At 37.9% G+C, this 72,089-nt stretch overlaps 3 protein-coding genes across 5 annotated transcripts; 1 reads left to right on the top strand and 2 right to left on the bottom strand.

Moving 5' to 3' along the window:
* The first annotated feature begins 38,196 nt into the window (after positions 1-38,196).
* On the top strand, positions 38,197-51,981 carry LOC107769800 (histone-lysine N-methyltransferase EZA1-like). Of its 3 annotated transcripts, none has more exons than XM_016589058.2 (18): positions 38,197-38,366; positions 38,967-39,068; positions 39,925-40,196; positions 40,827-41,007; positions 42,046-42,130; positions 42,318-42,473; positions 42,553-42,600; positions 42,676-42,747; positions 43,243-43,360; positions 43,485-43,884; positions 45,315-45,459; positions 46,871-47,091; positions 47,548-47,679; positions 48,458-48,545; positions 48,642-48,689; positions 48,794-48,922; positions 51,247-51,324; positions 51,394-51,981. In XM_016589058.2, the coding sequence occupies exons 4-18, from the start codon at positions 40,856-40,858 to the stop codon at positions 51,583-51,585; spliced, it is 2,064 nt and encodes a 687-aa protein (XP_016444544.1). In that variant the 5' UTR covers positions 38,197-38,366; positions 38,967-39,068; positions 39,925-40,196; positions 40,827-40,855; the 3' UTR covers positions 51,586-51,981. The 3 variants fall into 3 exon arrangements, with proteins under 3 accessions (XP_016444544.1, XP_016444540.1, XP_016444542.1); XM_016589054.2 differs by having other exon boundaries at positions 38,198-38,366; positions 40,846-41,007; XM_016589056.2 differs by having other exon boundaries at positions 38,210-38,366; positions 38,967-39,062; positions 40,846-41,007.
* Positions 51,982-52,124: 143 nt separating this feature from the next.
* LOC107769802 (protein trichome birefringence-like 6) lies at positions 52,125-55,417 on the bottom strand. Its single transcript, XM_016589060.2, has 5 exons — positions 54,326-55,417; positions 53,978-54,170; positions 53,676-53,866; positions 52,816-52,974; positions 52,125-52,737 (listed from the first exon to the last, which is right to left on the bottom strand). Exons 1-5 carry the CDS (start codon positions 55,075-55,077, stop codon positions 52,416-52,418), a joined length of 1,617 nt encoding a protein of 538 aa, XP_016444546.1. The 5' UTR covers positions 55,078-55,417; the 3' UTR covers positions 52,125-52,415.
* Positions 55,418-56,941: 1,524 nt separating this feature from the next.
* LOC107769803 (uncharacterized) lies at positions 56,942-60,576 on the bottom strand. Its single transcript, XM_016589061.2, has 2 exons — positions 59,948-60,576; positions 56,942-57,671 (listed from the first exon to the last, which is right to left on the bottom strand). Exons 1-2 carry the CDS (start codon positions 60,381-60,383, stop codon positions 57,127-57,129), a joined length of 981 nt encoding a protein of 326 aa, XP_016444547.2. The 5' UTR covers positions 60,384-60,576; the 3' UTR covers positions 56,942-57,126.
* Between the last annotated feature and the right edge of the window lie 11,513 nt (positions 60,577-72,089).

Below are 72,089 nucleotides of genomic sequence, written 5' to 3'. Positions count from 1 at the left end.
TATCATGATTTATAACTTGTACATAAAGTTTGGCGTCATTCCGGGATGTTAAGTATAACTTGGACGCGTTCAGCGAAGTTTAAAGTTTGAAAGTTCAAAAAAAGGTTTCGATCGTCGATTCATAATTTTGATGTTGTTTGACGTGATTTGAGGCTTCAACTTAGTTCGTATCATATTTTAGGATGCATTGGTATGGTTGGATAGGGTCCCGGAGGCCTCGGGTGCGAATCAGATTGGAATTGAGTTGAGTTTTGGACTTAAGGAATTGCTAAAGCTTAAGGTTTCTGGTGTGATCGCACCTGCGAGGTTTATGGACGCGGGTGCGAGACTGCAAAAGCGAACAAGGAGTCGCAGAAGCGGTTCTGGGTGAGCTGGGTAGTGATCGCAGGTGCGAGGAGGATTTCTACATCTGCGAGTCCGCAGATGCAACGAGGCTCCATAGCTGCGGAGTTGGAGAGGTGTGGTTGGCTTTGCAGAAACGGATGGGATCACGCAGGCGCGGAAGCGCAGAAGCGAGGGGAGGGCCGCAGAAGTGCCCTCGCATGTGCGGGCTTTGGGCCACAGGTGCGGCTGGTCGGGGCCTAAGTGACTTCCGCAGGAGCGGACATTTTTCTGCAGAAGCAAAGTCGCAGATGCGGCTGGGGTGCCCGCAGGTGCGAAGACGCCTGGGCAGAATATATGTTGCTCAATCGGGATTTTTGCTCATTTCACTCATTCCCCTCTTGCTTGGGCGATTTTTGGGGCAATTTGGAGGAGCCAACATCATCATCTACCTTGAGGTAAGGAACTTCTACATATTGTGAGCTAAGTACATGAGTTATATATGGATTTAAATATGGATATGGGTAGAAATTGTGAGATTTTTGGTAGAAAACCTAGAATTTGGTATTTTTGGATTTTTTACCACAAAATTAGACATAAAATTAGGAGTAAACTATATATTCGAGTTCGTGGTGTTATGGGTAATGATTATATTCAAGAATTTTCGGAATTCGGGCATGTGGGCATGAGGGTTGACTTTTCGAGTGGAGTTGAGAATTATTAAAAATTGTTAAATTATATGCATTGGAGTATATTTTGATTGATTTGCACCTTGTCTGACTAGTTTCGGATCGACGGGCATTGGTTTGAGGTGTTAGAGAGGCATTGGAGCTGGTTATGGAACTTCAAAGCGAGGTAAGTCTCTTGTCTAACATTGTGAGAGGGAACTACCCCCTAGGCGATGTAATTGTTATGTGTTACTAGTTGTGGGTGGTACGTACGCACGAGATGACGAGAGTCCGTACGTAGCTAAAGCATATTTATGTCTGGGTAGACTTAGGACTTTATCATGTAATATTAAATTGTTTCGACTCATTTTTCTAGCTTAATTAATTAAAATTGAAATTACAATTGAAATTGATTTAGAAACATATATATATTAGGCCGAGCTTTATCACATTGAGTTGTTGCCAAGATATTTGATAAACGTAAAGGGGTATATTCACTATTATGCACCTGTATATGTGTTGTAAGCATGTGCCTCGTGATTCGATAAGTTTCTTCCTTTCTTGCGGAGCGGGCCGAACGCCTCGGTAGTATAATAGATGCATCTATGGTTCATGTCGCTCGACTCTTGGTAGTGTAATATTATTCTGGATCGGGTCGTACAACCTCCACATAACCGTGCGTTATATCGCTAGCAGTCTGAATATTCACGAGATTATTCTTCCACTGATACCTGGCATTTCATATGGTATTCCTTATTTATTTGATATTGGCACTAGATATTTTTCGAGCGGTTGAGATAGAATACGATATTGAGAAATTTATATCGTCAAAAGAAATTTTGAAAGTGTCACGACCCGAAATTCCCACCTTCGGACCATGATGGCGTCTAACATTTCACTTGCTAGGCAAGTCAACGTTAGAACAATATTATCCATTTTAAAAATAATTTAAAATTTTATTAATAACAAAGAAACAAATACGGAAGCAAAGTTTAAAATATAATGAATAATCCATAAAAACAACGGTGTCTAAATACCATCCCAGAATTGGTGTCACAAGTGCACGAGCTTCTAGAATAATACAAATAAAGGTCTGAATAAAATAAAGTTGTCTAGAAATAAACACACAACTAAAGTAAAATAGACGTGGACTTCAGAACTGCGGACGCCGTGCTGTTATACCTCAAGTCTCCTCCGAGTAGCTGAAATCCGAACAAGTCTATGGCACGTCACTGGGACCAACTCCGAAATCTGCACAAGAAGTGCAGAGTGTAGTATCAGTACAACCGAGTGTAGTATCAGTACAACCGATCCCATGTACTGGTAAGTGCTGAGTCTAACACATTAACCTGTGTGCAATATTAATAACAACAACAAATAATAGAAATAAATCAGGTAACTCATTTATAATAATTGAAGCTAACTCATCAGTCATAATCCATTATTATTTCACCCAAATCTGTTGCAGTGTGCAACCCGCTCTCACAATATATTCACATTCAATTATGTTGCAGCGTGCAACCCGCTCTCCCAATATATTCCTTTTAATCAAGTATGTCATATATTTATTTCAATCAAGCATATATATAGACTTTTAAATAAGTCTGTTGTGGCGTGCAATCCGATCCCCCAATATTGACTTTTAAATAAGTCTACTGCGGCGTGCAATCCGATCCCCCAATATTGACTTTTTATAAGTCTGTTGCGGCGTGTAACCCGATCCTCCAATATGAACTTTTTAATAAGTCGGTTGCGGCGTGCAACCCGATCCTCCAATATGGACTTTTTAATAAGTTTGTTGCGGCATGCAACCCGATCCTCCAATATATCCATTTCAATCAATTCTTATCGAAGAAATTTTCCCAATAAATGCAACAATTAATATAAAATTATAAGACAACAATCATACAATAATTATGATATAATTATAAAACAAACAATGACAAATAGCAATTTATTAGGAGAATCAAGGAGAAAATAGGCAGTTTAATATTTAATATGCTAAATATCAAATAACAATTAAAGTACATAATTCAAATAGCATGTAAACTAATGCAGGAATTCAAGAATTAATATTTGACAAAGAATATGAGAGAAACAATTATTATAATAATTAATTTATGATTTAAAATAATTTATGATTTTTCAAGTAAGCAGGCAAACAATTAATTTCACGACGTATAGACACTCGTCACCTCGCCTATCCGTCGTTCACATGCTTTTCACATAACAAATAATTTAAGGGTTCTATTCCCTCAAGTCAAGGTTAACCACGACACTTACCTCGCTTTACAAATTTCAATCAATTATTCAACCACAGCTTTTCCTTTTAAATTTATCTCTGAAAGCTTCAAATCTATTCACAAACAATTCGATATATTAAATACTAATCATAGGAATTAATTCCATATAAATTTACAAATTTTCCGGATAAAAATTTGAAATTTATTTAAATATTCGACAATGGGACCCACGTCTCAAATCCCAAAAAAAACTCGCAAAAATCCGAATACCCGTTCCGATACGAGTTCAACCATAAAAAAATTGTCCAATTCCGATATCAAATGGACTTTCAAATCTAAATTTCTCGTTTTTGGAAGATTTTTGAAAAATCTAATTTCTCTTCCATATATTCACGGATTCATGATATAAACGAGTATGGAATCATGAAATATAATCAATATAGGATAAAGAACACTTACCCCAATGTTTCCCGTGAAAATCGTCCAAACTTTCGCCTTAACCGAGCTCAAAATGACCAAAATGAGTAAAAATGTCGGACTCTTCGATATATTCACTGCCCAGGCATTTTCGCACCTGCGGTGCCTGGGCTCGCATGTGCGAGCTTGCATCTACGAGAAAAATCTCGCATCTGCGAAATGGGGCTGCCAGGCGAGGCCTCGCACCTGCGGAGGAAAAATGCGCACTTGCGTTGCCTTCCCTTCTGCGATCATTTGGTCCGCTTCTACGGACGCGAGGGTGCGTGCAGGTTTCCGCACCTGTGGACTTTTGCCCAGCCACGCCCGGGTCATCTGCGATCGAAGGCTCGCTTCTGCGGGCTCGCACCTGCGAGAAAAATCCGCAGGTGCGATTACAGTAGAAGGAAAAATACAGATTTTGCGTAAGTCCAATTCTTGATCCGATTTCAATCCGTTTCACTCTCGGGGTACTCGGGACCCCGTACGAATATACCAACAAGTCCAATAACATAATACAGACTTACTCGGGGTCTCGTATCATGTCAAACAATGCTGAAATTACAATTCACACCCCGATTCAAACTTTGAATTTTAAACCTTTAAATTTGCAAATTGCGTGCCAAAAAATATTAAATAAATCCGGAATGACTTCAAATTTGGCACACAAGTCATAAATGACATAACAGAGCAGTTCAAATTTCTAGAATCGGATTCCGGGTCCGATATCAAAAAGTTAACCCCGTGGTCAAACTTGAAATCTTTAGCCTTTAAATTGCTAGTTCCGTTAAAAGGTCATAACTTGAGTTAGGGACCTCCAAATTAAATTCCGGGCATACGCCCAAGTCCCAAATCACGATACAGAGCTACCGGAACTGTCAAAACATTGATCCGGGTTTATTTGCTAAAAATGTTGACCAAAGTCAACTCACTTGAGTTTTAAAGCTCTATTTCATATTTTAATTCATTTTTCACATGAAAACTTTTTGGAAAATTTTAGGGACTGCGCATGCAAATAGAGGAATGATAAATGGTGCTTTTCGAGGTCTTAGAACAAAAAATTACTTAATAAATTTAAAGATGATATTTTGGGTTATCACATTCTCCACCTCTAAAGCAAACGTTCGTCCTCGAACAGAGTTAGAAAAAGTACGTGAGCTGGAGAAAAGGTGTGGATATTTACTCCACATGTCCGACTCGGACTCCCAGGTAGATGCCTCTATCGGTTGACCTCTCCATTGCACCCGAACGGAAGGATAACTCTTAGACCTCAACTGTCGGACCTGCCGGGCTAGAATAGCCACCAGCTCTTCCTCGTAAGTCAAATCTTTGTCCAATTGGACTGAGCTGAAATCTAACACATGGGACGGATCACCATGATATTTTCGGAGCATAGACACATGAAACACCGGATGAACCGCTGATAAACTAGGTGGTAATGCAAGCTTGTAGGCTACTTCACCCACCCTTTCAGGAATTTCAAAGGGTCCGATATACCTAGGGCTCAACTTGCCCTTCTTTCCGAACCTCATTACACCTTTCATAGGTGAAACCCGGAGCAATATTCTTTTGCCTAGACTGAGTTGTGCGAAGTCGATCCTGAATAATCTTGACCTTATCCAAGGCATCCTGTACCAAATCGGTACCCAATAACCGAGCCTCTTCCGGTTCAAACCAACCAACTGGCGATCGGCATCGCCTCCCGTATAATGCCTCATATGGAGCCACCTAAATGCTCGATCGGTAGCTATTATTATAAACAAACTCCACAAGTGGCAAGAAATGATCCCAAGGACCTCCAAAGTCTATAACACAAGCGTGAAGCATATCTTCCAATATCTGAATAGTGCACTCTGACTGTCCGTCTGTCTGTGGATGAAATGTTGTACTCAACTCCACCCGCGTGCCTAACTCACACTGTACAGCCCTCCAGAAATGTGAGATAAACTGCATGCCTCGATCTGAAATTATAGACATAGGCACACCGTGAAGGCGGACAATCTCACGAATGTAAATTTCAGCTAACCTTTCTGAAGAATAGGTAACTGCCACTGGAATGAAATGCGCTGACTTGGTCAACCTGTCCACAATGACCCAAAATGCGTCAAATTTTCTCTGAGTCCGTGGGAGCCCAACAACAAAATTCATAGTGATACGCTCCCACTTCCACTCAGGAATTTCTAACTTCTGAAGTAAACCACCAGGTCTCTGATGCTCGTACTTAACTTGCTGACAATTCAGACATTGAGCTACATATGCAACTATATCCTTTTTCATTCTTCTCCATCAATAATGTTGCCGCAAATCTTGATACATTTTGGCAGTACCTGGATGAATAGAATACCTGGAACTGTGTGCTTCTTCAAGAATTAATTCACGAAGTCCATCCACATTAGGCACGCAAATACGACCCTGCATTCACAGAACCCCATCTTCCCCCACATCAACCTGTTTGGCATCACCGCGCCGTACAGTGTCCTTAAGGACAAGTAAATGAGGATCATCATACTGCCTCTCTCTGATGCATTCATATAAAGAAGACCGAGCGACTGTGCAAGCTAGAACCCGACTGGGTTCTGAAACATCTAACCTCACGAACTGATTAGCCAAAGTCTGAACATCTGAAGCTAATGGCCTCTCACCAACCGGAATATACGCAAGACTGCCCATACTCACAGCCTTTCTACTCAAAGCATCGGCCACCACATTGGCCTTTCCGGGGTGATACAAAATGGTGATATCATAGTCTTTCAACAACTCCAACCATCTTCTCTGCCTCAAATTAAGATCTTTTTGTTTGAACAGATACTGAAGTCTACGATGATCAGTAAATACCTCACACGAGACACCGTAGAGGTAATGCCTCCAAATCTTCAGCGCATGAACAATGGCTGCCAATTCTAAGTCATGAACAGGATAATTCTTCTCGTGAACTTTCAACTGCCGTGACGCATATGCAATTACCTTGCCATCTTGCATTAATACTGCACCAAGCCCAATGTGAGATGCGTCACAATATACCGTATACGATCCTGAACCAGTGGGTAATACCAATACTAACGCCGTAGTCAAGGCGGTCTTGAGCTTCTGAAAGCTCATTTCACACTCGTCTGACCATCTGAATGGGACACCTTTCTGGGTCAATTTGGTCAATGGGCTTGCTATAGATCAAAATCCTTCCATGAACCGACAACAATAACCTGCTAAACCCAGGAAACTCCGGATCTTTGTAACTGAAGTAGGTCTAGGCCAATTCTGAACAGCCTCAATCTTCTTAGGATCCACCTTTATGCCTTCTGCGGATACAACATGCCCCAAAAAGGCAACTGAGTCTAACCAAAACTCATATTTTGAAAACTTGGCATATAACTGTTTATTCGTCAAGGTGTGAAGCACATTTCAAAGATGCTACTCATGTTCCTCTCGACTGCTGGAGTAAATAAATATATCATCAATGAATACAACCACAAAATAATCCAAATAAGGCTTGAACACCCGATTCATCAAATCCATAAATGCTACTGGGGCATTTGTCAACCCAAATGACAACACTAGGAATTCGAAATGCCCATATCGAGTTCGAAAAGCAATTTTAGGGATATCAGATGCCCTAATCTTCAACTGATGGTAACCAGACCTCAAATCGATCTTCGAAAATACTTTGGCACCCTGAAGCTGATCAAATAAGTCATTAATTCTTGGCAACGGATATTTGTTTTTGATAGTGGCCTTGTTCAACTGCCGATAATCTATACACATCCGCATATATCCATCTTTCTTCTTTACAAATAATACTGGTGCACCCCAGGGCGAGACACTGGGTCTAATGAATCCCTGATCAAGTAAGTCTTGTAAATGCTCTTTTAATTCTTTCAACTCTGGCGGGGCCATACGGTATGGTGGAATAGAAATGGGCTGAGTGCCCGGAGCCAAATCAATATAGAAGTCAATATCTCTGTCGAGTGGTATCCCCGGCAAATCTACAGGAAATACTTCTGAAAATTCACGAACAACTGGTACTGAGTCCATAGAAGGAACATCCGCACTGGGATCGCAAATATAAGCCAAATAGGCTAGACGCCCTTTCTCTACCATACGCCGAGCTTTCATATAAGAAATAACCATACCGGCAGAATGACCAAGAGTTCCTTTCCACTCTAATCGAGGTAACCCCGGCATAGTTAGGGTCACTGTCTTGGCATGACAATCCAATATAGCATGATAAGGAGACAGCCAATCCATACCCAAGATGACATCAAAATCTACCATATCAAGAAGTAGAAGATCCACACTAGTCTCAAGATTACCAATAGTAACCACACACGAATGATAGACATGATCTACTACAACAGAGTCTCTCCGGTGTAGATAAACACACAGAAGCACTCAGAGAATCACAAGGCACAACCAAATATGAAACAAAATAGGAGGACACATAGGAATAAGTAGATCCTGGATCAAATAGAACTGAAGCATCTCTATGGCAAACTGGAATAATACCTGTGATCACAACATCAGATGACTCGGCCTTAGGCCTAGCTGAAAAAGCATAAAATCGGAGCTGGGCCCCACCACTCTGAACTGCGTCTCTGGGACGACCTCTAACTGGCTGGCCTCCACCTCTATAAGTCTGACCTCCACCTCTAATAGCCTAACCTCCACCTCTAATAGCCTGACCTCCACCTTTAGCTGCCTGACCCCTACCTCTAGCTGGCTGAGCAGGCGGTGAAGCAACCGGTGCCGATATGATGGCACGAAAATCTTGCCGAGATCTATTACTCGCCAATCTAGGGCAATACCTCCTGATGTGACCAATGTTTCCACACTCATAACACACATCCTGATGTCGTGGCTGCTGAAGATGAAGCTGACCCAAATGGGCTGGATAACCGCTGTAATAACTCTGGAGTGGTGGTGCACTGATAGGAGCCGAATGTGCACTGAATGCTAGCTGCCTAGAGTAAGGCATAATAGGACTGTGACTCCCTGAAGCACCGGGAGATACATGAAGTGCTGAATGAAATGGTCTAGGAGGATGACCCCTACCAAAATTACCTCTGCCTACAGACGAGGCACCACTAAAACCACCGAATTGACGAGGCCTCTTATCAGAACTTTGTCCTCTCTCTTGTGCAAGAATCATCTCGATTCTCCTCGCGACATTAGCAGCCGCCTGAAAAGAAATTTCACTTCCGGTCTCCTTGGCCATCTGAAGCCTGATAGGGTGAGTGAGTCCCTAAATAAACCTCCTCACTCTCTCTCTCTCTCAGCAGGTAGTAAAATGAGAGCATGACGGGCCAAATCCACAAAACGGGACTCATACTGAGTAATAGTCATACTGCCCTGCTGTAGATGCTCAAATTGCTTGCAGAATTCCTCTCTCAGTGTGATAGGGAGGAACTTCTCCAGAAATAGCTGAGAGAACTGCTCCCAGGTAAGTGAAGGCGATCTAACTGGTCGGGTCAATATATAATCTCTCAACCACATCTTGGCGGAACCCGTCATCTGAAATACATCAAAATCAACCCCATGGGTCTCAACTATACCCATATTCCGCAGTACCTCATGGCAGCGTTCAAGATAATCCTGTGGGTCCTCAGAAGATGTACCACTGGAGTAAACTGGAAAGAGCTTGGTAGACTTATCCAGTCTCAATAAGGCCTCAAAATACATGGCGGGCCTATCACTGATCTGTGCCGTAACAACTGGCTAAACTACCCCAACTGGCGGGGCTGTTGGAGCCTGATTCTGGGGAGCCATCTGCTCCGGAGCGGGAGTAGTGGGAGTTTGTGCTCCTTCCCTAGCCTGTGAGATGGCTGGTGCCACCGGAAATGTACCATTCTGGGCCACGCCCTCCATAAGACTTACCAAACGGACTAGAGCATACTGAAGTACTGGAGTGGCTATGAATCCTTCTGGGACCTGAACTGGTCCAACTGGTACATTCTGAACTGGAACCTCCTCCTGAAGGTCCACGTGAGGTTCTATAACAGGTGCAGCTACTCGAGCTCCGGACTGAGCTCTACCTCGGCCTCTGCCTCGGCCTCTAGCACGACCTCGACCTCGACCTCGACCTCTACCCCTGGCCATAGTTGCCATCGGGGGTTCTGGTCCCTGTCCATCGGTAGAGGTATTACGTGTTCTCACCATCTGCGAGAGAATAAGAGTAGAATGGTTCAATCATCGATGATAGAATAAAATCGCACGATATAATAAGAAAGAAGTGATATTGTTCCTAAACTTCATAGCCTCTGAGAGATAAGTACAGACGTCTCCGTATAGATCCTTCAGACTCTACTAAGCTTGCTCGTGACTCGTGAGACCTATGTAACCTAGTGTTCTGATACCAACTGTCACGACCCAAAATTCCCATCTTCGGACCGTGATGGCGCCTAACATTTTACTTGCTAGGCAAGCCAACGTTAGAACAATATTATCCATTTTTAAAACAATTTAAAATTTATTAATAGCAAAGAAACAAATGCGGAAGCACAGTTTGAAATATAGTGAATAATCCATAAAAATAGCGGTGTCTAAATACCATCCCAGAATTGGTGTCACAAGTGCACGGGCTTCTAGAATAATACAAATAAAGGTCTGAATAAAATAAAGTTGTCTGGAAATAAACACACAGCTAAAGTAAAATAGACGGGGACTTCAGAACAACAGACGCCATGCAGTTATACCTCAAGTCTCCTCCGAGTAGCTGAAATCCGAGCAAGTCTATGACACACCGCTGGGACCAACTCCGAAATCTGAACAAGAAGTGCAGAGTGTAGTATCAATACAACCGACCCCATGTATTGGTAAGTGCTAAGCCTAACCTCGACGAAGTAGTGACGAGGCTAAGGCGGTTCACTTACATTAACCTGTACGAAATATTAATAACTGGTAAGTGCTGAGCCTAACCTCGACGAAGTAGTGACGAGGCTAAGGCGGCTCACTTACATTAATCCATTATTATTTCACCCAAATCTGTTGCAGCGTGCAACCCGCTCTCCCAATATATTCCTTTTAATCAAGTCTGTCATATATTTATTTCAATCAAGTATATATATAAACTTTTAAATAAGTCTATTGCGGCGTGCAATCCGATCCCCCCAATATTGACTTTTAAATAAGTCTATTGCGGCGTGCAATTCGATCCCCCAATATTGACTTTAATATGGACTTTTTAATAAGTCTGTTGCGGCGTGCAACTCGATCCTCCAATATGGACTTTTTAATAAGTCTGTTGCGGCGTGCAACCCGATCCTCCAATATATCCATTTCAATCAATTCTTTTCGAAGAAATTTCCCCAATAAATGCAATAATTAATATAAAATTATAAGACAACAAGCATACAATAATTATGATTTAATTATGAAATAAATAATGACAAATAGCAATTTATTATGGGAATCAAGGAGAAAATAGGCAATTTAATGTTTAATATGCTAAATGTCAAATAACAATTAAAGCACATAATTCAAATCGCATGTAACAACTAATGCAGGAATTCAAGAATTAATATTTGACAAAGAATATGAGAGAAACAATTATTATAATAATTAATTTATGATTTTTCAAGTAAGCAGGCAAACAATTAATTTCACGACGTATAGACACTCGTCACCTCGCCTATACATTGTTCACATGCTTTTCACATAACAAATAATTTAAGGGTTCTATTCCCTCAAGTCAAAGTTAACCACGACACTTACCTCACTTTGCAAATTCTAATAAATTATTCAACCACATCTTTTCCTTTTAAATTTATCTCCGAAAGCTTCAAATCTATTCACAAACAATTCGATATATTCAATACTAATCATAGGAATTAATTCCATATGAATTTATAAATTTTCCGGATAAAAATCCGAAATTTATTTAAATATTCAACAGTGGGACCCACGTCTCAAATCCTAGAAAAACTTGCAAAATTTGAACACCCGTTCCGATACGAGTTCAACCATACAAAAATTGTCCAATTCCAATATCAAATGGACCTTCAAATCTAAATTTCTCGTTTTTGGAAGATTTTTGAAAAATCTGATTTCTCTTCCATAAATTCACGGATTCATGATATAAACGAGTATGGAATCATAAAATATAATCAATATAGGATAAGGAATACTTACTCCAATATTTCCCGTGAAAATCGTCCAAAATTTCGCCTTAACCGAGCTCAAAATGACCAAAATGAGTAAAAATGTCGGACTCTTTGATATATACATTGCCCAGGCATTTCCGCACCTGCGGTGCCTGGGCTCGCACATGTGAACTCGCATCTACGAGAAAAGTCTCGCATCTAGGAAATGGGGCTGCCAAGCGAGGCCTCGCACCTGCAGAGGAAAAATGCGCACCTGCGCTGCCTTCGCTTCTGCGATTATTTGGTCCGCTTCTGCGGACGCGCGGGTTCGTGCAGGTTTCCGCACCTGCGAGTGCGATTACAGCAGAAAGAAAAATACAGATTTTGCTTAAGTCCAGTTCTTGATCCGATTTCAATCCGTATCACTCTCGGGGTACTCGGAACCCCGTACGAATATACCAAAAAGTCCAATAACATAATACAGACTTATTCGGGGTCTCGTATCACGTTAAACAATGCTGAAATTACAATTCACACCCCGATTCAAACTTTGAGTTTTAAACTTTCAATTTGCAAATCTCGTGCCAAAACATATTAAATGAATCCGGAATGACTTCAAATTTGGCACATAAGTCATAAATGACATAACAGAGCTGTTCAAATTTCCATAATCGGATTTCGGCTCCGATATCAAAAAGTCAACCCCGTGGTCAAACTTGAAATCTTTAGCCTTTAAATTGCTAGTTCTGTTAAATGGTCATAACTTGAGCTAGAGACCCCCAAATTAAATTTCGGGCACACGCCAAAGTCCCAAATCACAATACGGAGCTACCGGAACTGTCAAAATACTGATCCGGGTCTGTTTGCTAAAAATGTTGACCAAAGTCAACTCACTTGAGTTTTAAAGTTCTATTTTACGGATTGCGCACGCAAGTCTAGGAATGATAAATGGTGTTTTCCGAGGTTTTAGAACACATAATTACTTATTAAATTTAAAGATGATATTTTGGGTCATCACAGAAAGATTATGTTGGTTATCGTTTTATCCCACTATTGCTGTTGTGCTTCATATTTGTTTAGGATTTAGCATACTGCTTTATTGGATCTCTAGTAAGTGTCGATGTCGGCCCCTCGTCACTACTTCTCCGGGGTTAGGCTAGATACTTACTAGATACGCGTTGATTTACGTACATATGCTACACTTCTGCACAAAATGTGCAGGATCCGATAGATTCATTTGGTGGACATCTGGGCGCGTAGGCGCAGCTGTTGAGGAGACTTTATGGTGAGCTACATTCCAGGCTACGTATCGCAGCCCACAGAGTCTCTGTCGTACTATTTACTTTATCCTATCTTATTTACATTCCAGACAGATATTGTATTATTGTTGTACTCCTTAGTAAATGCTTATGCACTTATGGCACCAGATTTTGGGGATATTCTAGTTGATGCTTACGGATTTGCATATTATTATCATATTTTATTTTATGTAATACTAATTATGTATGTACCCTTAAATTTTAAAGGTGTAAATTTTCTTACTTAATAAAAGTTTATGATTTTAAAAGTAATAAAATGAATAATTTACATGATAGTTCACCGTTGGCTTGCCTAACGGCGACGTTGTGCGATATTACGACCTATAGTGGTTTTGGGTCATGACAATATAGGTAGGCCTTTTCTCCCTATTAAGAAGAATTAAAGATTAAGAAGTAAGTGTTGGCAATTTTTTGAAAGACTAGAAAGAAGATAAAAATTATGTAAGATGTACTATTTGTAAGGAAGTTTATAAACATGAGACCGGAGGTAAGCAAGGGGAATGGGTCAACTTCGTAGGCATATGGTAACCACCCTATCGCATGGGATGCCGATGAACAATCTGGCCAACAAAACCTTAACGCGGGTACTGGCGGTTTAATGGGTAAATATGATATATTGAAAGATCGGGAAGAATTAGCTAAAATAATTATTTTAAGTTATTTAACTTTTAGCTTTGCTGTTTCACCATATCTTGTTACTTATATTCAAAGAATTTATAATCCTTTATTGAAAGGTATTCCTAGAAGTACTTGTAGAATTTATAATCAGACATATATCCGTTATTTGTTCACTAGTCTTTCTTGTAGAGTTTCTCTTACTTCTGATATTGGTCGTGCTGTTAATGAAAATAATTATTTGACTGTTACATACCATTGGATAAATGATAATTGTTATATGCAAAAACGTATTATTGCTGTTAGATATGATGAAGATCAAAGTTATACTAGTGTATTTATAAGTAATATTATCCATGAAGTTGCTTTATTTTACAATCTTGAAGAAAAAGTTTTGTATATGTCATTTGATAATGCTTATAACAACAATGCTGCTATTTCACTATTAAAAATACATCTACACCCACCACCCTGAAATATTTCATATTATGCTTGCACGTCATATTTATAATTCAATTGTTAAGAGTGACCTTGAATTATTTAAAAATGATATTACTTTAATTAGAAGAGATGTTGGTGTAATTCAAGGAAATAATAGAAGTGCTAGATTAAGTGCATTTAAGGATAAATGTGAATAATATGAACTAAGACCAAGACTCATGCCTGAAGAAATAGGTACTAGGTGGAATTATACTTATTTATTCTTAAGATGTTATTATAAATATAGAATGCCTATAACTTAAGTTGCTAATTCTCATTGTACCGATCCTAACCGTTTGTTAACATCTAGTACTTGGAATGTCATTGAAGATGTTGTAAGAAATTTATAAAAAACTTATATAGCTACACTTGAGTTTTCTGGAGCTTATTATCCTACTATTGCAAATGGTTTAGTACATATAGCTGAAATTTCTCTTTTACTTCATAATTTCAAGAAGAAATAATGATATAGTTCTGTTGTTGAATCTATGCTAGATAGATTTAAGAAAGATTTCTATCATATTCCCTCTATTTGCCTAATTGGTGCTATTTTAAACTCTTCTATCAAAATGGCTATTTGTCGCCAATTAATCACTGCTTTGTATGCTTATATAGATATTGGATGAAACTGAACAATTGATATTGATACTTGCATTTTTTATCTACACAAACATTTACAGGCTTTATATAATTATTATGCTAATATTGTTGATGCTTCTTCTACTATAGATGCAAATACAAATATTTCTTCAAGTTCAGTTTCTAGTATCTACATCCGCTTCTGGTGCTATAGAGGATAATGATGGTGTTGAAGATTATTTAATTTGGTCTAAACTAGGGGAGCATCAACAAACCAGTAACAGAAATATTGATGAGCTCCAATTCTACTTGCAAAAGGCAACAGAGCCCCGCACAAAGGAATTTCTACCGCTGGCTTGGTGGAGGACTAACTCAAATCAATTTTCTGTTCTTTCGGCCATGGCTCGAGACGTGCTAAATGTGCCGATTTCAACAGTTGCATCAAATAGCGCATTTAGCCAAGCAAGACAGCATCTAGGAGATATCTGTCACTCAATGAGTAGCAACCCTTTGGAAGGTCTAGTGTGCTTTAGAGATTGGATAAGATCAAAACGGCAAAATGAAGGGCGTGAAGAGGCAGATGAACCGGAGGACCAAGAAATTGGAGATATAATGGTTTATGGTTTCGATTCAAGCAATACCGGAAATCAAGAACCTCATATTGATGTGGAAGAACTTACAAGAATGATGCAAAGCATGTGATGAACTCTTTCTTATTTTTTATAATTGTTGTAAACTTTTAATTTGCAAGTTCAAAAATAAAAAAATCAAAATAGAACTTGCAAATTAATATGAAGTATTATTATACAATGAGAATATGAAATGAAAGGCTTTGAAGTTTGATCCATACGTATTGGTATTATTAAATAAATTTTATGTAGCCACTTAACTTTAATTTTTAAATTTAAAATTCAAAATTCAAATTTAACACTTTAAACTTTTAAGTTTAAAAGTTTTATTTTATGCCTTAAAATACTTATTTTATTATTTAAAAGTTTGCAAATACTTAAGTATCAACCACATTGAACAAGAAAACATAATACACTAATAAAAAAAATGGCCCGATTCGAATCGGATAAGCCCGAACCAGAACGGACCCAATAGAACCCGGATTATCCAAGCCCATTACTAACCCAGAACCCCAGCCCACTAACCGGACGACTATTTTTTCCCTAACCAGCCCATCCGGTAATCACCCTTAATCTGCCATCACTCACCTATCTAGTAGTAACAACTTTTTAATCTCACAAAAAATAACAAATAAGAAAAAATATATGTCCATGGGTATTAAGAACTTAAACCCGCAGGCAAACTAGTATTCGTCAGGAATGAATATTTCGGTGTATCTGTAAAAATTTAATTACCATGGCCAAGCACAATTTTTATCTCTTCTTTTTCATAATCCTTGTTCTCTCCTTAACATTTGGGTTCAAAGCCTTTTCTACCGAATAAAATAACTCCTTTTCTTACTAATTTTTAATTTATTCATCATTTTAATTGTGTATTCCTTTTTGGTTAGATTAAAAAAATTATTGTTGGTTATACTGGTTGGACAATAAGAATTGTGTGTGGGGGAGGGTGTTGTGGAAGAAGATGAAAATGGGACGGAAGAAGAAAAAGAAGAAGAAGAAGAAAGAGGAGGGTTAGGGGCTAAAATTAGTGTGGGAATAGGGGACGGAGTCTGGAAACTTGAGGATAAAGATTGACGTCGGCAACAAATTGAAAAGGGGGCTATGGAAGAAGAATTAGTCCTTTCTTTCCTTTTTTTTTATTATTATTTTCATTTGTTTTCTTTTTTGTTTTCTTCAAAGATCCTTTTTAGATACAAAAATCATGTGGTTGTTTGTGATTGGTCAATTCTGTCATGTCACTCTGACGTGCAGTTCACACATCTTAACTTGTGTGCATAGATAGTATGTGGTGTTCAATAGGTACACATTTATTAAAGTTTAAGTATTCAATAGAAATTGGCTGTAGTTAAGGTGTTAAATTAAAAATTGTAGCCAAGTTTAAAGAGCCCTCTAGATTGGGTATCACAGCCCAACCTGGGGGGCGCGACCGGCACACGATGCCCGAGGGCCCATGCGAACCAACATCTATACTTACATCTTTTAACATAAAAGCTAGGACATCAAGGCCTCCAAATATAATACCAGAATTTAAATGATCATAACTAACTGTGGGAGATATCTTAACATTTGATTTACATACATAACCGTTGCCAACAAGGTCATGAACAACTATTACATACACTCGAACACTAGTCTGCAAACCTCTAAGAATACCCAAAAGAGAAATATATACATATATCTTGGTCGAGGCAGGGCCCCACCGAACCCCAAAATGATTGGAACTTATACTTCGATACCTATCGACTTCTGAACAACTACTCTGGAGAAGTGGAGCGCAATAAAAAACAGATAAAATAGGCACCCTACTAAGGAGGGATGTCATAGGGTCTATTTGTACCTGTGGGCATGAACCCATCACCCAAAAGAAAAGGGGTGTCAGTACGGAAAATGTGCTGAGTATGTAAGACTGATAAGGTACGTAAATCAAGGCATAACATGAGAGGTGTGAATACATAATTTTAACCTGAATACAAAAGAAAAGCCACCGGGGGCATGAATCATAATTGCATGCACGTTTTTGTAAAAAGCGAGGCCTCTCATTGGGTATGTGTATTAAAAATATAATATAGTATCATTAAGCTGCTCTTGGGGGCACACTATATCATATTGTATCAAATCATACCCGGCTCGTTGCGGTCGTACCCGGCCTTAAGAGATTTTGATTGTACCCGGTCTCAATAGAACTTGGTGTAATCGATCTCAAAAGGATTCGGTAATATGTCATATCATATTATTTTGTACCCGACCTCATAGAGAGCTCGGTCGTACCCAGCCACATAAGGGCTCGATAAACATTTTATATTGTATCTCTTCATACCCAACTTATCAGTGGTTGCACAATAGGTTCCGTACTCGGCCATCTATAGCACAGCTCGGTAAAGTAAAAAATAAAATTATATATATATATATATATATATATATATATATATATATATATATATATATATATATATATATAAGTGGACGGCGTGCCACACGATCCTAAGATTAAACTCAGAATGGATCATATACTCCGACCTCAGGATACTATCTAGGAACACCTCAGACTTGAAAGAAATGCTACCGGCAAGAATGTACAAGGACAGGAATAACATTTTTGAAAAGGGCTTAGGACAAAACAATCTTACAACATAGAAATCCCTTAGAGAGAAGCGTTTACACCAAATCATGCCAAGAAAGAAAGTTTTCTTACATACCCTATTGAAGAACTAGCTACGTTTTCTAAGTTCTTACGCTTTTGGAGTGATTAACTCCACCTCCAATGAATCTTCAAAAATCAGTATAACAAGATAACATATATTACAATGACGATCTCAAGCTTTTTCGCGCTAAATCCCACTAGGTTCGCCTTTGATGTAACCTTAAACTGTTTATGAATTCTCAAAAGGGGTTTAAGAGTATTTTGGGATGAACTAAAGTGGGTGATATCTCCTAGAATAAAATAAAAGATATATGCACTGAATTTTTTATACCAAGTCTAGGAAATTATGCCGCCCCAAATGCCAAACGATTCGCCTCGCACCGACCACTGCGCCCGGTGGGATAGCTGACGCATTTTGGTCAAACGAAACCGCCTCTTTGTCCTTAAGACATGCTACCGGCTAGTTGGTTATGTCAAAACCTCATTAATATTCAGGTTCATATGTGGGGGAATAGTGTGGGTCGTAACATCATCTCCCCCTTCGGAACATTCGTCCTCGAATATTGAATCGTAGTCACTTCTTGCAAACTTCTCTAGTCACTATGGGTTATGCTTGTTATAGTAGTCTCGTTGTTACCCCCCGTAGTATGGAACAAATGAGGGTACCTAGATTTCATATCTTCTTCAGCTTCCCATGTCGTTTCTTCTATATTATTATTCCTCCAAAGTACTTTAACTGAAGCTGCCTCTTTGGTTCGCAGCTTACGAACTTGATGATCTAGGATAGCCATCGGAATTTCTTCGTAAGATACTCTGTGACTTGAATATCTTCAATAGAGTTACTATGGGATGGATCACCCAAGTACTTTCGAAGCATAGACACATAGAATACCGGATGCATTACTTTTAATTCAGGGGAAAACTCAAGCTTATAAGCCACTTGACCGACTTTCTGAATAATTTGATACGGTCCAATATAACGGGGGTTGAGTTTTCCTTTCTTATCAAACCTCATCACGCCTTTCATTGGCGATACCCTCATGAATACCCAGTCTCCTACAACGAACTCCAAGTCTCGTTGTCGGTTATCCGGGTAAGATTTTTGCCTGATTTGAGCGGTCAATAATCGATTTCGAATCATTTTTACCTTTTTTATCGCCCGTTACACCAACTCAGGACCCAATAACTTTGTCTCACCAACTTCGAACTAGCCGATAAATGATCTGCACTTTCGTCTGTATAGGGCCTCATACGGTACCATCTGAATACTAGCATAGTAGTTGATATTGTAAGTAAATTCAATGAGTGGTAGATGATCCTCCCAATTTCCTTTGAAGTCCAAAACACAGTCTCGTAACATGTCCTTGAGCAGCTGAAGAGTGTGTTCGGCTTGATCATCTGTTTGTGGATGAAAAGTTATGCTAAGGTTGATCCTCGTATCCAATCTTTTTTGGAATGATCTCTAGAAGTTAGTTGTAAATTGGGCACCCCTGTTCAATATGATAGAGATCGGAAACCCATGAAGTCGAACTATTTCCGTAATATATAACCTAGCATAATCTTCCATTGAGAAGGTGGTCTTAACAGGTAGGAAATGAGCTGACTTGGTGAGTCGATCCACAATAACCATATGGAATCAAACTTTCAGCGTGAACATGGTAATCCAGTAACAAAATCTATGTTGATTATCTCCCATTTCCATGTCAAAATTTCCATATTCTGAAGCAATCCTCTGGGTTTCTGGTGTTCAACCTTAACTTGTTGGCAATTTGGGCACTGGCGATGTATCCATCAATGTTTCTCTTCATGTTATTCCACTAGTATAGCTTTCGAAGATCATGATACATCTTGGTTGACCCCGGATGAACAAAATACTGGGATTGGTGGATTTCTGCCATGATCTTTCCTCAGAGTCCACTGACATCAGGTACACATAATCGATCCTTATATCTCAAGACTTCATCCTCAGATAGACTGAACATTTGCTTCTTTTGAAGGGGAATGCTTTCTCTTATTTTCACCAGGACTGAATCGTCAAATAGTCATGCTTTTACTTCAGCCACTAACGAAGATTTGGCAGCATTTCGAACTATGGCTCCTCTGTCACCAGTGTCAAACAATCGTACACTTAAATTAGCCAATTGTTATAGGTCTTCAGTCATCTCCAGCTTATAATCTTCTACATGTCGTAGACTGCCCATAGATTTTTGACTTAACGCATCAGCCACAATGTTTGCCTTTCCGGGGTGGTATAGAATATCAACATCATAATCCTTTAACAATTCAAGCCATCTCCGCTGCCTTAAATTCAACTCTTTTTGCTTGAATATGTATTGCAAGCTCATATGATCTGTAAATATATCAACATGAACTCCATACAAATAATGATGCCATATTTTCAGAGAGAAAATAACCTATGCTAACTCCAGTCATGCATCGGGTAATTTTGATCATGTTTTCTTAGTTTTTGTGAAGAATATGCAATAACCCTACTATGTTGCATCAAAACACTGCTCAATCCCACTCTAAAGGCATCACAATATATAACGTAACCCTCTAATCTTTCAGGAAGAGTTAGAACTGGTGTCGAGGTCAACGTGTCATTTAACTCTTGGAAGATCTTTTCACAAGCATTTCACTAAAATTTAGATGCCTTATGCGTCAACTTCGTAAATGGAACAGCGATGGATGAGAATTTCTCTACAAACCTTCGGTAGTAACCGGCTAAGCCCAAGAATCTACGTACCTCCTTAGGAGTTGTAGGCCTTGTCCAGTTCATAACTGCTTCAATCTATTGATTATCGACCTTGATGCCCTCACATGATACTATATGCACAAGAAAAGCTACTAAATTCAATCAGAACTCGCATTTAGAAAACTTAGCGTACAACTTATGATACCGGAGCAAGCATAAAACCGTTCGCAAATACTCTACGTGCTCCACTTCTGATCGAGAATACATCAAATATCATCTATGAACACAATCACAAAGATATCTAAAAGTGGCTTGAATACCTGATTCATCAGATCCATAAAAGTCGCTAGTGCATTGGTTAGGCCAAAGGACATAATGAGAAACTCGTAATGGCCATTATGGTCCGAAAGGCTGTCTTCCGGACATCTTCTTCTTTGATTCTTAACTAATGATACCCAGATCTGAGATTGATCTTCAAAAAATACCTAGCGCCTTGTAATAATAAAAATAATCGTCGATCCTCGGAAGCGAATACTTGTTCTTAATAGTTACCTTATTCAGCTGTCGATAATCAATGCGCATCCCTATGAACCGTCTTTCTTACGAACAAATAGCACTTGGGCTCTCCGCGGGGAAGTAATGGGTCGGATAAAGCCCTTATCTAAAAGATCTTTCAATTGTGCTTTCAATTCTTTCAACTCGACAAGAGCCATCATGTACGGAGGGATAGATATTACTAGTTACGTATCAGGTGGCACAACAATGGCAAACTCGATCTCTCTCTCTCCCTCGGGTGGGATACCCGAGAACTTATCAGGAAACACATTGGAAAATTCATTAACAACCGAAACCGACTGAAGGGTTGGAGGCTTGGCCTCTACATCCTGCACTCGCACCAAATGATAGATACACCCTTTCAAGATCATCTTTCGAGCCTTAAGGTAAGAAATAAACTTTCCTTTAGGTGTTGCAACATCACCCTTCCATTCAATAACGGGTTCTCCTGGAAAATTAAAGCAAACAACTTTCGCCCAACAATTCACATTAGCATTGCACGAAGCCAACCAATCCATGCCCATAATGACATCAAATTTCACCATATCTAATTAATTCAAATCAGCTAAGGTATGATGATTATAAATCATCATATAGCAACCTCGATATACTCGCCTAACTATCACAGACTCTTCTACGGGCATGGATACCTCAAATGGGTGATGTAATAATTCAGGCTCCTTACCACATTTACTAGCAATAAATGGGGAAAAGTACGACAAAATAGAACCTCGATCTATCAAAGCATAAACATTAATGGAGAATACGGATAGTATACCCGTGACCATATCCAGTAATGACTCTAGGTTCTGTCGTCCTGACAGTGTATAGATGCGATTATGTTATCCACCAGAACTAGACGCTCCACCTCTACCTCTTCCTACCGATGGTTGCATGCCTTGCTCATGAGGGCATGCTGATGATGAAGAAGTTTCTACAGATCTCGTTGGCTGCATCATATTACCCATATTTCTCACTGGGGAAAATGCATAATGTGACCGGACTGCCCAAAAGAATAGCTTAAATCTGAACCCTAACGGCAATGACCAAAAGGATTCCTACCATATCGGCCACAATGCGGCACCAGGGGCCTCCTCTTACTAGGATCTCCATTATATTGTCAGCTCTGTCCCCAAGAATTTTGACCCTGACCGAAAGGAGCGATTCGGTCACGATGCTGACCTTAGGACTGTGATATTGCATTAGACACCGGATAAGATGGGTACCGAGTAAACAGAGGTCTGAACTCACCTCGGGACTCTCCTATAACACATGTAGACCGGGCTCTCTTATGTTAGCCCCGTCCATGCTCTCAAGCAGCTCACTGTTGCCTTGCGGTCTTCCAAGTTCTGTGCATAAGCTTGAATATGAGCAATATCCATATTCGGACTCAGAGAAGCAGTGGTACATTCATTAATCAAATGTGGTCCCAAACCACCCACAAATTGATGTACTATATCACTCATTTGCGCCAAAATCGAAGGGGAATACTTGGCCAAGGAGTTAATTTCATGCTATACTCCCGAACACTCATGTTACCTTATTCCAAAAGTAAGAACATTCGTAAAGAAAGGTATTCACCCTAAATATTTTGTAGACTGTTTATAAGTATGGTGAATGACATACTCATAAATAAGACTCTACTAGATACGGCTTGCAGAATCCCTAGGATAAACATGCTTTGATACCAAGTTTGTCACACTCTAACCTCGGCGGGTGCGACTGGCACACGATGCCCGAGGGCCTGTGCGAACCAACATCCATATTTACATCTTTCAACATAAAATCTGGGCCATCAAGGCCTCCAAGTACAACACCAGAATATAAATGATCATAATTGTCTATGGAAGAAATCTTAACATTTGATTTACATACATAACCGTTGCCAACAAGGTCACAACTAACTTTTACATACACCTGAACACTAGTCTACAAATCTCTAAGAGTGCCACAAAATAAATATATATATACATATATCTTGGTCAGGACAGGGCCCCACCATACCCTAAAATAATTGGAACCTATACTTCGGTACCTATCGACTTCTGAACAGCTACTACGGAGAAGTGGAGCGCAACAACCAACAGCTAAAATGGGCACCCTACTGGGGAGGAACGTCACTGGGTCTATCTGTACCTGTGGGTACAAAACAGCGCCCAAAAGAAAAGGGGTGTCAGTATAAAAAATATACTGAGTATGTAAGACTGATAAGGTAAGTAAATCAAAGACATAACATAAGAGGTGTGAATATATAACTTCAACCTGAATACCCAAGACAAGCTACCGGGAGCGTATACTAAGGAAACCATGAATCATAATTGCTTTGCAACTTTTGTGAAAAGTGAGGGCTCTCATTAGGATTGTGCATTAAATACATAATATAGTATTATTCAACTGCTCTTTGGGGCACGTCATACCATATTGTATCAAATCGTACCCGGCCTCATTGAAGTCTCGGTCGTACCCAGCCTTAGGAGATCTCGATTTTACTCGATATCAATAGAACTTGGCGTACCCGTTTTCAAAAGGACTCGATAATGTTTCATATCACATCATTCCATACACGGCCTCATAGAGAGCTTGGTCGTACTCGGCTAGACAAGGGCACGGTAAATATTTCACATCGTATGTGTGTGTGTGTGTGTGTGTGTGTGTGTGTGTGTGTGTGTGTGTGTGTGTATATATATATATATATATATATATATATATATATATATATATATATATATATATATATATATATATATTGATAAGGTACGTAAATCAAAAACATAACATGAGAGATGTGAATACATAACTTCAACTTGAATACCCAAGACAAGCTGTCGGGGGCGTATACTGTTGGAACCATGAATCATAATTGCTTTGCAACTTTTGTAAAAAGTGAGGGCTCTCATCGGGGTTGTGCATTAAATACATAATATAGTATTATCCAGCCGCTCTTTGGAGCATATCACTTCATATCGTACCCGGCCTCGTAGAGGACTTGGTAAGTTTCTTTCTTTTATCATATCGTATCCAGCCTCATGAGGTTTCGGTCGTACCCGGCCACATGAGGGCTTGGTAGTGTCTTATCTTACATTATCTCGTACCCGGCCTCATAGAGAGCTCGGTCGTACCCGGCCACACAAGGGCTCGGTAGCATTTCACATCGTACCCAACTGATCAGTGGTTGCACAATAGGTGTCGTTCCCGGCCGTCTATAGCGCGGCTCGGTAAAGTGTAATGGATACATACACATATATATATATATATATATATATATATATATATATATATATATATATACAAGATCAAATTTTAAGAGATACTAAGATTAAACTCAGAATGGATCATATTTTATGACCTCAGGATACAATATGGGAATACCTCAAACTTGAAAGAAGTGCTACCGGCAAGAACGTACAGGGAAAGGAACAACGTTTTTGAAAAAGGGCTTAGACCAATCCAATCTTACAACACAAAAATCCTTTAGAGAGAGGCGCTTACACCAAATCATGTCAAGAAAGAAAGTTGTTAATACCTTATTGAGGAACTAGCTATGTTTCTTGAGTTTTTACGTTTTTGGGGTGATTAACTTCACCTCCAATGAATCTCCAAAAATCAATATAACAAGATAACAGATATTACAGTGACGATCTCAAACTTTTTCACGCTAAATCCCACTAGGTTCGCCTCTGATGTAACCTTAGATTGTTTAGGAATTCTCAAGGGGGGTTAAGAATATTTTGGGGTGAACTAAAGTGGGTGATAACTCCTAGAAGGAAAGAGAAGAGAGTTTCACTGCCTTTTTATACCAAGTCTAGAAAATTCTGTCGCCCCAAATGTTAAACGGGTCACCCCGCACCCGGCCACTGCCCCCGGTGGGACAGTTCGCGCATTTGGTCAAATGAAACCGCCTCTTTGTCCTTATGATGTGATATCGACTGGTTGATTGTGTCAAAACCTCATTAATCTTTAATTTCATACGTGGGGAATAGTGTGAGGAGTTAATTTTACTCCCTATATATATATATATATATATATATATATATATATATATATATATATATATATATATAAAGTTTTAGAAATTGAAATTTCAAAATAGAAATATTTTTTGAAAGATAAAATCATACCAAATTGGGAGTACTAATTTTTTGTCCCCCTTCCCCCTTTTCTTTTTGTAATAAATAGTAGGAAGTTCATTTGAGCTTTTATCCTATCGAGAGATCCACTAAAAAATAATAATACTTTCATAAAATAATTATATTTCTAAAGATCCCTTTAACTAAATATAAAATAGAAAAAAAGTGAAAAAAAGAAAAAAGAAAAAATAATTTAAGTTGTATACACATAGTGAACTTTTTTGTCCCTGGTCACTATATTGAAGGCAACGCAAGAATATGAGGCAAGATTAAAGAATAATGAACAAAAACGATTGAAGGATACCTAACTACACCTTAAGGGCATGTTTGGAAAGATACCATGTAATTAGATTTTGGTATAGTTGAGTATAATTACACAGTTTTTTCATATTTGTTTGACCAAGTAATTACTTGGTCAGCATGTAATTGGGTGTAATTGCACTCTCCAATTCTCAAAGGGGAGGGGGGAAAGAGGGGAGGGGCAAGAATTGTTGGTAATTACATGGTGTAATTACAAGGTTATTCTTCGAATCTCTTTTCTTTTCTTTTTAATTTACTTTTTATTTCCATTCTTTTTTTATTTTAATTTATTTTTTATTTAACTTTTAAAATTCTTTTTTTTACAAATATTATTCCTCTTACATTATTTATCTTTAATTTTCTTATTTCTCATTTCTCAACCTTTACATCACGTGTTTCTACATAATTTATCATATTTTATTTTTTTAATTATTTTTTTAATTTTTTATTACACTTAACTATGTTATTATTCTAATTTTTCTAAAAATATTATACCTCGTAATCTTAGAAAGAATAAGTCATCCACAAACTTGACTTGTAATGAGTGATGCCATTAAAGTTGAATTTCGTTATTGGATGAGGTTATATAAAAACTTAACTACGTTAAAATGATAGATTACTTTTTAATATTTAAATAATATTCTCATTTTCCAATCTTCATTTTTTGCGATTCCATAGAATTGCTCATAATTTTTATTGTTTTATTTTCTTCATTTAGCATAATTGTACTATTATTATGGTTTTGAAACTACATCTCCTAATATTAGAAACAATGAGTCATTAATAAACTTGGTATATAATGAGTGATGTCATTAAAGTAGAATCTTATTGTTGAATAAGGTTATAGATGTCACGACCCAATTTCACCTATAGGTCGTGATGACGCCCAACACTACAGCTAGGCAAGCCAACAAATAAATTAAACATATATCAATTATTTTCAGAATAATTTTCTAACTAATTTTATTATTTTACTAGCAAATATTCAAAAAATTAGAAAAGATACCGATTAACTTAAATCCAAGAAAAAAAATACAATTCCAAATTCTACCAATGTGTGTGCCAAGACCTAATGTCATAAGTGTATGAGCATCTAGTAGATTATACAAAACTCCAAATACTGTCTGAAATAAAATAGACAGAATATAAATACAAGAAGAGACACTAGTAGCTGCAGAACGGCTCAGAAAGGCAGCTCACCACTACGCCTCTCGATAACGTGGGTGTAAGATGATAGGTCCTTCACTATTACTTGCCTCAGGTCCTGCACAAAAAGTGCATCAAGTGTAGTATGAGTACGTAAACAACGTTTACCCAGTAAGTATCAAGCCTAATCTCGAAGTGGTAGAGACGAGATGGTCGACTTTGACACTCATTAAGGGTCAACAATAATAAATAGAATAAAATAGATTTTATTTAAATCATCATGATTCACAGGGTTAACAATAATTTTATTAAATCAACAGAAATAATTAAATTCTTTCAATTTCAACAACTTCCAAACTATTAATTAAATTCACAAGCTGCAAATTAAAAACATCGAGATATCGTGTATTTATTATTATTATTAGGCACGATTTCTGTCGAGGTTGTACGGCCCGATCCAGAGTATCGTGTACACTGCCTAGGGACGTGCGGCGCGATCCATAGATGCATCTATCCTGCCGAGGCGTTCGGCCCGCTCCATAAGAAAGAAGGACATTTTGTTATGTACCTCCGGAAGAAGAGTATATTTATTATAAGATCAATTCGAAATGAATGAACAAATTCTTTTAACAATTAATTAATTTAAATAGGAAATTAAGCATATGAGATTTTCATCTTTTAATATCTTTACCTAACAATTCACAATTCACAATATATATATATATATATATATATATATATATATATATATATAGCAATTAATATTAATTAAACAAAGAATACAGTTTACATAAGTAATTCATGCTTTGAGTCCTAAACTACCCAGACTTTAGCATTAATATTAGCTACGCACGGACTCTCGTCACCTCGTGCGTACGTAGCCTCCACAATTAGCAATAATTATTACTTCAATTACCTATGGGGTAATTTTCCCCTCACAAGATTAGACAAGAGACTTACCTTGTCTTAAAGTTCACTTTTCGATTACCACGTCGCGTTAAATTCTCAATTTGATGCCGAAAAATCCGAAACTATCCAAATATTATACAAAATAATTAATACATGTTCAATAATTTGAATTTAGGCTATTAAATAAATTATCCAACCAAAAATGGTAAAATTCCTAAAATTCACCCCGGACCCACGTGCCCGGATTCCTGAAATTCTCGGATGAAAACGTTACCCATAATCTCAAGAACTCAAATATATAATTTCTATCCTATTCCATAACCATTTTCGTGGTTAAAATCTCATTTTTATACAAATATGGGTTTTTCCTCTAATACTTGATTTCCAAGATTCTCAAGTTATAATCTATCCATAATCTATGTATTTAACTCAAAGTGTATAGAATTAACTTACCTTCAGGTTGCTAGTTGAAATCCCCTCTCAAAAAGTTCCAAAATCGCCCAACAATGGAAGAAATGGAGTTAAAAATGGTGAAACCCCGTTTTTAAGACATTCTGCCCAGCACTGATAACCCCATCTTCGTGAACGCGGCTTTGCATTCACGAAGGCCATTTTCCTCAGCCTCAAAATTACCCTTCGCGAACGCGATAGGGGTCTAGCGAACGCGAAGGCTTACTGGCCTGCACTTCGCGAACGTGTGATCTCCCTCGTGAACGCATAGGAAAAAATCCACGCTGGTCCCATTCCTCTTTCGCGAACGCGAGTCGACCATCGCGAACGCGTAGGCCAAATCTCCCGGGCTTCGTGAACGCATCACCCTCCACGCGAACGTGAAGAGAACTAGCCCAGCTCCCATTTTCCTTCTTCGCGAACGCGAGGGTCCTTCTGCGTTCGCGAAGAAGGAAACCAGAACTGGAAATTTCTGGTTTTTCCAATTTAGCTCCGGGTGGTTCAAAACTCACCCGAGCCCCCCGGGACCCCATCGAAATGCACCAACAAGTCTGAAAATATAATACGGACTTGCTTGAACTCTCAAAACACGAAATTCAACAACGTAACTAAGAATCGCACCCCAAAACCGAATTGGATCAAAATATGAACTTCAAGTTTCTAACTTCCTCCGAATGCGCTAAATCATACTTATACTACTCGAAATGACACAAACTTTTGCGTGCAAATCTTAAATAACATAACGGAGCTATAAAAATTTTCGGAACTGGATTTCGACCCCGATATCAAAAAGTCAACTCCCCGGTCAAACTTCCAAACTTAAATTCTTATTTTAGCCATTTCAAACCTAATTTAACTACGGACTTCCAAATAAAATTTCGAACACGCTCCTAAGTACAAAATACCATACGGAGCTATTGGAACCGTCAAATCCCGATTCTGGGGTCGTTTTTCTCAAAATGTTGACTGAAGTCAAACTTGGCCCTTTTAAGGCTAACTTAAGGAACCAAGTTTTTCCGATTTCAACCCAAACGCTTTCAAATCCCGAACCAACCATCCCCGCAAGTCATAAATCATTAAAAGCACATACGGAAAGTTTTATTTTAGGGAACAGGGTTCTAAAAGTAAAAATGACCGGTTGGGTCATTACATTCTCTACCTCTTAAACAAACGTTCGTCCTTGAACGCGTTTAGAATAATACCTGGAGTACTGAATAAGTATGGATATCTGCTTCGCATGTTTTCCTCGACCTCCCAAGTCGCTTCCTCGACTGGTTGGCCCCTCCACTGGACTTTTACTGTAGAAATCCTCTTGGACCTCAATTGGCAAACCTGTTTATCAACAATGGCAACTAGTTCTTCTTCATAGCCCAAACTATTACTCTAGTTGAACTGTGCTAAAGTCTAACACATGTGATAGGTCGGCATGATACTTCCGGAGCATAGATACGTGGAAAACCGGATGAACTCCCGATAGACTTGGAGGCAATGCAAGCTCATAAGCAACCTCCCCAACTCGTTTCAACACCTCAAATGGGCCTATAAACCTTGGGCTTAACTTTTCCTTCTTCCCGAATCTCATGATTCCCTTTATCGGCGAAACCTTCAAGAGAACATTTTCATCTACCATAAAAGATAAGTCACGCCCTTTCTGATCCGCGTAACTCTTCTGTCTGGACTGTGTTGTACGAAGTCGTTCCTGAATCTGCTTTACCTTTTCAAGGCATCTTTCACCAAATCCGTACCATATAATCTAGCCTCACCGGGCTCAAACCATCCGATGGGCGAACGACATCGCCGACCATATAAAGCCTCAAATGGAGCCATCTCGATGCTGGATTGGTAACTGTTGTTATAAGCAAACTCGGCCAAAGGCAAGAAACGATCCCACTGACCTCCAAAGTCAATCACACATGCCCTGAGCATATCCTCCAAAATCCGAATTGTCCGCTCTGACTGCCCATCGGTCTGCGGATGAAAGGTTGTGCTGAGCTCTACACGGGTCCCCAATTCACTCTGCACTGCTCTCCATAAATGTGAAGTAAACTGAGGGCCTTTATCTGATATGATAGAAATTGGCACACCGTGCAACCGAACTATCTCCTGAATATAAATCTGGGCCAACCTCTCTGAAGTATACGTAGTCACAACCGGAATGAAGTGTGCCGACTTGGTCAACCTGTCAACAATGACCCAAACTGCATCAAACTTCCGCAAGGTCCGCGGCAACCCAACTACAAAGTCCATAGTGATGTGTTCCCATTTCTACTCTGGTATAGTCATCTGCTGAAGTAGGCCACCTGGCCTCTGGTGCTTATATTTGACTTGCTGGCAATTTAGACACCTAGCTACATACTCAACTATGTCCTTTTTCATTCGTCTCCACCAATAATGCTGCCTCAAATCACGATACATCTTCGTAGCACCTGGATGAATAGAATACCGAGAACTGTGTACTTCCTCTAGGATCTTCTTCCTCAGTCCATCCATATTAGGAACACATAGACGATCCTGGAGTCGCAGAACACCATCCGCGCCAATAGTAACTTCCTTGGCACCACCCCGTAGTACCGTTTTTCGAAGAACCATTAAGTGTGGATCATCATACTGGCGAGCCTTGATATGTTCAAATAGTGAAGACTGAGCTACCACATATGTAAGAACTCGGCTGGGCTCTGAAATATCCAGCCGCACAAGTCTGTTAGCCAAGGACTGAATATCCAAAGCTAATGGTCTCTCCTCTACTGAAATGAAGGCCAAACTACCCATACTTTCCGCCTTTCTACTTAAGGCGTCTGCAACCACATTTGCTTTGCCTGGATGATACAGGATAGTAATATCATAATCTTTCAGTAACTCCAGCCATCTGCGCTGCCTCAAATTTAGGTCCCTTTGCTTGAACAAATGCTGCAAACTACGATGATCCGTGTAAACTTCACAAGACACCCCATAATGATAATGCCTCCAAATCTTAAGAGCGTGAACAATCACAGCTAACTCCAAATCATGTACTGCATAATTCTTCTCGTGGGGCTTCAGCTGGCGTGAAGCATATGTAATAACTCGCCCTTCCTGCATCAGTACACAACCCAAGCCAAGGCGTGAAGCGTCACAATACACTGTATATATCCCCGAACCAAAAGTCAACACTAACATTGGTGTTGTAGTCAATGTTGTCTTGAGCTTCTGAAAGCTCACCTCACAATCATCGGACCATCGAAACGGAGCACCCTTCTGGGTTAATTTGGTCAAAGGTGGTGCAATATATGAAAAACCTTCCATGAACCGACGATAATAACCTGCTAAACCTAGGAAACTCCTGATCTCAGTCGCCGAAGTGGGACGATGCCAATTCTTAACTGCCTCAATCTTTTTGGGATCAACCTTAATACCCTCGCCCGATACAATATTCCCCAGAAATGCTACAGACTTTAGCCAAAACTCACATTTAGAGAACTTAGCATATAACTTTTGTTCCCGCAGCGTCTGAAGCACTACTCTCATATGTTGCTCGCGCTCCTCCTTACTGCGCGAGTAGATCAAAATATCATCAATGAAGACAATTATAAACGAATAAATATATGGTCTGAATACCATGTTCATCAAATCCATGAATTCTGCCGGGGCGTTAGTCAAACCAAAGGACATTACCAGAAACTCATAATGACCATATCTAGTCCGGAAAGCAGTCTTCAGAACACCCGGATCCCGAATCTTCAACTGATGGTACCCCGACCTCAAGTCGATCTTAGAAAATACCCTAGAACCCTGCAACTGGTCAAATAGATCATCAATACGCGGCAACGGGTACTTGTTCTTAATAGTGACTTTGTTCAATTGGCAATAATCAATACAAATTCGCATCGTTCCATCCTTCTTCTTCACAAATAATACCGGTGCACCCCAAGGCGATACACTCAGTCTGACGAACCCTTCGGCTAGTAACTCCTCAAGCTGTTCTTTCAATTCTTTCGGAGCTATGAGATACGGTGGGATAGATATAGGCTGTGTATCTGGAGCCAAGTCAATACAGAAATAAATATCATGATCAGGTGGCATACTTGGAAGATCTGAAGGAAATACATCGGAGAACTCCCGAACTACAAGAACTGAATCAATAGCCGGAGTCTCTGCGGTAGTATCCCGAACATAAGCTAGATAAGCTAAACAACCCTTCTCAACCGTATGTTGAGCCTTTATAAAAGAAATAACTCGATTAAATGAACTAACAGGCGAACCCTTCCACTACAGCTTAGGCAATGCTGGAATAGCCAAGGTAACAGTCTTGGCATAACAATCTAGAATAGCATGATATGGAGATAACCAGTCCATGCCCAGAATAATTTCAAAATCGGTCATCTCAAGCAATAGGAGATCTGCTCTAGTTTCATAACCACAGAATGTAATAATACAGGACCGGTAGATCCGGTTCACAACAACAGAATCGCCCACAGGAGTGGACACATAAACAGGAGTACTCAAGGACTCACGAGAAACACCCAGGAATGGAGCAAATAGAGATGACACATATGAATACGTAGATCCTGGATCAAATAATACTGAGGCATCTTTGCCGCAAACAGAAATAATACCTGTAATCATGACATCTGAGGCCTCTGCATCTGGTCTGGCCGGAAAAGCATAGAACCGAGCTGGAGTGCCAATTGGCTAGCCTCCGCCTGGCTGACCTCCACCTCTAGGACGACCCCTACCCACCTTTCCTCCACCTCTTGGTGGTCGGACAACTAGTCCAGTAATCATAGATCCTGTATCAAATAATATTGAGGCATATTTGCCGCAAACAGAAATAATACCTGTAATCACGACATCTGAGGCCTCTGCATCTGGTCTGGCCGGAAAAGCATAGAACCGAGCTGGAGTGCCAATTGGCTAGCCTCCGCCTGGCTGACCTCCACCTCTAGGACGACCCCTACCCACCTTTCCTCCACCTCTTGGTGGTCGGACAACTAGTCCAGTAATCATAGGCTGCTGACCCTGTTGCACTAGTTTACCCCGAAGCCTAGGGCAGAATCTCCGTATGTGACTGGGATCCCCGTACTCGTAACAACTCTTCGGTGCGATGGGCTACTGACTAAGAGACTGGCCCTGGGGAATTGAATACCCATTGGGAGGACCCTGAATAGCTGGTGGGCGATAAGAACTCTCTAGTATAGCACTGAAATAAGGTCGCACTGGAGCACCTCGAGGAGGCGGTAGTGCTGGATATGGGAGCATGCTGGACTGCCCTCTCACGAACTTACCTCTGCCCCAGATGGAGCACCTCTGAACTCTCTAGAATATCTAAGCCGCTTATCTCTAGTAACCTGCTCTCGGCTACGCTGACGCATACCCTCAATCTTCCGGGCTATCTCCACGACTAGCTCAAAAGAAGTACACATCTCAACCTCTCGAGCCATAGTGGCATGAATGCCAGTATGTAAAACCGCAACAAACCTCCGCACTCTCTCCGCCTTAGTAGGGAGTATCATAAGTGCATGGCGAGATAACTCAGAGAACCTCGCCTCATAATCGGTCACTGACATCTGACCCTGCTAGAGCTGCTCGAACTGAAACCGCAACTCTTCCCTCTGGGAGGGTGGAATATACCTCTCCAGGAAGATATGGGTGAACCTGTCCCAAGTCATGGGAGGAGAATCTGCTGGTGTGCCAAGAACATGACTTCCACCATCTACGGGCCCTGCCCTCTAGCTGAAAAGTAGCAAAGTCTACCCCATGAGACTCCAATATCCTCATGTTGTGCAGTATATCCTTGCACCGATCAATGAAGTCCTGAGGATCCTCATGTCGCTCATCCCCAAAGATAGGAGGATGTAATCTAGTCCATCTATCCAATAATTTCTGCGGGGTAGGGCACCCTGGGTCTGATATACAGCAGCTGCCTGTCCATGAGCCTGTGTGGTAGGGGTCTGTGCTCCCCCGCCCGCCTGAGATGTGGTTGGGTCTGCCGGAAATAAATCGGCCTGAGTCATAGTGTCCATGAATCGCAGCATACAACCCATGACATCCTGGAATCCCGGTGCAGATGTGAAATACGCTGTAGCTGGCTCTGCCACAGGCACCTCACCATGTTCCTCAATAATGGGATTCTCTGCTGGACCCACTGGCGGCATAACTGGAACAGTCCTGGGACGTCCTCGCCCTCTACCACGGGCTTGTAGCTCTTCCCTGTCTTGGAACCTCATTAGAGCGCGTTCTCACCGTTTGTGAGAGAATAAGAGAAGGATATTTAGTACTACATTAATTGCACGATGGAATATGAAGAAAGGTAGTTTCCTAACACCCTATAGCATCTCGAAGATACGTATATACGTCTCCGTACCGATCCGTAAGACTCTATTAGGTCTGCTCATAACTTGTGAGACCTAAGTGAACCTAGTGCTCTGATACTATGTTGTCACGACCCAATTTCACCTATAGGTCGTGATGGTGTCCAACACTACAGCTAGGCAAGCCAAAAAATAAATTAAACATATATCAATTATTTTTAGAATAATTTTCTAAGTAATTTTATTATTTTACTAGCAATATTCAAAAAATTAGAAAAGATACCGATTAACTTAAATCCAAAAAAAAAATACAATTCCAAATTCTACCAATGTGTGTGCCAAGACCTGGTGTCACAAGTGTATGAGCATTTAGTAGATTATACAAAACTCCAAATATTGTCTGAAATAAAATAGACAGAATGTAAATACAAGAAGAGACACTAGTAGCTGCAGAATGGCTCAGAAAGGCAGCTCACCATTACGCCTCTGAATAACGTGGGTGTAAAATGATAGGTCCTCCACTAGTACTTGCCTCAGGTCCTGCACAAAAAGTGCAGCAAGTGTAGTATGAGTACGTAAACAACGTTTACCCAGTAAGCATCAAGCCTAATCTCGAAGTGGTAGAGACGAGATGGTCGACTTTGACACTCACTAAGGGGTCAAGAATAATAAATAGAATAAAATAGAATTTATTTAAATCGGCATGATTCACAGGGTTAACAATAATTTTATTAAATCAACAGAAATAATTAAATTCTTTCAATTTCAAGTTCAACAACTTCCAAACTATTAATTAAATTCACAAGCTGCAAATTAAAAACATCGAGGCATCGTGTATTTATTATTATTATTAGGCACGATTTCTGTCGAGGTCGTACGGCCCGATCCAGAGTATCGCGTACACTACCGAGGGACGTGCGCCGTGATCCATAGATGCATCTATCCTGCCGAGGCGTTCGGCCCGCTCCACAAGAAAAAAGGACATTTTGTTATGTACCTCCGGAAGGAGAGTATATTTATTATAAGATCAATTCGAAATGAATGAACAAATTCTTTTAACAATTAATTAATTTAAATAGGAAATTAAGCATATGAGATTTTCATCTTTTAATATCTTTACCTAACAATTCACAATCTAACAATTCACAATATATATATATATATTTTTCTACCTTTCATAACAATTCACAATATATACATCAAATATTTTAATTAATAAAGAATACAATTTACACAAGTAATTCATACTTTGAGTCCTAAACTACCCAGACTTTAGCATTAATAGTAGCTACGCACGGACTCTCGTCACCTCGTGCGTACGTAGCCTCCACAATTAGCAATAATTATTACTTCAATTACCTATGGGGTAATTTCTCCCTCACAAGATTAGACAAGAGATTTACCTTGTCTCAAAGTCCACTTTTTGATTACCACGTCGCGTTAAATTCTCAATTTGATGCCGAAAAATCCGAAACTATCCAAATGTTATACAAAACAATTAATACATGTTCAATAATTTGAATTTAGGCTATTAAATAAATTACCCAACCCAAAATGGTATAATTTCTAAAATTTACCCCGGGTCCACGTGCCCGGATTCCTGAAATTCTCGGATAAAAACGTTATCCATAATCTCAAGAACTCAAATATATAATTTCTATCCAATTCCATAACCATTTTCGTGGTTAAAATCTCATTTTTATACAAATATGGGTTTTTCCTCTAATCCTTGATTTCCAAGATTCTCAAGTTATAATTTACCCATAATCTATGTATTTAACTCAAAGTGTGTAGAATTAACTTACCTTCAGGTTACTAGTTGAAATCCCCTCTCAAAAAGTTTCAAAATCGCCCAATAATGGAAGAAATGGGGTTAAAAATGGTGAAACCCCGTTTTTAAGACATTCTGCCCAGCACTGATGACCCCTTCTTCGCGAACGCGGTCAAGGCTTCGCGTTCGCGAAGGCTATTTTCCTGAGCCTCAAAATTACCCTTCGTGAACGCGACAGGGATCTCGCGAACGCGAAGGCTTACTGGCCTGCCCTTCGCGAACGCGTGATCTCCCTCGCGAACGTGTAGGGAAAAATCCACACCGGTCCCATTCCTCTTTCGCGAACGCGAGTCGACCATCGCGAACGCGTAAGCCAAAACTCCCGGGCTTCGCGAACGCGTCACCCTCCACGCGAACGCAAAGAGCAATAGCCCAACTCCCATTTTCCTTCTTCACGAACGCGAGGGTCCTTCCACGTTCGCGAAGAAGGAAACCAGAACTGGAAATTTTTGGTTTTTCCAACTTAGCTCCGGGTGGTTCAAAACTCACCCGAGCCCCCTGGGACCCCGTCCAAATGCACCAACACGTCTGAAAACATAATATGGACTTGCTCGAACTCTCAAAATATAAAATTCAACAATGAAACTAAGAATCGCACCCCAAAACCGAATTGGATCAAAATATGAACTTCAAGTTTCTAACTTCCTCCGAACGCGCTGAATTATACTTATACTACTTGGAATGACACCAAATTTTGCGTGCAAGTCTTAAATGACATAACGGAGTTATGAAAATTTTCGAAATTGGATTCCGACCCCGATATCAAAAAGTCAACTCCCCGGCAAACTTCCAAACTTAAATTCTTGTTTTAGCCATTTCAAGCCTAATTTAACTACGGACTTCCAAATAGAATTCCGAACACGCTCCTAAGTCCAAAATCACCATACGGAGCTATTGGAACCGTCAAATCCTGATTCTGGGGTTGTTTTTCTCAAAATGTTTACCGAAGTCAAACTTGGCCCTTTTAAGGCTAACTTAAGGAACCAAGTTTTTCCGATTTCAACCCAAACACTTCCAAATCCCGAACCAACCATCCCCGTAAAAGCACATACGGGAAGTTTTATTTTAGGGAACAGGGTTCTAAAAGTAAAAATGACCGATTAGGTCATTACAATAGACTTTTTAAAAAAAAATTATATTTACTTAAATTATATTGAAACTTATTTATGTTATGTTGTATTTTACATAAGAGTATTATTTTATTTTATTTTTGAATTTTAAATTTATGTTATATTTTCGGTTCCATTTTATTTGTTTTAGCAGTAGTGACTTATTAATTCAGATTGCATGCCATTCATTTTCAAGTTAGAATTGATAGATTTTTTTTCGTAAAATATTTGAGTAATATTATGGCATTATATTTATAAATATTAATTTTTTTTTATCAAGCATGCAATCCATGATGTTCTTAAAAATATGTACTTTAAGTTTTTATAATTAATTAAAGTAAAATATTATTAATTTGATATATATATATATATATCAATTATTTTTATAATATTAGTTACAAATATATGATTAGTAATTAATATATTTTCAAGAAACAATATTTATCTTAAATTTCAAATTTAATATCATTAATAAAGGCATATATTTGTTAATCTTAACTTTTAATTTTTGATAATTAACTTTATATTTAAAATTTAATCAAATCATGTAATTACACTTGTGTAACCAAACAATACACTTGTAATTACATTATAATTATATTGTGACAAACAAACAAGTCAACGTAATTACAATTAATAATTACACTAATTCCAATTATTTGCTAGCTTTCCAAGATATGTTTTTACCGTTCATAAGTTACTCTATTTTCTTACCCAAGGTTTATTATTTAACTTACGTATTATCTTCGGGTTTTAACTTACGTAAGTCTCCTCTCACTTGGCTACTCTACTCTTCCTTAATTCTTCTTCAAATAAAAATAATACAGTACTTCCACTTTCCTAATGTTAACGTTGTTTCTGAAATATCTACACACAACACTTGTTCATGATCTCCTCCACCTCTATGTCCGCTGAATCTGCCGCCATCCCCACTGTCAGTCCCTTTTATGCCCCTTTTGATTCTGAGTTGAATTGGTTTTAAGTTAATTAAGTTCTTGTCAGTTCATCATATAAGTCTCCTATTTGCACCCCCTTCTCCTCCGATCATCTTGTTTATCGATCTTTTCTCCTGGGGTATTTGAAATTCTTGGAAAACTATAAAATTTATTGAAGTAAAACATGCTTTTTCTTGTAAATTTTCCTTACTCCAATTGATGAGAAAACAGGGGAAAGAGTAAGGACATAGTTTTAAAAAAAAATCACGTGTTCTTGTTTGTTGGTCTTTTCTAAAGTAGTGTGCTTTACAACTATGTCTAATTGCTTTAATTTTACAATTGAATTTGAAAATTACTTTTTTCTAGCTAATGATCTATTGCCCTCACCTTGTTGAGTGAAATCATGGGCTATGAGTTTTTCTCGTTTGCACCCCTTATTGTTATTTTGATGTGATCAAATAATTTGGGCCTATTTTAGGTAATTTAATGAGGTCTGAACTTTTCTTTATTCAATCAATTTTAGATGAGTATTTGTTTGTGTTTCTTTTTAGCTATATAATCAGGCAATGGATGAAAACTTTATCTTTCTAAATTGACAGAAGTCCTATGGAGAACGTGAAAGAGATTCTTTGGCGTCTCTAACGTACAGAATCAATCAGCTGAAAAGGCAAATTCAGGCAGACAGAGTTCTTTCAGTTAGGGTACTTGTTCTATTGCATTCTTCTATTTTCTAGACTATTGTGTATTCAACACTGAACTGATATTGTAGCAAGCACACAAATCGGCTTGTGCATTTCGCTGATACTTTTCATCTCTTTCTCTTTTTGTTTAATAGTGTTTGCACTCAAGTGAATTTTTATTTTCTGAAGATCTTTGTTTTTAATTCTTCTGTGAGCAAAGCAATTAGTGACTAATTTCTATTTTGTGATTACCAATTGGAAGACTTTTGAGTGGAAGTTTCAAAATTTTAAAGTGGAAAATTGAATGTACGCGCTGTCAGTTTGTTGATGTGTATATATCCACACATATATATATGTATGCATATGTCTGAGGGAAATTACATAAAGGCTGTATATATATGTATGTATGCATATGTATGAGGGAAATTACATAAAGGCTGTTTTTTTTATGATTAAAGAGGAGATGATCGATTCATATTCCTAGAATCGAGTCAGATAACGAATTGTTTCCGGAATTTGATACACCAAATATATCCCTGTTAGGATGGAAAAAAAGTTGTATAGGATGGTCAAAAGATGGCTTTGGTATACAAAGGTGCATAATATTTGGTACTTGAGAAACAAAATATCAATAAAGTAACTGTACTTGAAATGAAGAACACGAAGAAGGTTATGTGACCCAATAAAAGGAAACATCAACTTTCCTTGTTCTCATTGAGCTACTGTGCCTGAACTATGTCATATGAATTTCCCTCTACTAATTGCTTAAATTGTTCTTTTTATTTGATGATCACAGCATGAGTTGTGGTTTTGGAACTCCCACACCATAATTAAAAGAAAGAGAAAAGATTGTCTGACCATGCTTGTTTCTGTGTAGGACAAACATGAAGAAAACAAAAGGAAGCTAGAAAATCATGTTTCTGAACTTCTTTTATTGGCCACGTCAAGGAGTGATACTATGAAGAACTCTGGGACTGGCAAAATGCTTTCTTTAAGAATAGCAAATCCACGCTGCAAAGTTGGTGGACTTCTTCAAGGATCAGAAGACAGGGACTATGCTAATGGAGAGGAAGTTGTATCTTCAACAACTGCCAAGCTTCCCTTTGTTGAGAAGATTCCACCATATACCACTTGGATCTTTTTAGACAGGTATGTGATAATCATAGTTATATCAAGTCCAATACTGTAGAAACAAGTACATAGAAGAGGACACTTAGGAAAGAAATTCTAAAAAAATAACATTTTCAGTTTTTGGAAACAGTGGTGAAGCAAGTGACATGAGAGCTGCTGATAGATCTTTGAGATATCAGCTACATTAGATAGCCTTTTTTATATCGTGAACCTGAAATCTACTGTTCCGCTATAAGGCTGAATTAGAAGCATATCTGAATTTGTATCTTTTTCTTTTTTTTTCTTCTTTTGACACAACACTTCCACAACAAGCTTGAGATAGAGCATTTGACCTTAGTCATGGATTTTTTTTCGTTTAGCATCTATTTTGGTGATAATTTACCATCAACAGCTGCAGTCCCACTCTGAAGTCTTAAAGCAGCTCCACAATTTAATAGATTGGAGAAAATTGGAAGGAAACTATTTTTCAGTAATATCATTCATCCATTTTCATGCTTTGAAGCTAATCTTGTTCATCATGCTTTTTCCACTGTTCTTTAGTTGAGTTTTTTGTTAAGGCCAATAGTTGCAGCTTTAGACTTGCCTGTGACCATGATTATACTTTCTTCTTATTCAAAATGAGGATTTTATTTGCTCTTTGTTCTCAAGTCTTCTTGAAAAAGCACAGAAATCAAAGAATGGCTGAAGACCAATCAGTAGCTGGGAGAAGGCGGATATATTATGACCAGCATGGTAGCGAGGCGCTAATCTGCAGTGACAGCGAGGAAGACATTGCAGAGCCAGAGGAAGAGAAACGTAATTTCTCTGAGGGGGAGGACAAAATTCTGTGGTGAGTTCAGATGATACAGTATGTACTATAGCTTCATAAACGTTCACACTTTGCCGTTTTCATTTATTTTAGCAGATTTTTGCTTCAGTGTCAAAGAGAAAAACTGACTATAGACTGATTTGAAAAGTTGGAATTGATGTAGTTTATTTATCTCTACCAGTGTTGTTCACTTACTGCTTAGTGCTTACTTAGGGAAGGTTTGTACAAAAATTCTGCAACTGGGAGTTTATCCCCAGATCCTCTTTCCCATTTTCTTTTTAATTTTAAATTTCCTCTCGCTAGAATTTGAAGAGTTATCTTGTTGCTTTCCTAGATAATACAGATGCACAGCACAATTTTTCCTTGTATCTCAGTTCTTATTCTGTTTTATTTGTCTATTTATTTCCTTGATTTTTAGCTCTGTTAAGTGAAGGGATGATAAATTTTACTCAGAGACTCATAGCTCATATGGGTAAAGAAAAATACTCCCGCTATCCCATTTTTAACAACATTATTACTATCAGGACAATTTAAACTACTAATTTCTCAGACATTTTTGAAATACTTTAATAAGAAAACATTGTGATCTGTATCTCTGTTAGTAGTCTCTAAGTATCTGGTTTTATTTCAATAAAGAAATCAATGTTTAGATTCACGCTGAAAATTAGATGCTTTAACTCTCATACTCCAGACTAATCTCTCTTTTTGGTATGAAGGAAGTATGATTTAACTGTTCTAAGTAGTTAAATTGAAGGATGATTTGTCATCCTGTCCTTTCCCCAGTACCGCAGTAGCCTGGGCTTATTGCCTGCTTCTTTTCCTTGGATAGAATAGTTAATGTTTGTGTAGGCTGCTGAGCATCCTCAGTTGAACTAGAATTCCTACATTTAGCCAGCTGGAGGGAGTTGCTAGCACTCATGCTAGTAGCTCCCCGAACAGAAAGGGTATAGCTGCAGCCTGCAGATTTCAGACAGAAAATGCATTTTGCAGTGTTTGTCAGTTTACTTCTTTTTGATGTCTCCAGGGACATCTTATATTCAAATTTTGGGATTTTTGTAGGATGGTTTCTCAGGAGTTTGGGCTTAACGAAGAAGTTCTGGACATCTTGACCCATTATGTTGGAGGCACCTCTTCTGAAATCCTGGTAAACTGAGTTGGTGCTGTAATTGGGTAATGAACTTATTACATGTTTTCGTTACCATGTTTATGCGTGTTTGATGTGCTCACATGTTGAGGCATGTATCTCGATATTTCATGGTTATCTTGTTAGTGGCTATCTGTGGAACCATTTTGTATATAATCTTGTTTGTGTTTGTTTGTTCGTTTATTAGGAACACTGTAATCTGCTTGTGGAAAATCATCAAAATACAGACGGCAAAAGCTTGAAAGATTCTGGGAAAAGTGGACTTGGAGGGAACATATTTCTGGACAAAAGCCTTACTGCTGCTTTAGATTCTTTTGATAACCTCTTCTGTCGCCGCTGTCTGGTATGCGATTGAAATTTGTTCTTTTTTAACTGGTACAGAAGCTAAATGTGTTTTTATTTGGTTCCTTGGACTAAAACAGGTGTTTGACTGCCGTCTGCATGGTTGTTCACAAATTTTTATTGATGCTGTAAGTATAATTGCTTGTTCAGCTTTTTCTATTGAATTTGTATATGAAAATCTGAAAGAGTCTTTCATTTGGTAGAGTGAAAAACAGCCCTATTCATCTGATTCTGAAGATGACGTAAAACCTTGCAGTGACCAGTGTTATCTTAAGGTAATTTTTAAATATTTATATATAAGCGAGGAGGTCATACTTTTTTAAGTTCGGAATACCCCTTAGCGTGTCATTGACTTGGTTTTTATTAAGATAACTCTTGTTCTTGAGATTTTCGGAATATTTATGGTGTTAGTTCCTAAGCAGCTTTGCCTTTTCGATAAGTACCTCGGCATCTCTGCTCTTAACATATAACTTTTGTGTTAGCTGGTTTGCTAGCTTTGGGCTGATTGTAGAATGCCAAGTGATTTTACTACTTTGTTTACTATCTGTGGAGTTAGTGCTCTTAAACATACATCTTTTATAGGCTTTTAACAGCCATTTTTATTTTGATTTTTTTCCTTTCTATTACCATAATCAGTTCTTTTCGTAACACTTGCCGCTGCTACTGGCTGTCATTCTCATTTGCTAATTTGCTCTTCCCCTTTTTACCCCTCTTACTTTTTCACTCACTTTCACCTTTTTATTTGGGACAAATTCATTTTGCTCTTTTAGGTAAAAGGTGTGACAAACCAGATTAAATATTCAACTGCAGATCCACAGCAATGGTCCGAAAGGACCACTTCAGAAGTGGGAGGTACTACTGTGGCCACTAAAAGAGCTGGAGATCGAGGTGACAATGAGATTCACACACTTTTGATGACAGATCACTTTTGCTGATCTTTTCTTGTCTCGACTATAACATTTAAAGTTACCTGCTGATGGTTCAACTTGTGCATGTCTCATTGTCACAACAGAGGAGCACACTGATAGCAAAATGAAGCATGGAGCATCAGATTCGATATATGCAACTTTAGAGAAGTCAGATCTAGTTCCAGATGACCAACAAGATTCGTCTTGTAAGAGAAGGAAATTATCACTCCCTACTGCTGTTAGTGTGACAGCAGAAGATGGATATGACAGCAATGAAATGTCTATTATCACCAAAGATTATGTACCACAGTCACAAGCACCAGATCAGTCTGGCAATAATAATGGTGCTTATTTGCATAAGGGTGGGGACAATGTCAGGAATGAAGGAGAAGACGCTAAAATGGAAACTGTGAAGCAAGCATCGTACATGAAAAATATACCAGAATGGAGACCCCTAGAGAAAGAACTGTACTCGAAGGGGATAGAGATTTTTGGGAGAAAAAGGTATGGCATTTTAGTTAATTTTGGCTTTTTCTCAATAAAAGAATTACAATTATTGTACATTAGAATAGGATGATGTCATCAGTAGTAAGAAATTCGTGTCCAAGTGAATTGTTACACTAGGTTTTTGCTTTCCATTTCAATATCATCTGGTAAGGTAGTTGTTTCTTGTTGACCACAGACTGAAGAGTGAGAGGTTAGATGGTAAAAACAAAAGGAGTCTTTCTGAGTCTTCACATGTCACTTGGTAAATTTGGGAGTACTCAGGTCAGTAGTAACATATCCTAAACTTTACAACCCCATGCAATCTATTTCCTCCACATGCAAAGGATAGGTCAGATTCAAAATAGAAACTGTCTGCCGATCTCCTCTGACTACAGACACTAGGGTTGCAAGCCGGCATCTGGGAAATTGGTCTTAAGATCCAAAGCTCCACCACATTCGTTGTGCTCAGTAAAAGGATTTCCATATGTGTATATGCTGCTCTTGTTTTTGTGTCTCCCACCAATTTCAAACAATCCTTTCCTGGGGCTTCCAATAACCAATCCTCATTTTTCTTCAATTTTATAGTTGCTTCTAATAATTTCAGATGGAGGTCTTTCATATAGTTCTACAGGCAGCGCATATCATATTCCAAGTGACAACTCTTGTACCATCTGGCACCATATTTGGGAGCCAGCATTATGCCGATTAAGCATTATGGTTTCACATGTCCTAGTGAGAAACCATGGGCAATTGAGGATAGTTGTAAGTTTAGAAAAAAAACTGAGTTGGTCGGTGGGCTAGGTACAGGAAATGGCTTTAGCTGTACTACATTTTCTGGGAACATCATGTTATGTTGAATTATATTTTACAGAAGTACTGTTGATATCTCTCAGGCAATAAACAGTTTGAAGGTGACCAAGTAATTAGATGGTTTTTGAAGTCTTTTCACTTGTATTATTGTGAGAAACGAGGCAGCGTTGAACTCAAGGAGATTTTTTTAGCTGTCACTTTAATTATGATATTCCATTGTATAAAACACCATATGTTAGCTAGTCAAAGTTGTTGTCGTTTCTTTTTATGCCAAGATTAGTTGCTGAATTTTCCTCAGTATCAATAAATCAGTCAATCAGAAAAGTGAAACTAGGGGACATTCATCTTTTTGCTAGGCTTTCAGAGACCTTTCCTTCTTTTTTGCCCTGTTACGAGAAAAGGAAGCACCTGGATAAATGCTGCACCATATTTTAGCACATTTAGCCCCTCTATGTTGAGAAATCTTCCTTTCTTTTTCTGCAAATCATATTCTACCCCCCCCCCCCCGGGGGGTCATGCTTGTTGAGTAACATGGAGTGGATTACGTGTTGGTAACAGATTCTTTTTGGTCAAGTGATATACTCGAATCAGATTGTCATGTCAATAGGCCAGCTCTAATAATATTTCATGCATTGCAGTTGCCTCATTGCTAGGAACTTACTTCCTGGCTTGAAAACTTGTTTGGAGGTATCCTCCTACATGGATGATGGAGCAGCAGCGCGACGTGGAGGCTCTGCAGGCTTGTTTTCAGAGAATAATGGGAAAACCGACATGGATTACATGGTTTGTGCTCTTTTCGTTGTGCCTAACTATTTTCTTGATGCTTTGTCCCAAAGATGGTAATACATGAATTTTCATATTCCTTAGACTTTGAAAAGACTAAGAAGTTTTTGTGGTACACAGATTTGGGAACACAGCATTCCTCTATTTAATAATTGGGTGTTTGGGACTGTTTGTTTGTATTCTTAGCAACACTCGTGTATGCTGATATTTTCCAATCCAAGGAGAAGTGGATATTGTTAACTGGATTGTTAGTCTTTTCTTTAAATCCAAAAATGGAAAAAGTTTTCCCTACAACATGATGAACTTAAATCCAAGGATAATTTTAAAAAGTTAATCCAATTGCGAAGCCAGATATTACATTGCTTTGAAGTCCATATCCATATTTTAGTGCGATAAATTATAATACATGCGCTCTTTACTCCCACTTCATAATCTACTTAATTATTTAAAAATAAATTTAAATCTAATTCATATACTCCCTCCGTTCCAATATATGTGAACCTATTTCCTTTTTGGTCCGTTCTAAAAAGAATGACTCCTTTCTAAATTTGGAAACAATTTAGCATAAACTTCCAATTCTACCATTAATGAGAAGCTTTTATAACCCCACAAATACTCTGGACCCCTTTTTGACTTGTTTAGGACCACAAATTCCAAAAATCTCCATTTTTTCTTAAACTTAGTGCCCAGTCAAACAGGTTCACATAAATTGGAACGGAGGGAGTATTATTTAGTACATGTCGTATAGTCTAGCACTGTATCATCTTAGCAACAACAAGACGAGTACCACAAGCATACTCTACTTATTTTTGTTCAAATATATGTAGAGGTAAAGTACTTGACCAGAGGACAGACTTGTAATTCCAGTCTTTAATTTGGACCAAGTAGTCTGAACAGACTGGTCCAGGCTATCAGCTTTGCAATGAGAAAAAAAAGGCGCCATGGATCTTTTGGTGTTTATAAGCTTATTAACTGTTATAAATATCTGGAGCAGCAGGCAGTTCTACTTTCTAACACTCTGTACCCTCTTTTAATATTTTATAGGAATGGGGTAGCTTTTGGCTGTAAAAAAAATGGCATTTCTCTAGCCAGTGTAAGATATTTTCACGTGCAGAAGGAAGAATCGTTACTTCTAGTTCATTTTTGAAGCGCAGAATGATGCACAAGTTCATTTAGGATGTTGAGAAACTAGGATCTTCTTCTTTGAAAATTGATGCATATATGAGAATATTATTTCTCTTGAATTTCTCATGCTATAAGTGGGAACATACTTCTGTATAGGCTGCTGTTGGAATCGAAAAGGCTCAAGCAGCTTATTTTACCTTTGTTAGCATTCTACCTTCCTAAGTTTAGTTTGAATCACTTCCTTCATGGTATATATCCATCTAATTTGATGTATTTGGATATTTAGGAGCCAGATATGCCAACAAAATCACGTTTTCTTCGTAGAAGAGGTAGAACACGGAAGCTCAAATATTCCTCAAAGTCTGCTGGGCATCCCTCAATGTGGAGACGTATTGCAGATGGAAAGAATCAATCCTGTATACAATATAATCCATGTGGATGCCAGCCTGTTTGTGGAAAGCATTGTCCTTGTTTACAGAACGGTACTTGCTGTGAAAAGTACTGTGGGTATGTTAAGCTTTTGAATTTATCAAACAAGGATTTGTCTCTGACCTGTTAAGTCAGATGCTTCTGTAGTCTACCTTTTTTTTCTTTTTTTTGTTTGTTTTAACTAACTTTTTGCCCTCCTGTAAAGCTTGCGCTCTTGCATCCCTCCCCTCTTCCTGGATGCATGGGTGGTTCTGCTTGATGTTACGAATGAATAATTCGTGCTCCCTACAGTTGAAAGTGGGTGTATTGCATCAACTTTTTGTTGCATTTACCATAAATTGAACTTCAGCTTGATAAACTAGAACAGTTATGTCCTCAATTGCATTAATTGTTGTGTGGAAGACTGCAGCTTGATGTCCTTCACTTCGTTCGTTGTTGGAACAGTCGTTTAACTTAATGCTTGCTCAGCGTTTGTTCACTTTACATTATAATTTCAGGAACTCATTATCTCTCATATCTCTTCTTCCATTTCAGCTGCTCAAAAAGCTGTAAAAATCGTTTCCGTGGATGCCACTGTGCGAAGAGTCAATGCAGAAGCAGACAATGTCCATGTTTTGCTGCTGGACGTGAATGTGATCCAGATGTTTGCCGCAATTGTTGGGTTAGGTAATAATATTGGGCTTAACACACGTCATTATAGATACCTTTAGTGCCTCATCATAAAGGCTGATGATTTACACTAATCAGTTTGATATTGCAATGGATAATCAAGATTTTGAGAATTGTAGTTGAAAGTGGATAACACACTACTCGAACCTATACGTGTAAGTAGATAAAACCTCGAACCTATTCATTGTGGTTTTAGTTTCCCGAAGTGTCTCTAGTACATGGTGATACTTCTACTACAAAACCTTTTTGACAACTCCCCTGGTTGAATTTGTTTAATATTTACTATCACGAACTTTAACGTCTAGGAACTGTTGTGACACCATCAGTGATCAATTCATCCAAAACTAGGTACTCTTGTGAATTATTTGACCGATCATCTTATGAAAAACCTTCTTTCTCTCTTCAAACCCCCCACTCCCGAGGACCTTCCGTAAGAAAAGTAAGAATAAGGGAGGTCTCTATTTTCTTGTCTTTCCAATTTATTTGCTAACAGAGAATGATATCTATGGTTATGCAACTTTATGGATGTTTCATCTCAATGGCCTGCAATGCTAAGGGGTCAAGAACTATAATTCCTCCAATCTCTTGTGCATCTTTAATAGACTTTATTTTTTCGTGTTGCGAAGTTTTAGGCAATTTATTGTTAGAGAAGCATCACAAGGCTGAAGTGCTTGTTTTCATGTTGATTTCAAATAGTTATGTAGTTGAAAGCTAAGCTGTAGCCTCTGAATTCCCTCATGTATTTCTTCTTGAAATATTGATGCACACTTTGCAGCTGTGGTGATGGGTCATTGGGTGAACCTCCTCGACGAGGAGAAGGTCAATGTGGTAACATGAGGCTCCTCCTGAGGCAGCAGCAAAGGGTCAGGCCATTTTAGGGATTTCAGTCACTTCTATTATGAAACTTTGTTTTTCATTTTCTCCTTTTCTCAATCTGTCCTTTGCCTCATTTCCAACAGATTTTGCTATCAAAATCTGAAGTTGCTGGATGGGGAGCCTTTCTGAAGGTAGCCATATTCCTGTGCGATACACTTGCTGCGTAAGCTAGTACTATAAAGTATTAATAAACTAATTAACTAATTTGTTTAATCTTTCTCATTTTTGTACCTAGAATCCTGTTAACAAAAACGATTACCTGGGAGAATATACTGGTGAATTAATTTCTCATCGAGAAGCAGATAAACGGGGGAAAATATATGATCGTGCAAATTCGTCCTTCCTTTTCGACTTGAACGATCAGGTGAGCACTGCTAATTGTTTGAGAGAATCTAATATTCCCTTGTGTTGCAAAATCTGAATCTTAGGAGCATTGTTGGTTTTTTAAAAGGATGGGGCAGCAAAAATATTAAAAATATACAGTTAGAAGTAGGAAAAGATGCCGACAGTCGAGGTATTTCGAATTGTTTGTTGACACGGACAAAGGAATTCTCACAACAACAAGGTCTACTCGACACGAATTCCGCGTTAATGAAACTTTTCACAGGAATCAATTGAGATCGCTTCAAATTGGACATAATCTTTGATTTTTATCATGCTATTCTAGTATATGCATACAAAATGTATTGGGGTTAAACCAGGTAGTGAGGATGAAAAAAAGCATAAGCTACCTCGTTCGTGCTCCCGTCTTTATTGAAAATGTCTCTACTTTTTTTATTAAACATAGAGGTCTTTAAATAGCCAACTTGAGAGCATAATATGCAGAAAAATCTGCATAACAAGAATTCAAAAAATCTGAAATATCTCAACAAACCTAAAAAATCTAACAGAAATTTTAATTCAAAAAAGTAGATTCATCCTAAAACTAAGCTAACTTATTATGCTAAAAAAATGCAACAGTAACTGAAGCAAATCTTTAACACTCCTTTGCTTCAGTTGCTCTATAATAATTGCTCCTCCTCAATTACTGCTTGTGCTGTTTGTGCTTGAGGATTGTGTTGAGCGTCTTTAAACTTGCACACTTTTGTAACATGGCCTGTTTGTTTGCAAATACCACATATTGCATCATGTTTCCACCAACAAAATTTTTCTAGGTGTGTTTTCTTTTTGCAGTATTTGCAAAGAGGATAATTGACCTTTTCATTTTTGTTTTGTGCATAAAAAGCACCTTCGGTAACTATTTCATGTCTAAATGCTCTTCTTTGTTCTTATGCTTGGAGAGCACTTATTAATTCTGCAACAGAGATAGTAGGGAGATCTTTAGACTCTTCTAGAGGGGAAATTTTGGACTCGAATCTCTCTGGAGCCGTTACAAGAATTTTTTCAACTATTCTGTCATCTTTGAAATCCTCGCCAAGCAACCTATCAGAATACCTAGTGATAGTCTCATCTTCTTGCATCCTAAGAGATTCAAATCCCTTTTCAAATTTAAAAATCTGCATTTGTCTGACTCGATCACTTCCTTGGTACTCCTTTTTAAGCTTTTCCCAAGCTTCTTTTGTTGTCTCACATTCAATAATTTTAGAAAACATTGAATCCGCAATTGAATTTTGAATCACAGTTTTGACTTTATATTTTCTGGTTTTCTCTTCTGAATGGTTTTTAATTTGGGCGAGAGTAGGATATGCAGGGAGTGATTGTAATGGTCTATCTTCCATTACAACTTTCCATAAATGATAGGCTTCAAGATATGATTTCATTTTCACTGACCAAATCTGATAGTTTTCACTAGTGAAAGTTTGTGGGGCATTCAAAGAGAGACTGTTGCTTGCCATGTTTCAAAATGTGTTTTCAAAATTAATATTGGTTAAAAATGATTTGAAAATGGTTCTTTGGAAGAACTCAAGATCCCGTAAGACCAATGAAGCTCTTGATACCACTGTTGGTTTTTTAGAAGGATGGGGCAGCAAAAATATTAAAAACATTGATTGAAAATGTCTCTACTTTTTTATTAAACATAGAGGGCTTTAAATAGCCAACTTGAGAGCATAATATGCAGAAAAATCTGCATAACAAGAATTCAAAAAATCTGAAATATCTCATCAATCCTAAAAAAATCTAACAGAAATTTGAATTAAAAAAATAGATTCATTCTAAAACTAAGCTAACTTATTATGCTAAAAAAAAATGCAACAGTAACTGAAGCAAATCTTCAACAAGCATTCATCCTGCGCTGTATGCTCTAGCAGGTGTATGCTCTTATTTCCACAATCTAGAAATTCTGGTTCCAAGTTGTTACTCATTTTCAGTCATGATTTTGGGGCATTACAATTTTCAATTCTATCATATTCAATTATTAAGCAGTGATGTCCTCTCGATTTACTTGTCAGTCAGTTATTTTGGATTCTTCTACCTGTATGCCTGATTTAATCAATCGAGGAAACAATCAAATACAAAAACATATGGCAACTAACTAATAAACACTCCTTTTGAGTTAATCCTGGGCTGGAGCTCAAAAACTAGACAAGTCCTTTCAACAAATTAACAAGTCTCTTCTCCTTCTTGTAATCTAGAAGTCCCATTGACATTTCGGAGAAAAGCAGGTTAAAACATCTTAAGCTAACTTGTTAAAGAATTTTATGATCTTTACTAAACATGTCATCTCGTGCTCTCCTATTTTTATTGCAGTATGTCCTTGATGCTTATCGGAAGGGAGACAAGCTGAAATTCGCCAATCACTCATCAAACCCGAACTGTTATGCAAAGGTACATATAATCCTAGTGTATTAGAGCTCAATAAAATTCTTGACTTTGCTGATTTTGACATCTTTTTAGGTAATGCTGGTTGCTGGTGATCATCGAGTCGGCATATTTGCAAAGGAACGTATTGAAGCTAGTGATGAGCTTTTCTATGATTATCGTTATGGTCCTGATCAAGCACCAATATGGGCTAGGAAACCTGAGGGCACAAAGAGAGATGATTCACCAGCGCCTCAAGGTCGAGCAAAGAAACACCAATCTCATTGAGACAGTGTTTTGACCTTCTCAATGGTTGTAACATAACCATTTCTGGAAGGTGTACTACGCCTCTTATATATAGGGATACAGTGCTTTGACCATAGACGATTGTAACAGTTTTTCTTTATTTCTTTTTCTTTTTCTGGGGGTTTCCGTTATATTAATTCTTATGCTAATAAGACATATACAAGTGGAGAAAGGCTCCAGCTATGAATAAGTGGAAAATATAGAAAGAAACATGTAATATATATAGTCACAGGAACAGGTAAAATATATATATTAGTCACATGAACAGATAAAATAAATTGTTTGGGTTGGACACTTTTATGTGTCTTGTAATAACATAGGTTATGTAGACAATTTTGTTTCTTTCTTTTTTGTGGAATTTTTTACTCTATTCAGGACCAACCTTGGTTTGAAACCCTCTTATAATTAGTTAGGGTGGTCAAAACTCAAGACAAGACTTCATGAAGGTAGGGTTTGGCATCTACCTCTACATTGCTTATTATTGTAACCAAAAAATGAAATGCATGAAATAGCGAATATAGTACCTTTCTGAAAAAAGGAAACTTTCTATTACACAGATGACTAGGAAAAGGAAAGAGGAGAACGGGGACATGTCAATGAGAATTGAATTCACGCCTATTATGCGTGACTTGTCGATACCTCTAGACTATAATCGTGCCTTTCTTTTTTTCCATGATTCGCCTTAAGCCCATTTTGTGCCTATGTAGGAGGGGAAAAAACAAAACAAAAGATAAACCCGAACTTCACAGTTATATGCAACCGAGCAAACAGGTTGAACAAATGAAAGAATTTACAAATTTGAGAAGGAAATTTCAGTTAGTCAAACTCTTTCTTCTTTTACTTTCTAAATGCATATACAATATTTCATTCCAGGTGTCTGGAACCCCAGGAAGACACCAATGGCTACAATCTTGAACACGCGAAGAGCTACCCGGTTTTCTTCCATATATAGAGGGATGACCATCAATCCTATACTCTGACATACCAGTTATATTCAAAAAGGTAACTGGAGTCTTCATCTTCCCTATGATTTGTTCCACTATCATATTCTTCTCCGGGTATTCGCCTTTGTAAGTCTCAGGAAGAGGTTGAGAAGTTTCTCTGCAATGCCCACCAGTGTTCCACTGACCCCCGCTATCAAATTTAAGAAGAGGATGATAAGCAATGCAAGATTTGAAGCCAATACTTAGTTCAAAGCAAAATAAGGCATACCTGAAATGAGAAGGAGCAGAACTTCGGAAGAAAACTTGTGTTTTGCTTGGATTGACATGTCTATCTACCCATTGTGCCCAAGTAGTCAGGGCCTTTTCGAAAGCTGTTGAAACATCAAGACGAGGATGAACTTGATTCCTTTCCTGGTAGTAATTTTTCCTGTTGTGACACTACAAAGTTAGATGTGCAGTGGTGTAATGCAAGACAGTACATAAAGCAAGAAAGGTGAAACGGTTTGGCAATGCAGAATGTCCGGCGAGAGCATTGTCCAGCATTGTCCACACACAAGAATAACCAGCAACTTGATTTCCATCTTAATAACAAAAAAATGACATGAAAAACAAACCTAGCTCATTATCTAGTCAATAGTATAAAGCTGGTTATGCCAAATACTTTTTATATCCTATCACAAAATAATGATCCCGTTTTGGCATCTAAATGTTGGCTTCTTCGGTTAAAAATTACTATAAATCTGCTTGTTAGCCTCAATTAGTACCGAAATCCAAATAGATTTCCCTATCGATCATTAAAGTAAGAACTTCAACAATAAACTTCTCCAAGATCATATTACATTCCTACTATTAGTGTTTCGCAGATGTTAAAGTGGAAGTAGCTTTAATGTCCCAAGCAATAAGCACCTAAAGGTATGGAGTATGGACTAGGTCACTAGGGTAAGTGAAGTGATGAAAACGATGGGAAACTAAAATTCAAATACCTGTCTATGTCTCCGAAAATAGAGTTATTTGACACTTGTACTAGTGAAAGTAGCAAGTACTTGATAGAAGTGTTCGCAAACTAGCTCGGACCAGCCATTATATAAGAAACAAAAGTCCCTAGGCATAATGCTTGAAAAGGCTTACCCTGCTTTAGTTTTATGGTGACTCCACCAATGAGCGGTGTTAAAGACCAGAATATCAGCCCCTCTCCATCTTGATGAACTTTTGTCAACCGTGTCAATACGCAGCGTCTGCACTCGTTTGCTGCCTATCCTTGCCTTGCCCTCATGAACCAAAAAATGAGTTACATAGTATTCAACTGTACATTGATAGTCCTGCAACAATGACACCAAAATAATTTGAAGCTAGCAAAACAAGATCCTTTGCATATTCAGTTATTCATAAGTAAGAAAATGGAAATTAAAAAAGAAGTTTGAATTGATTACCACAAATTTGAAACAATAATTCCCCTTCTCTTTGGTTATTCTCCGACCACGAGTCTCATAAACCTTTCTTGGGTCTGCAATAGCTCCCATTAATAAGCACATCATTGATTCCCATTGGTTTCTGTTAATAGAATCGCCAACAAACACTAATCTTTTGCCTCTAATTAGTTCCAGCATTTGAGTAGCATTGAACCTATGACATAAAGTTACAAGCTAACAATTACTTATTTATCAAACTTTCTTATTACACTTTACTAGACAAGTCTACATCTTGAACAGACAATGAAAGCGTACATTTTAAGCAATGAATAAGGGACAAAAGAGTAAAGTTGTTATTGTTTTACCTACCCTGGAATGTCACAATCTTGAGGTTGCCACCTCCATTTCATATAATGCTTATCCAATCTTCCATTAGATTCACAACTAAAACCCTCATCAATGTAGGGACATGAGGCATTTGTGTACAAAGGGTAGCTCTCATCAAATACCCACTTCCCTTTAGTGATGTCACATACTTTTTTATTATTCACCACCTTGAGCACAATATCACTAGAAGCTTCTCCTTCTATTTTCTTGAATAAAGGAAAAGAGACATTTTGCTGCTGCTGTTGCTTAGTACTTCTATTTGCACTATCTATTTGAAGAACCTCAGAAACAGTTTCAGATTTCGTCGAGCGGTTACCAGAAAAGGTTGAATTTTTCACACCAAAAAGGACAGTAGAGTTACTGTTTATGTCGTAAGCGACTGATTTAGGCTCACTTTCCTTTTCCAAAATTCCTTCAGATGCTGAAATGTTAGAAATTTGGGACTCATTTTCAATTCTACTGAAATGGGTGCCCACCAAAATTGAGTTCTTGATTTGGGTTGCTGAGTAATTTGTGTGAAAAGAACTCAAAGTTTGAATCTTGAAGTTGGGTTTGAGATCCAAAGGGACTGAAGTAGTAGTGTTGAAGTGAAGATGGGGGTCTTGAGGAGTAGATAGTGGAAGGTTGAGGACCCAAATGGAAAAGAAGATGAGAAATATTACAGAAAAGGAGATGGTGAAAGAGAAAAGCCATAGCCTTGTGGGCTTGATGGAGAAACTCCTCTGCTTCTCCATAAAAAAAATTCTGAGTAAACTGTGTGTGTGTGTGTGTGTTTATGTGGGGGTGTCAGGTTCTTCTAAAATACAATACTATAGAAGTCAAGAAAAGTGGTTAAGATATGGTAATGCACAGGGAGAGGCACATGCTGACATGCAAAGGTGTTTTGGAAATTATTAATAATAATATACAACAGCTAATCAAGATAAGAATTGTACAGTAAGTAGCATTATACAAAATCATAAATCATTGACAAGACTCAAGAGAGAGTAGTTGTAAGGAAACGTATGCTCAGACTCTGGCGGAGTGATGGAAAAGATCGTGACAAAAATGAGTGAGGTTGGTTTCCTTTAATTTAACTAATAGAGTAGTTATCAGTTGTCAACAATGAATTAATTATAAAGTATAAATGTCAGTAAAAATGTTTCATATATTTTTCTTTCTTTAAAAGAAGTAAAGAATTGAGTTATGGTTATCTTGGTGATGACGAAAAGATTGACCATTGTGCCCCAAACTTTTGTTAGCATTGCATGGGATGATAGCTAATAAGGTTGTGAAAATATATCAATTTCTTTTTTATTAACGTTATGTTTGTTTTTAGATAGAGATAGAGGGGTAATAAAGAAGAGAAATATTGATCATTTACTATGAATTGTCTAGTACAGTTGGAAGGAAAGAGAAGATATATGGACAATTTACTTTCAAATGTTTGGTGCAAATTGAAAAGGATGTAGGAGGGATATATATTTTCTCCCTCTCACCAATTTTGTCAATTTATTTTGTCAAACTGATAAAAGTGACATGGAGCAATTATTATTTTCACTCTTTCTTTCTTACTTCTTTCTTTTTTTCTGGTTTTGTTATTAAAGTCTATGGCCGCCCTACTAACACTGTTAGAAACTATTCCTTTTTCGATAAAAGTTTAATTTATTTGTATAGTTGCTATCTATTGTATCGTATTATATTGTTATTTTAAATATAATATTTATTTTAATTATTATTTTAATTTTATTATATCGTATCGTTAAATTTGTTATTACATAACAATGAAAAGACTCTTTTTTACGTAATGACCAATTTGGTGTGGTCGCATCGTTACCTTATTTTTTCTTCATCTTGGCTTTACTATAATTCTATTTTACTCTCCATCCTACCTTTTAATAATTATTCTACCTCATACTCTACTCTTTTTTTTTTGTAATGTTATAGGCTTATTCTTTAAATTGCTATTATGAAACGGAAAAATAATTCAATTTATCTAAATATTGTATCGACTAAAATATACTGTATAATATAATACAATAGTACAATTCGATACATAAAGAAACTATATATAACAACCATGAAAATTTCTTCTCTTTTTTCAGAAAGAAATCAGTTGGTAATTGGCACCTTTCATTCTTCATTCATAAAATTCCAATATCCTGCGGGCACAAACATAATATAAGCCGTTCCAAAATCACACACTTAAAATTGGCATTTATGACCAAACAACTTATGAAACAGATTTAAAAAGAAAAGGCCCGTTATTCAATGAAGGAAAGGATAGGATAGGAAAAAGAGTGAGACATCTTTTTTTTTGTTTTGCTTTAGGTATCAAAGCAACAACTCTTGCAGAATAATAAGACATCTAATTAAGAGTGAAGATTTGGTGAGCACACTCCACTTCCAACCAAGAGCTTGTGAGTTCGAGTCACCCCAAGAGCAAGGTGGGAAGTTGTTGGAGGGAAGGATGCCGAGGGTCATTTGAAAACAGCCTCTCTATCCCAGGGTAGGGGTAAGGTCTGCGTACATACTATCCTCCTCAGACCCCACTAGTGAAATTATACTGGGTTGTTGTTGTTGTAATTAAGAGTAAAGATTTAATGTGAGACACCTGAATACGCTGCAACTAAGTGATGCTGTAATAAAATAAATACGGTGCATTCTACAAAATAAGATTGATAGTTCTTGCCTGAGGTACATAAATCAGTAGCTGGAAATTACCTAGTATAAAATTTACTCTCACACAAAAATTAGAAAGGAAAGATAGAACCCCGTAACTCTTAAGTTTGTGGGTGGTAAAATTAAGCAGAAAAAACAGCCTCAACAAGAACATGTTTTTTCCTAGGATATCCCAAACCAATCATATGGTTAAGATAAACAGTCCCTTCCTTCACAGTTGCTGCTGTAGTTAAACGATGAATAGCCCCTTTGGCCTTTCCCACAATACTACAACTCTCCCAATCATCAGAACTCTCAACTAACCTCGTCGGATTTCCAGCAACCACTAGTTTGGTCGAAGACAACAATTCCATGCCATCCCCAAATTTCAATGATCCACCATTTATCTTCACTAGCTTTACTTCATCTCCCTTTGCTATTTCAATTTTGTACAAATTGCCAGAGAATGTATGAGCCACCAGTAAGTATCCATTTGGATGATAAACTATTCCGTTTAGTCCAACTAGCTTATTGTGCCACTCTTTAGGAGTAAATATTGGGTTCTTGATCGTATATTTAAGTTCTCCATTCACGCCCACCTTCCATATCTTATTTGCTTTGGCATCTGTAATGTATGCATTTCCCTCTGTATCGACCACCACATCGTCTGCAAATGCTTTCTCATCCTCTGCAGGTTTGAGTATAGCATTAGTAGAGTTATAATCAAGCAATAAGAAAGAAGACTCAAAGGTGGACCTAGGACGAGTTATGTGAGTTGAACTGAACCAACTGTTTTAGGCTCGAACTATATATACATATGCAGATAATTAAAATGTATGTACACATATAATAAAATCACACGTCATGTTGTACTTGGTGACTCTAAATCTTGAATTTAACTCTATATTATAAGAAATCATGTTCGATGAGCATATCTTGAAAATTAAATGAAGTGCTCGAACACTAATACCTGGACATGTGGAAACAATCATTTTGACTCACAATTGCACAGAGATACAAGCTTTCAGTGCCTAGTTAGTTTATTGTTAAACCATTTATTATTGTCCTAGCTCACTTCCAAGTGATATCTAGTCATCTTATGATTTTAAAATCTTAAATATCTGCTTATGTCTGAGGCTGAATAGTTGGCCAAAATGAAACTCTCAAAGCTGTACAAGAACAGATAAGAATACAAAAATCACTACAGGTCATTGAGTGATACAAACTATGTTAGAACTCCAACACATAAACTCAATGGGATTAACTGTCTCAACAGGCCATATTCTCTGTTTACGTCTCAATTTATTTTTTTTTGTTTTGCTGGATAAATATTACTACTAGAATTTTAATAGGGGTGGAACTTTGAAGGGTGTAATATAACACAATCAAAGTTCTCTAATACAAAAGATATTGTATATAAAATAGACACAAATCTCTAACAATTGAAATTTCAAATAATGAGGCGCCATCAGCCGTACAACTAGAAAGAAGTTCCACAATACAATTAAAGAAAGAAATCTTACAAGAGATTTTATGGCATGAATGGAACTGACTACTTGTTCCTTTACCTTATGTAAAGAAAGGCCCACTTTTGAAGCTCTTATGCTTTTAGACTTATTTTATCTTCTCAACACTACCGGCTACTCCAACATATAAGATTTATTTAACACTCAAAGCATGAGACATCAGTACAACCCCTTAAAAAGATATTTAATAATAAGAGTATGTGTCTAAATAATTATTTATTTCTCTCTTAATTTGGAGAAAAAATAGCAACAAATGTTTCTTATTTTTCTAAAAATCAAATATTTTGGAACAAATATATTTTCCCTTAAAGGACTAATATTTCGAACAAGAAAAATAATTTACTGTCAGAAATACCGTCCACATGGACAGGCTTGACCTGTGGTAAACGTAACTTTTGGAAATAGAAGTACCAAGTCTTAAGTGCTTTCCTACCCACCGAAAATTAAGATATTAATTAAGCAAGACCTAGCGTGCCTTTATTAGCCGAACAAAGCGGAGTCACAAATGAAAACACATCAAAGAATTAGGCCATAAGTGCTTTCTTACCCACATTTAGAAGATATTGAAGTGGTTTATTGTGTCTCAATTAGCAACTCTTTACATAACCCAAATACCCATCAATGAATTGTGGGGAGACAATCAACTCTACCTGATCTTGGCACAGACTCCAGAAATGGAACCAATATTTTCAAATGTTTGCAGCTTATTTATTCACCGCATAGCACAACAATTTGGCTAATAACACTAATTTTCATAAATGACTTTCCACAAATAATTATGTTTCCAACAATACATAAATAGTACTAATTTTATATAAATGTATAATTTTTTCAGTCAAATATTTTTTTTAAATTATATTCACATGTATAGTAGTACTTTTTAAAGTATTTCTAATTATAATTTTTATAAAAAATATATCTCCAATCTACACTTCGTTGAATCGTTATACAAGAAGAAGAATATAATTTCTTTGTGATATATAAAGATTCGCGCCATCGAATGATGGGTTATCTGCCATCCTTATTTCTTTTCCTTTTTTTAACAGTGACAAAAGCATAGGATAAAAACAACCACAAGAATCTCGAGGCAAAATGGTCACCAACAGAGCTGAAAGATTGTAGAAAAGATACAAGTCAAAACAAAAACTACGGAATTATACACTTTTATATTAAACTAGTAATTTGTTCTCTTGAGCTCTATTTTTCTTTGAGGTTTTAAACTTCGTTATGTTTGCCAGACAAAAATTCGCCGTCCAATCTGATAATTGTCCCGTCTTTAATCAAAATGATTAGGTTTATTATATTAAGAGAGAACTTAATATGTTGAAATAATTCTTTGCCCAAAAATGCAACAGGCGAAGTATTTATTCAACCTGACCATATTTGGCGTGGAAAAGGACATAGAATAATATAAAGAATTAATGTATTAGGGGACTACCTGGACCGCTAAGTTTGGTGAGAAAAATCCGGTTCCACGACGTCAAATCATAGGCAGCCAAAGCGCTATAGCGATTGCCAAATACATCAGCTACAGCAACCAAAACCCGGTTCCTTTCCCGGTCTATAGTTAAACCGAGCGACGCATTGCCGGTCAAGTCAACATCCTTAACGACCGGAATTTCCTGCAGCACGTTACCCGGGGAGTAATTCTCATCGACCGGAATCACACCTAAACCGCCTCCAAAGAAACTGACGATAAACCGGCGGTTTACATCGTCCCATTTGGCACACTCACGTAACCAGCCGGTGCTGTGGTAATGATAGATGTGAGTTGTGGGGGCGGAAGTTTCCAGGTGGATTATGAAAGCAATAGGAATTGCTGATACGAAAAAGAGGAGTAGAAAGAATTTGGTTGAACAGAAGAAAGAAGCCATGTTAAGAGTGTTTTTTTTCGGTGGAGATGAGAAAAAGATGGTATTTTGAGTGTTTATAAGATGAGTGTGAGAACAGAGGTAGGTGACGATTGGAAAGAATATAAAGGGATACTGATGAGAAAGACGAGAGAAAGGCCAAGATTCAACATGGGGCCGGTTGGAGTTCTTGTGATTTGGGTTTAAATTCCTAAATTCAAGATATAGGTGGTGTTTGTTCAAATACATTATTTAAACAAAATTAATCAAAATACTAACTATCAATAAATAGTTAAATTGCAATTTTCTTTTAGTTTTTAGATACTTTATTTTAAGAGAGACTTGATAATTACTATGCTTTAATACGACAGCGTGAATTGTGAAAGCAGGGGAGGTAGTGTATTATGTGCCGGTTTAAATATAGGCGGATCCAAGATTTTAAGTTTATGAGCTCTTATATTAATTTTAAATGGGATTTTTTTTGTTCTTATATAAAATTTGAAATTTATTTATCAAAGTTATCATAATTTTGTATATTACCCGCCTTAAATATGGTTTGCTTACAATTTATATACACTTCATTATTAGTGCCTTAAATTAGAGGATTCAGTTATACCATTTTCCTTTTTTTCTCTCCTCTCTTATTTCCCTGTTATGTGCCGCCTCTCTCCGCCCAAAATTCCCTTAATTAAGAGCTAAAATCTATGGATAGTGAAGCCACACTTCATATGAGTTAATTCCTATCACGATCTGGCAAATCACTTTTTCATATACCATGCTAAAATTTTATTGTACTTCTATACAATTCTAGGGCAATTCAATCATTTAAGGACGAACCAATTGTCTAGGGGTGTACAAAGAAACCCGATAAACTGTATCAACCCGATAATCCGAGTTAAACCAAGAAAAAAAACCCCGATTATAGTTTGGTGTTGGAAAAAAAATCGATCATAATTAGTTTGGTTTGGTTTTAACTAAAAAAAGTCAAACCGAAACAAAACCAACCCGATATTATATTTATACAATTTTTAAAAATATTTTATACATATAAATATTTATTGTAATATAATTTATAAATATTTTTTAAACTTGTTCACAATTTTATCTCTTTAAATGTATTATTTAAAGTTTGGACTTAACCTTCTTAAATGGTCTAATAAATTTTAGAGCTAATAAAGGTAGTAAGTCAAATAAAGTTCAAATCAATACTAATACTAATAAAGGAAATTCAATTCAACATTAGGAAACAAAAGTGTTGGATATCTATTTTTTAGTTTTGCATTAATTTATAATGAAAATGTATAACCTAATTTATCTTTTTCTTTAGTGCTTAGTTGTGTAGTTAATACTAATATTTATTAGTTGTACTTATTTTAGCATGACCTATATAGTATTTTTTAGATTATGTTAATTTTTATTATGGTGTATTAATTAGTAATATTTTTTTGTGCAATTTTATTATTTTTGTTATTGAATATTAAAAGTACAATGTTATGATTCATCTCATATTATTATTTTATTTTTTTGGAAAATACATTATATAGTTATATCCTACTGGGACTAAAATAAATATTTGGAGCACAAGTTACATATTTTGTGCTATTAAGACTTTACCGGAAAAAAATTCGAAAACCCGAAAAACCAAAGAAAAATCGAGATTGAAAAATCCGACTTTATTGATTTGGTTTGGTTTATAAATTTAAAAATTCGATACCATTGATTTGATTTGATTTGATTTTGTCTGATAATTAAAAAATTCGAACCAACTCAACCTACATACACCCCGACAATTGTCTATCTTGGACCAGAAACATTGGTGTCAAAAGTCTCCACCATTCACCAAGTAGGATCAGATGATTTATCTTCGCACCATATACCATTGGAAGTGAAAGCATCCTTATTTTAGAGTTTTTGACTGGACTAGCTGTCTCGAAGAGGAAACTCATTAAAAATAAATTTCGTACAGATTTAATACAAATTTGAATATTTATAAAAATATACATAATAAAAATAAATTTCATACAACTAATTATATAGTACACACTTATTTATAAATTATTTACAGCTTTCATACATTATTTTTACCCAGTTAAATACATCTACAACATCATACAACTTAAATATAATTTTCATACAAATTTTATACAATATGCCTTTTGTATATATTTTGTATCTGATTTTTATATATTTTGTATGTGGTGTGTTCTTCTTCCTCTCTGAAATTCCAATCAAAACTTCATCTCTTAATACAGTTTTGATACATATCAACAACTTTATATAAAAAGATAGTATTGATAACCTACATACAAATTTTATACAACGATTCATACATTATACAACTATTTTTTAACTTTCATACAATATTCAAATAAAAAAGTATGTAACTACAACAAAATGCAGTTTAAATACAATTTACATACAACTTTAATACAATTTCATAACTATTGTATATCATGTATTCTTCTTCTTCTTCTTTTCTTCGAGTTTCAATTTAAAATTCAGTCAAAATCAAGATTAATCTTCACTAAACACCCTCAAATTTGAGATATAAACTCCAAAAAATATTTTTAATTGTTTGCACCAATACCAATCCAAACAAATAATAATTTTTGAAAACCCAAATTCGAATTCAAAGCATCGAAACTTTTTAATGGTTGTCAATGGTGGAGAGACAGACACCTTCAAAATTTATTGATTGAAAATTTCAATTCGAACATAAATCGTGCAACGTGAAAGAAAATTGCTAAGTTAAAAAATCTATATTAAAACAATTGAAATTCATTGATGAATTCCCTGGAGGAAAAATGAGGATAAAAAGCATAGAAAAATAAAGGAAGAAAAAATGGGGAAAAATAGAGGAGGAGAGAAAGAGAGACGCAGAGAGAGAAAGAGAATAAGGATGGAAAATAAATTGATTCCCTATTCAATTCCTAATATAAAGGAATACTCATTAACAGTGCGCGGAGGCAGGATTTCCTGCAAGGAGGGTTAAAAATGATTTTTTTTTTAAAAATGAATTGTAGCTAGTGGGGATTGATTGACCACTAAGCTATGATTTTGGATTGTGTCTAGAGGATTCAAAACATAACATATAGAGGTAAAAACAGATTTTTCCTTATATATACAGTATAATTTTTCAGTGAAGAGGGTTCGGGTGAGCCCCCTTCCGCCCCCTAAATCCGCCCCTGCTCATTAATACTAATTTGTATATAATTGATAAATTATACATGCCCGTGTAATTAAGTTAAAACTTGATTAGGGAGGGTAATAAAGTTTCACATACTGTATAGGAAGGTTAAAATCCCATTTTAAATTAATATATTATAATAATCGAACTAAAGGACTAGGTTCTCAACTAAATATTCTTATACATTAAATGATTTTCTTAATACAAATACGGGATATAGCCAAAAGGTACTGGTTTTTCGGGAATTCATACATACTTTTAGATCTGCCATTGGGTTTAAACGAATTCATTAGCTTTTGTTTAGATCTTGTATTTATATTAAAAAATTAATTAAATATGTAAAAATTATGTTAGTGTGAACCCATTAACTAAAACAAGTTATGAGTTATGTGGCAAATTTAGAACCCATAAATTTTAAATTCAACCCCGCCTTTGTGTGAAGGTAGGACTAGTTTTTCTATTTTGCAATGAAAAACTAACACGTACACAAAAAATAACTATGAATCAATAGTTAAATGGAGAGACGGACCTATGCTCGGAGAAAAGGGGTCATCGTACCGCATTAATATCAACAAAAATTCTTAATTTATAAATGTATATATGTATATATTAAAAACGGTCATATATTTAATTTGCTCGGAACTCTTAAGATCAGCGGGTGATCAGTTTGCTAATGTGCTCCATCCATTTTCAAATTATGGGTCCGCCTCTAGTTAAATGTAGCAATTTTCATATGCATCGCATATTCGCACTTTGCACATGCATGTTTGCTAGAGCGTAGAATTAATCAGCATGGTAAATATTAACAGAAAATTCAATTGGTGGCTTCGGCAAGTTTGTTGAAAGCAATTAAAAAGTTGATAATGTCAAAATTGTTTTTTGTATGCAATAAATTGAAAAGCTTGGCCTGCTAAGTAGTCCGAAAGTTAGGCATGTTTAGAGGGCCAAAGTTTGGCACTACAATGACTCCTGGTAGATCAGTCGTTGTTTTTAATAATTCACCAATTTTCGCTCGGGATCTTCTCCATACAAACAAATCTAGCAAAGTTTTTGTTCGCAATGTCAGGAGGCCACCGCACATGGATCTGCATCTTTAGCCACGGAGTCTCGAACCAGAGCGGTGTAAATGATTTGCCAAACGACCAAAGTAGCAGTGTGTAACATGCACTATAACGCGTACAGAACATGCGATATAGGTAAATCGCCCTTTTTTTAACATATTACTTTGGTCGTTTGGCAAATAATTCACACCACCTTAGTTCTGGACTTAACACAACTCACAAGCTGGCCAGCCTAGGTTTTGTAATACAACAGCTATAGTATGTCTATGGACACCTTTTTTTACAAATCTCTCCTTATGAACTCCCACTTTGCTCACTTAGTGACTGTTTATTAGTAAAACGATACAGTTTAATTTGTTACGTGATTTATAAATAACCGAATTGATTTGATCCAAAAATGATAAATAGATAAGATTAAAAATAAGAATTAGCGTTAAAATCAAAGGAAATGACAAGACTCGCTCCGGGAGCAATGTCTCCGAGGACAGAAATAAGAACAATATGAAACAATAAGCAAAGTATTTTAATTAGCTTGAGAATAGAATATAACATAAGTTTTGCCAAGAATTTTCTCTCTTACAATGACTTTTAAGTCTACTATTTATAGCTATACTTAGGGAAACAAGATCCTAGGATTAAACCCCTTTTAAATGACAATAAAGAGGGTCATTAATGAATATGTAACGACAGGCCATGAATGCAAATATTCTATGCAATGGCTGCCCATTTAATGCCAGAAAATATTCTTCATTAAATGCTTTCCGATGGCAAACATTCGATCTGCTCACGTTGATTGTGCTCCCTTCGGGGTCCACCCGATACCAATGGCAGTTGTTGTTTCTGGTATTGGTTGTTACTAGATTTATCTTCTGCCTGTCTTCGGTTCCACGTGCCGCACTACTATTCAATCATTTAATATAAACCAATTTTACCTTATACAGATAACCTCCCTACTTTCATGTGACACATCTTTGTGTCATCGGGAAGTTGGTGAAGATTCCTTTCTTGGCGGAAAATCTTCTGAAACCTTCTGAACAGTCTCTGACGCTTGATAGGATGCACGTCTCCTCGCATTTAATACCCGAACACATGTTGCCCCACGATTTAGCAATATTTTCATCGGTTCTCGAGGTAATCATGATCACGATTTTTTCCGTCTATATCTTTACTTATACTTATCATTTTACCTCTTTCACTTCCAAAATTTTCATAAGTTTATTATCTTCTCTGCACTTAACCTTCTTCTACTTTCATCTATTTCTGATTTTCTTCAAAAATTCACCATCTTCTTACTATTATGGATTCTTTTACTGAGTCTTTTGATAACTATGGTCTTCTCTTAGGTGGAGGCTCGAAGAGAAGAAAAGATAAAGAGGTTGATGCCGATGTTGATCCTCCAATGGTAAGCACCATCATAAACCAAATACTTGAGCACCGTTAATGACTTTCAAGAGAAGTTACCTTCTGTGCATCCACAAACTTGTGCTGTTAGAAGGTATCATTTCTCTATTTGCCCTTTCAGTATTCCTACTGTGAAGGAGGACTATAACTGCCCAGACCTTAACATCATTGCTTCTGACCTAATAGAGCGGGTTACCTTCACTGGGAAAGGTTTTACGTATGCATATACGTACCCCTTCATTTTGGGTCTGTTTTCTTTGAGCAGGGGACTTGACCCCGTAATCTTGGAATTATACCACCAGTACCAGGTCTGCTTGGCACAAGTAAGCCCTTCTATATGGCGAACTACGCCGCCTGTGCACGGAGACGGGGAAAACCCAAACCAGGCACATATGATAAATCTCTACTCCGCCAAAATTTTTCGCGGGAGAGTAATAAATTTCAGTAAATGTGGCCACCACGCCCTTAATACTGGCGTGGATGATGACAACGACCGTGGATTGATGAAGCGATTTTTCATCATTGCTACTCGGGATATCATCCCGGCCACAACTCCATCCTTTCTTGAATCATGGAGTCGTTCACGTAAGTTTGTGATTTATTCACCTCTTCCACTCGTAAAAAGACTGCTTCCCCGTCATTATTGACCTCTTTGTTTCTGTTATTTCAGTTGTCCGGTGGACACCATCAAGGGTTGAAGGCCTGGACCAATGGGTTCAGAAGATTCTAGATATTACAATGCCAGAAACTCGTCGGTGGAAGGAGATGGCCCCCAAATATGGGTAGAAGGCCCAGAACCACGGTAAACCGAATCTTTCTACTTTCTGCCTCTGTATGTACATAAGTAAACTTGCTAACTATATCTTTTTGTTTGATTTAGGACTCCCACATGGCTCTATTACCTGCCCCGAAATCAAGGATTTGGCTTATCTTGTGGAGGCTACGAGATTGCTGCAAGATGTTCTTACTCGGAGTAGTGCCCTCGGGTCTACTTCTAGTGAAGGCATTTCCTCTTGGAGTCCCCAGCTAGATAACAAGCGACCAAAAAGGCGGTGCTCTTCCTTGGCTAGGGATAAAAATAAGAAAGTAAAGAAGGCCACACTTGAGTCGGTCGAGGCCGCTGTGGTCATTGAAGATGACGGGAAAGCTGGTGATGAAGAGGCTTCCCTTCAACGGTGAAAACAATCTTCATCGGCTCAACCGAGTGCTCAAATGGGAGAGCTTTAGAATCGACCGATGAGGAGGTCCTAGCACTATGGGGGCGAGATGGATCTGGTTGATAATGCCAACTCCTAATGTCCTGTCCCCGTTGTTGTTTCTTATCCTGGGAGGTCAGAACCCGGGCCTCTTCTGCCTTAAGTTAATGAGCAACCAATAATCAGCACTTCTCCTGTTGCAGCTGCTTCTCAACCTACAATACCAACAATTTCATGCCCCTCTACACCAGTTGCACCTTCGTCATCAGCATCTGTTGAACTTCCTCCACCGGCCATAGACGTCCGAGAGGAGGATGTTTCTCCTCCCCAATCCTCGGACCACGGGAATTTAGTACACAATTACTCACCCCTTTTTCCATATCCCCGAGGGAAGAGGATTGTCAGTCTCTCAGTTTTAAAGGGGTGTCATCTGCTGTCCAGGCCGGTGGAGCTTGCCAACTACCTGAAGCCGCTTGCTTCAGAGAAAGATAAGAAAAAGATACATTCCTTTTCAGGGGAGTCTATGTTGAATAATGCCATGGACAATGCGATAATGATACCGTACTTGTTCTCTTACTGCTTGTTCTTTACTTATATATTTTAATAGGGTTTTTGACTTTGATATACATTTTGCAGGCCAATTTCCTCGCTTCCAAGGGCCTTCAGAGATTGATCCTTGATAAAGAGGTACTTATGTCCGAACGGGATTAACTGTTGGCCGAAAGAAATCAACTTGTTGCGCACCTCTCGGTGCTGGAGGCAAAGGCTGCAAAAACGACCGAGCTCGAGGCCTGGTTTGCAGTTGAGTGAGCAGGAAGTGATGGCTCACAGCCAAGAAGCCACCCAGCTACATGCACAACTTCAAGATGCTAAGTCTAGGTGGGCTGAGCTTCTGGATGTTATTCTTGCTACTGCCGAGCGCGAGTCTGCCTCGGTTGAACGAGTGAATAATTTGGAGGCAGCCTTGAGCTCCAAAATCTAGGAGGCTAATACCGCTAAGGAGAAGCGAGCTTGGATGGAGGAGAGATTCAAGAAAATCATGGATCAAAATCGGCTTCACTTTTTCACAATCCGTGATCTTGATTCTAGCCTCATTGCCACGAGATCTGAGAGGGACGACATTTTGGCCGAGGTTGACAGACTTAAGGCAAAGCTCCAACACCAAGGGGATTCCCTCGTCTTTGAAATGACGTATGCTATGTATCATATGAGGAGAAAAATCATGGAGGAGGCCCAAGCGGGAATCATTGATATTGATGATGAAATCGCTAAGGCGCAAGCACTAGAGTTAACTGCTCGAGAACGTCTCCTGGCTAAGCCTCATGCAACTGACTCTTCGAGTACCGGTTCCGAGTATTCGGGAACCGATGAGGAACTTGAAGAGAATGATGATGAAGTCCTAGGTCCTGTATCGGCGGCTGATCCGCCCACTTCTCCTGGGGGTGTGGATGCCTCTCTCCCCCCGAGTTTCGATGGAGATAATGTTTAGATTTTTCCTCTTTTCTTTGGTTATTTTCCTTTGTACTATTGTACTTATGCCGTTTGGCATTTTGATAAATAAAGAAGACTTTTGCTTAAGTATTGCGTAAAGTTTTATTCTTTTTACCTCGAATTAGATAAGGCTTCGGGTGTATTTTTGTTCGATAGCTTTATGTTCCGGGCATAAACTCTTTCGGAACCAACCCTTTACTACGAGGGTTTCATAAGATAGGACATTCTTATTCTTATGGTGCTCTTGAAGAGGACGTCTCCTGTTTATTCCGGCATAAACATTTGAAGTTTTTTGTTAACCTTCAAATGATAAAATTAACTCATCGTTTGGACAAGAAACAAGATAAAAACAAAAAGATTTTATTTTATTCCTTCTATCTTTAAAAGTACATAAGCATTCGATTGCTAAAAAAAGAAAGAAATTTCCAATATATTTGACTAACTTGTACAACTTATTTCTACGGGGTTGGCCATGCAGTCCCCAGTCCCTATATGATATTATTATTCCCGGGTCTCGTAGTCCTGATTTTCGTGGAATACTTGCTGCCGTATCCAACACTATTCCCCATCCACAGTGTTCGAATGCGAAGTATGTGAATTGGAACATTGGTGGTCTTGCTACGTTGGTTAAACACTTGTGAATGGTTGGATAATCTTTGGTTCGATGGAAAATTTTGTTTCCCATTAGGAACTTACCATCTAGCCAAAGATTATTTAACCATCCCATAGTGGTTTATGATCTCAATGCCTTATTATTTAAAGGTCTTAACTTTGCCGATGACGCTCCTTTTGTGGTATGCTTTTCGTTGCTGCCTCATTAAAAAGCATGCCAGAAAAGCCCGATTGGGACAAAAACTGATCAAAGGGAAAAAGAGTGCAGCACATACTTTCAGTATATGTAGGATCCATCATCAGTAATACCTTTTGAGGTGAGTCACGTTCCAATTGTTGGGAAATTTGATTCCATCTCGATTTTCCAGCTCGTATGATCCTTTACCAGTGACAGCTAAAACCTGGTAGGATCCTTCCCACGTCGGACCCAGCTTGCTAGCGTTGATTTCCCGAGTGTTCTGAGTCATTTTCCTCAAAACCAAAGTCTCATACTTTAAAGTTGCATAGATTGGCCCTCCAATTATTATATCTTTCTATTCTTTGCTTCTGAGCCACCATCCTCACGTGTGCCAAGTCCCAGCGTTCATCAAGCAATTCCAGCCTCACCAGCAATGCCTCATTATTTGCTTCTTCATCTGTTCGGGAGAACCGTAAGGTTGGTTCTCCTACTTTCACTGGGATCAGAGCTTCCACGTAGTATACGAGAGAGACAAGTGTCTCTCCTGTGCATGATTAGGCCATTGTCCGGTACGCCCATAATACGCTTGATAATTCTTCGAGCCACTTGACTGTAACCGCTTCTAACCTCTTTTGTGGTTTTGGATAATCACCTTATTGGTTGAATCTGCCTGCCCATTAGCACTTGGATGGTATGGTGAGGATTTAATCCTTTTGATTTTCAAGTCCTCAAGAAATTTGGTGACTTTGGAGCCTATGAACTGTTGTGCGTTATCGCACGTATTTTCTTTTGGTATTCCGAGTTGGAAGATTATGTGTTCCCACAGAAAGTCAATCACTTCGCGCTCACCGATTTTTTGATAAGGACCTGCTTCAACCCATTTAGTAAAGTAATCGGTTAAAATTAAAAGGAATCTTACCTTTCCGATTGGCAGCGGACCAATTATATCCATCCCCAATTTCATGAATGGCCATGGGGACAATACCGAGTGCAAGTGTTTCGCCAGTTAGTGCACCAACTGTGTATGGAGCTAACACTTATCACATTCCTGAATGAACGCCTTTGCGTCTTGCTCTATCCGGGGCCAGTAATATCCTGCCCTAACCAACTTTAGCACCAACAAATCTGCACCGGAATGGTTCCCGCAAATTCCTTCATGGACCTCTCTCATCACGTAGTCTGCCTCTGACGCTCCTAATCATCGGTCCAACGGGCCTTGGAATGATCTCCTATATAATTGTCCACCCAAGAGGCTGTGACGAGCCGCTTTGGTGCGTAGTGCCCGAGACGCCTTCGGGTCTTCGGGCAACTTGCCATGCCGAAGATAATCGATAAACTCATTCCTCCAGTCCTAGACCATGTTGGTCGTATTTACTTTACAATAGTCGTCCACATCCAGTACCGAATGCATAAGTTGAACGACAGTACCAGAGTCAGATCCTTTCATTTTCGTGGACAACCCCAAATTGGCCAATGCATCTGCTTCTACATTATCTTCTCTCGGGATGTGTGTGATCGACTACTCCCTAAATCGTATAAGCAAATTTTGAACTTTAATACGTATTGCTGCTTGCGTTCCTCTTTTGTGTCAAAAATCACATACACTTGGTTTACTACCAACTGGGAATCACATTTGATTTCTATGATCTCGGATCCAAGTCCCCGGGCCAATTCGAGTTATGTATCTAAAGCCTCATACTCGGCTTCATTGTTAGTTAACGGAACAGTTTTTATGGCCTGCCTCAGGGTTTTCCCCGAAGGCGTGATTAAGGCTACCTTGAGCCCGGACCCTTTCACATTGGAAGCTCCATCCATGAACAAGGTCCAAACTCCTGATGTCATTTCCGACACTAGCACCGCTTCTTTAGCAGCCAGGGGCAATAACCCGAGACTGAAATCGGCCACAAAGTCGGCCAAAACTTGTGATTTGATCGCAGTCCTAGGCTTGTATTCGATATCGAACTCACTAATTTTGACTGCCCATTTGGCCAACCGGCCTCACAACTCAGGCTTGTGAAGAATATTCGGCAAGGGAAGGTCGTCACAACGGCTATCGGGTGCACTGAAAATAAGTCCTAAGATTTCGAGATATGACTACGAGATCAAAGACCAGTTTTTCGAGGTGCAGATAACGAGTCTCCGCTCCGGACAAAATGTTGCCAACATAATAGGCAAGAAATTACGTACCTTTGTCCTCCCAAACTAAAACGACACTTACCGCTACCTCCGAGACCGCTAGGTATATTAGCAAATTGTTCACCTTCCCCCAGTTTTGATAGTAGCGCAGGGCTTGATAGATAATGTTTCAAGTCCTTCAAGGCCTGCTGACATTCTGGAGTCCATTCGAAATTGTTCTTCTTCTTCAGAAGTGAGAAGAAGTGATGACATTTTTCCGAGGATCGAGATATAAACCTACTTAATGCAGCCAATCTTCCGGTTAACCTCTATACTTCTTTTATGCTTGTAAGATAGACCGGGATGTCCTCGATGTCTTTGATCTTATCAGAATTTACCTCGATCCCTCTTGGTAAAACCAAGAAACTCAAGAACTTACCGGAGCCAACCCCGAACGCACATTTTTCCGGGTTGAGCTTTATGTTGTGC

Source organism: Nicotiana tabacum, chromosome 19 (genome assembly GCF_000715075.1).
Source record: "Nicotiana tabacum cultivar K326 chromosome 19, ASM71507v2, whole genome shotgun sequence".
In the NCBI taxonomy this organism is placed as follows: domain Eukaryota; kingdom Viridiplantae; phylum Streptophyta; class Magnoliopsida; order Solanales; family Solanaceae; genus Nicotiana; species Nicotiana tabacum.
Note: the sequence above shows the minus strand (reverse complement) of the source record. Positions and strands in the feature narration are given on the sequence as shown.

What these genes read in the sequence shown, in the direction of transcription:
- LOC107769800 (XM_016589054.2), top strand. Translation starts at nt 38,319, where the DNA reads ATGATCTCCTCCACCTCTATGTCCGCTGAATCTGCCGCCATCCCCACT. An exon ending in ACTTGGATCTTTTTAGACAG is followed by an intron (nt 40,197 to 40,845) that starts GTATGTGATAAT and finishes GAAAAAGCACAG; the next exon opens with AAATCAAAGAATGGCTGAAG. An exon ending in TAAAAGAGCTGGAGATCGAG is followed by an intron (nt 43,361 to 43,484) that starts GTGACAATGAGA and finishes TTGTCACAACAG; the next exon opens with AGGAGCACACTGATAGCAAA.
- LOC107769802 (XM_016589060.2), bottom strand. Translation starts at nt 55,077, where the DNA reads ATGGAGAAGCAGAGGAGTTTCTCCATCAAGCCCACAAGGCTATGGCTT. An exon ending in ATTATTGTTTCAAATTTGTG is followed by an intron (nt 53,867 to 53,977) that starts GTAATCAATTCA and finishes TCATTGTTGCAG; the next exon opens with GACTATCAATGTACAGTTGA. An exon ending in CACCATAAAACTAAAGCAGG is followed by an intron (nt 52,975 to 53,675) that starts GTAAGCCTTTTC and finishes GTGTCACAACAG; the next exon opens with GAAAAATTACTACCAGGAAA.
- LOC107769803 (XM_016589061.2), bottom strand. Translation starts at nt 60,383, where the DNA reads ATGGCTTCTTTCTTCTGTTCAACCAAATTCTTTCTACTCCTCTTTTTC. An exon ending in CACCAAACTTAGCGGTCCAG is followed by an intron (nt 57,672 to 59,947) that starts GTAGTCCCCTAA and finishes TCAAACCTGCAG; the next exon opens with AGGATGAGAAAGCATTTGCA.